This window comes from Nansenia antarctica (genome assembly GCF_963989245.1).
Source record: "Nansenia antarctica genome assembly, chromosome: 2".
Lineage (NCBI taxonomy): Eukaryota > Metazoa > Chordata > Actinopteri > Argentiniformes > Microstomatidae > Nansenia > Nansenia antarctica.
This window is the reverse complement of record NC_137675.1, coordinates 62,993,887-63,054,834: the sequence shown is the minus strand read 5'-3', so window position 1 is coordinate 63,054,834 and position 60,948 is coordinate 62,993,887. Positions and strand designations below refer to the sequence as shown.

Below are 60,948 nucleotides of genomic sequence, written 5' to 3'. Positions count from 1 at the left end.
AACCTGCTCGATCTGATCTTAGATCAGAGAAAATAACCGGAATTATCCAGATTAAAGGGTTTTGAACAACTGGACCTACAAAAAAAAACTGTGGTAACAATGGTAATCGAGAAATCGATTAACACAATATCATGAACCATACTGTCAACATTCAAGAATGTGTTACACAAGTTCTGTATGGCATCTTTTAACTACTATTTGATTTGCTTAGCCTCATACGGTAGGTGGGTTAATTATTAGCGTATGATTCGGAAACCCCCAGCCAGGAAGAGCACTGCTGTCACCTGGTTCGCCAACCGACTGGAAAGACTGACACGTTTGTTGACGCCCATTTCCAACAAAACGAAAGTTTAGTCGCTTCTTCACTCATTCCATGACATGACGCGGCTGGACAAAATGTTCTCGTGGTCAATTCTTTATCGGACAGAATAAACTCCTGACGGATTACCGTGCAATTAACAGGTACTGTTGCTACGTTTTTGGGAAAAGCTATTTGTCTAGTGAGTCAGAGACGAGAACACAGGGGGCTAAGCTGAGACTCCAAAGCCGCCAGGCAGCCAGGGTAGGCTATAGCGATTCTTGTGGAGCTGCGTTAACTAAAATGGCACTAGCTATGACCCTAACCACGAAATAGCCAACTGGCATGATGGCATTATCATGCACATCTGCGTTAGAAAGCTATGCCTGTGTGCGATGTGCTCACCTGTCTGCAACGCACTTGATGAGAGTATTATTATTTGTCTATGTCATACGAGTGCATTTCATTATGTGCATGTCAGTCGTCGTCGTCGTCTTTTTTATTTTATTTATCCATCACTGTTTCGTAGTTGTCCGTGTGTGGGTAGATCGGCTTTTACATTTCGACATCTTTATTATGCCATTAAAATGTCCCCAGCTCACCAACATTAGCTGACTTTATCTGCTGCAGTTGCTATCTAGCTACGTTAGCCGACTACCTACATTTGCCCCAGTGTCGAGTGTGTCACACCCTTTTAAATACTGTAACAATAACGTTTTAACAGCTTGTGTATTTGATAGGAGTTTATTGTTTTGTGTGTTGACGTTGGAGGATGAAATATAAATGTTATGCTAAAACAAAACAGGAAGTGGGTAGCGCGTGTAGCAGCGGGACGATTTGTGATTGGTTAAGCTTGAGGTATTCGTTAGCGATTGGAGGAAGTTTCAATCGCTGCGAAATGTGATGTCGAGAGGTGGGCAGGGCACCGTTTAACATAGGGCACAGGCTAGGCACACGCCTGGTCAGGCCTTCCTTATAATGCCATTTGCTTATACACACACAGCTATTTTGTTATTTTCTTGAACTGTTTCACTTATGTACAATGGTATTTGTCTACTAGATATTGCTCTAGTGTCTAGTCTGATGTGTAAAATGCTGAGACTGACTAAATGGGAAATGGACAGCTAGTTACATCTCTCACATTCTACTGAAACGAAAATGAAAGGTATTTTCTTTAGTGAACTAACAGTGCTTTCCTGATATACAGACTCTTGAAATCTCAAGATGAAGTGCACTAAATGTGGCCATAAAGCTATAGAGAAGTCAGCTAAATTCTGCAGTGAGTGTGGATTTAAGCTATCTGCACAACCCTCCATCAAGGCACCCGGTAAGTAGCCTATTGCCTTAATGCAAGATCAATATGATCACATATTGACACATTTTCTAATGTAAAATAAGGTTTGTTTTAGCGTAATCAGGGAATGCTCTTTTCAACATTTTGGATTTGCAACAGTTATGCCATACTAGAGAATGAGAGTTGTTATGTTGAGATGGTGAATTTGCATCAGGCTGCAAAAGGGAATTATTGTGTTTTGGAATGTATTTCACAGCCATTGGTGTGACTGATGTTTTTGTTATTCAAATCTAGACAAATCCTCTGGAACTACTCCCATAAGCCCTGAACCGTCGTTGGAAAGTGGGAAAGAGAAGTCAGAAATAAAGAGTGATGCCTCATCTCTGGACAACCAGGAGACCAACAAATCTCCTAAACGGCAAAATGAAGAGACCAACAGAAACCCTAAGAAGGTGGATATTAACACTATGGGCTGGTTTACCAGATGAAGATTAACTCCACTCCTAGACTAACATGTATCTTCAATCAAGATTTTCCATTGAATGTGTAATGTGTTTCCAGGAATGGGCTTAATCTGTGTCTGGGAAACTGCCCCTAAATGTTTTTGAAAGGTTCCCCCTAAAGATTAACATTGTTGTAGCAGATGTGAGCCTGTCACTATTTGAGTAGTAAGCTATCATACAGTATGGCCCCATCAGCAGACGTGGGGCTAGAGAGTGATGTTGTGAGAAATGTTGTGAATGCTGGTTCACGTCATGGGTTTGGCTGACGAGGATGAACTCCAGTGTTTCCCCTACCATTGCCTTGGGGGGGCGGGCCGCCCTCCCAACGGAACCCCCCGCCCCCCCCAAGAAAGAGGAATTATTACGGACGTAGACACCAAACATCTGACAAGCAGGCTAAAATATCCGTGTTTTTTAAACGCACCCAACCCGAATCTGGCGAGTGGCAAGCCCATAGGCTCGTTGGTAACGTGTAACAGCCGTAGTCTCGCATAGCCAGACCTATCTCCACACTTCGCGCTGTGCCGCGCTGGAGAATAATACAAGATTTTGCGCAAGTGTGCGCGCGAGACGCGAGAGTTTTTGCCGGTTGTGATGTCTGCAGATTGAAAGTAAGCAAGTTGAAACGTTAGCAAATATAATTGCTGAGTGTTCTGACAGAGAAAGTTGGTTAAAATTGGTCGTTATTATCGTGACTAGAAAGTGTCTGACTATAGTTCCATAGTGTAAATAGTGTCAAAGAACTAGCAAGCTAGCTAGCTCAGAGGTGATGAGATGAGCTAGTCTCCTTGCACACTTGCCAGCTAAAGAGCTAACTGGAGGCACTTTATTATTTCACTTAAAGTATACTATCTTTCTTATTCTGCTAGAGTTGGGCTTCGTGGTAATACCATAATGGCATATTTACAGTACATGGACAGTTGATTGAAGCATTGGAAATGTCTGTTTTTTATAGTTGGACATACGATTTTTTTTCAGGTGAGAGAGTAAAGTCAAAATGACTATCTGACTACATTGCCCACAGCAATCCAATATTCAATTATAATTATGTTATGAATTGATATGGATCAATTTATGCCTCTTATTAGATTATAAATACTCTGGCTGTTTTGTTTACCTTTTGGTTGACAGCAAAAGGGAGAGAGGAGGATAGGGAGGGAGAGAAGGAGAGAGAGCAGGATGGTGTCGACACACCAGAGAGAGAGAGAGCAAGAACTAGGTGAGAAAGTGGACAGGTAGTCAAGACCACATAAGTAAGTAGCCTTGAGAACCGATGGTTCTGGAGCCTAATGGCCCATAGGGCAGGAGCCTATCTCCTGTTTCCGTAGCGTGAGGCGGCTTAATGTACAAGTACACCCCTGGACATGACGCTGGTATGAGGCAGGGTCTTACCCCCTGGGGGGGGGGGGGGGGTCCATGCCACGGTCCATGCCACCCCCCCAAGGCAGCAAACCTAGGGGAAACACTGAACTCCATTACATTACTTCACAATATGCTTTGACTATAATTTGTGTTTAGAGAGGATTTAGTATATTTAGTATATATCTTCTATTTGTTACATTATGTGGCCTAGTGGATAGTGAGTTGGACTGGTAATCAGAAGGTCATGAGTTCAAATCCCACCTGGGAACACCACCACTAGTGTGTCCTTGAGTAAGGTACTTAGCCCTAAATTACTCCAGGGAGGTCCCTGTAATTTCTAATTGTATGTTGTGTACATGCTTTTTGTTCATCATGTTTTCATCTTTGGCTCTATTAGAGAAAAAAGAGGAAAAGAACCAAAAAGAAGAAAGAAGAGAAAGATGGCCCTGAACAGATGACTTCTGACCTCTCTGACATCTCCCTGGTAGACAGCCAGGAAATGAATAAACAGGAAGTGTTTCATCTGACTCTGAGTGAGTCATCTGACAGTGACAGCTCAGCCAGTGCAATGGACGAGACACCAGACTCTCTTCACGTCATGCCTGCGCCGCTTGAGACCCCTTCTAGTGCATCTGTCACAGCTGCTGAAGCCAGACCATCTGAGAACATGTCTGACAAGCAAAGTCTACAAATCATTGCATCGTCACAGAGAAGCATAGAGAATCAGTCTGCTGAACAAGGTACCCAGATGGGGCGAGAGAATGAAGTACCTCAATCACCCTCTAATCTCATATCCAAGTCAGCTTCGACAAGTAAACCTACCTCCCTCACAAACTCAGGGGGCAAGTCCCCCAGCACCACTCCTCAGGCAGACGCAGTCGAAGCTACAAAGATCACTGACCAGAAAAATCTAAAGGCTGGTGGGAAGAGCAACAAGAACAAGAAAGATGTGGCAAACTCCAAGCAAACTAACCTGGACCAGAATGCAAACATGGACCAGAATACGAATCAGAGTAAGCAATCCAAACAGGAAGTGAAAGCAGATCAGCAGAGCCAGCAGTCAAAACAATCTTCTGCTGCTGATAAAGAGATGGTGTTTGGCAACCAGAAGAGACCGGAGGTAATGGTGTTATTTTACTTTTAAAAGATAATGTTGTCTGGTAATTATTGAGAAGGATCTGTTTGACCAATTATGGTCAAATAGGTCAACTACTTAACCCTAACCTTCAATTAATCTGTTCCTCCACTGAGCAGGCGGCGAGCAGAGGCTCCGGTGTTGACCCTCAGAAAAATGTGGAGCACATGGAGGTCCAGCAGTCTTCCCATGAAAAAGGAGATGCCTCTTCTGCACATCAGAGTCCAGACTCCAAGAGAGCAGACAAAGACAAAAGTGACGACTCAGAAGCCAACTCTCAGGATGTCCCACCTCCAAAAAGGTATTCACAATTTTCTGCTGGTTAAAAGTATCTCAGTGAATGTAAAGGAGATATTAACTTATTTTATATCTCAACTTTACCTGTACTAATCGTGCATACCTCTCTGTCCAATTTCAGGATAACTACAGGGAAAAGGCAAGTATCTGCAAGGGAGAGGCTCACAATCTATTTCCACGCAGTCCTCTCAAAGGATTTCAAACTTGACCCGAATGAGGACCGTGTTTTCATAAGAGCTGGGGAACACATTGGCACCTGGGACGCCAATGCACTAGAGCTCTCTGTGACTAGGTGAGTTTAAGGACAATCAAATGTATTAGGTGGGGATGTTGACATTGATGACTGGCATGCATGGAAGTAAATGAAGGCATATAATAACTTATTATTTGTGTCTAATCACTTGTATTTTACTTCCATGTTAATGCTGCTATTTTATTGATCTATAATATGTACTAACTCACTAATTACATTCCCAACGCATGACTAATGTGAATTGTATACTATGTTGACTCATTGTAACTCATGGAGCAGGGCCTCTTGGAGTAGAACCTGGCAGAGAGAACCACATCATTCTGCACGCCATTTTCTGCGTTGATCGATTTCTCTCTCCTCATTGCAATACGAATTAATAAAGAACCTTTTTACTTTCACGCTGTCGAACCCATGTGAAGACTGATGTTTATCTTCCACACATGCTTAGCCTAATGCTCAACACTGCTGGCTAATTGTATTATTATAAATTATTAGATTACTAACAATGATTAGTAAACAAGAAATAGATACATTTGTTTTCTTTATTTTTATTTTTACAGGGACCTAGGAGAGCATGGATTCTTAGTTGAAGGAAGCCTGGTCACAACAAAAACTATCGCAGCAGCTACGTCCATACCGTACAAGTATCTTGTCTATAAGAGCAAAAAGGCGAAGTACGAGTTTGAGTACATATACAAACTGGATTCTACAAACCCTACCAATAGGTGTCTTTTTGTGAAGTCCCATCTGCTCAATGAGGAAGGTTGGTGCAGTATCACAAGTTTTGTTACAACTGTCCATATTTTGGGTACCTTTATCCATTTTGTAAGGAAATGTTTATGGGAATTTCTGTTCTGCTTTGATTTTTCAACATTTTATTTCAGGGGACTGGCATCAGTATGATGACATCATCTGTGTTGAGCCATCCAAGAACGTGCTTAAGCGTCTTAAAGATGTTGTTTGGCCTGAACAAAGGAAAAGTGTGATCCAAGGCAGAGAAATCGCAGGGAGGATAATGCTTGAGAGTATTTTTGACCTCCTCGGGAGCTGGAGTGACATAAATCTCAAGAGTTTCCTCAGTCAACTGCATCAGTTTTACCAGATTTATCAGAACCCCTCTGTGTATGAGGAAACGCACAAGAAATGGCAGTTGGGTTATGACGAAAAAGATGTAAGAAGTGAACTCATTGTTTTGACTTAATATTCTACAAATACAATTCCTTGTATGCTCTAAATATTAGCGTCACAAATAAATGGAAGGGAAAACATTTTGCATTTACAATATTTTCAAAATCTGTCTGACTCTGTCCGTCTCTCGTCTGATAACAAACAATTTTCTACTTTCCAAGGTCAAAAAGCTTCTGAAGCAGTTCATGCTGGAGTGTGTGACTCCTAAGCTGCAGAAGGAGGGGGATGGGAAGAGCACTTTCATTCAGGACCCTCTAAGGGCTGCTGTGATCATGCTGTATGTCTGGAAACAGTATGGTTTCAAACTGGACAATGGAGAACTCACTCGGCTTTGTGCTGCCCTCTGCCTGCCCAAGCTGCCCAGAGACGAGTTCCTGCAGTACTGGACAGATTTCGCTCAAGCTGTCTCAGGTTTAAAAAAGTAGGTTCTTTTGATTTTGATATATTGGGTTTGTAGATTCTTGGACATTTAGACATATTCAAATAATTACGGTCAAATAATAGGTTGTGAAGGAACACTTAGAAGATGTGTTCTGAGTACCGGTATGTGCTCAACTGGTATTAGAGGAGAAAACACTGATGTATTTCTTTCCTAAGCAGCTTGCCAGACATGTTGGTGAGTCTGATGAACACTGTGAAGACTGAGGGGATATCATGGTGGATTCTGGTGATTCCTCTGCTCCACCTTGTTAAGGGCACCTCCAAACCCTTTCAACAAGTCACTCTCACAGTCAGTCCCATGTATGAGCAGTCCTGGGCAGGCCTCACAGGAGGCCTCACAGGAGTCAACACATCACTGAACAGCCAGGACAGGAGGTACGTATCTCCATTATTAAATAACTCTTACTGTGTCTCTCCATTAACGGATTAGCTCATATTCACTTCTGTTTGTCTAATTTGTTTGTCTGATAAATATGTATTTTATCTATTTCCAACTAGGGGAGTTTGTTGAAAATGTTATTCCTAAATGTTGTGATTTCCTTTTTAGATCCATGTTAAATCTCATGAAAGCCAATAGCTATTTGGTGGAGGTGGACAGACTTTTGGCCCGTTCCTGGATGTATCTGATGACCAGTGAGGACCTGGTAGAATGTAGTTCCCTCTTTGTTGAGGGAACTACCTCCGGTGAAGTTGAGCTCCTTGACATGCTTCATGTTTTCACTATGAAGGCTCCTTCGGACGTTAGCTATGTTAACCAGGAGGTGAGTTGATGCACTAGTTGAAGATATTACAAGCTTCCAATATTATAAAAGATGTGTGGTCTTTTCTAATGTGGTGTTTTGTGCCCTACAGGATGTGTCAGACACACTTTCACATATTCAAAGTAATGTCATTGAGAAAAAATACAGGTAATTATGTCATTGATCAGTGCATGTTGCTTAATGGTTTCCTTTTTCTGTGGTAGTCAGTTGCTTGAAACATCTACTGTTTATTGTGGTTGCAGTTGTTTTAATGAGGTTTATGGTAGAGAGTGCCTTGCGACAGCAGTGAAACTGCTTGAGAAGATTTGCAAAGGAGTCCGATCAAGCTACAGCCAGAACTTCGCAAACATCCCTGTAGGATGCATGAACCTGGTAGTCTCTGTCTCAGACTTTGCCCAGTCTTTTCAGGTGCAGGTATGTGGAAATAAAGTAGCTTCATTGTGATTCATAGAGAATCCCATCCCATCAATCCAATATCTAAATGTTATCTTTAAATAGATACCATATGAAAATGATACCCTGGCTTTTCAATCCTCGTTGTTATGCATTTGACAGTTGTCCAAAATAGCATGATCCTTTTTAAATGAAAGATAACTTCAACTAGTTATGAAAATGACAAATAATGATGTGAAACTGTTCTATTACCCAGGATGTGAAAAGAGACTGTATGCATGCAAAGGAGCTGGAGCTGCTGTCTAAGGCGATGGCAATTATGAGAAAATGGATCACTCAGACCTTCAAAGACAGGTTGCTGGCCCGGGGTGTATCTTCCATGTACCTATCTGTTAATGTCACTACAGAGATTGAGGTGAGAAGAAAATGTTTTATTGTGAAAAACATTGCCTTGTTTTTATCATTAAGCAGATCAAAGCTAACGTTGTATTTACTGTTCGGTTATAATCTTAGATGTGGAACAACATAATCGCTCTCAGTTTCGTAAGTGAGGATTTCACAAAGGAATGGAGACAGACGTTCATTACGGATTTAGAAGGCAAACTGAAACAGGTATGAAACGACAACACAGGATTGATGAAATGTATATGTCAGAGATATCTCTAAAAATGTTGTCATACTTTTAGGAGTCCCCACTGGATCAAATTGAGATCTACTGCTCAAAGATGCAGGACCTGAACAACTCTCATCCACATGTTGCCAAAAGTATTGAGAAATGTGCTCTGGAAGCTGTCACCTCATTGTGCCAGGTACGGGACCTCTCATGAAGATTCAACAAATCAAACCCCCTTTGAATCTTAAATATAGTACATTGTAAGTCGATTGTTAGTGTAAGTACTAAGTGCTTTTGACTTAAATGGGAAATCTGGGATTCAAATAACAAACTAACACTTTTTTTCTCAAATTCATAGACCGAGTTAAATATGTACATCCATGAGATCAAAATGGTTTCCTTTTCTTTTGTTAAAGCTATACAATGTTTATAAATAATGCTGCAATAATGCAACATATATGTCGGGTTATGTTTTGGGTCCAAAAATGGGTTTACTAATCCCAAATTGCCCCTTTTAAATCCCAGTATTTACAATTGCTTTTCTCATACAGAGCAAGTCTGAGGCCAAACTCTTTGAGAGGTTCAGCATAAATTGGAGGTTTGGAAAACTTATCTCAACCATTATCCAGAAGTCCTGGCCCAGAGACGAGCATGGGAATTATCAGGATGAAGAAGAGGTTGTCCTTCAACACCTCCTCTCCTGGACAGCAGCCAAGAACATCTTTCAGCTACACGGTACTTATATTCTGCTATTGACTGTCCTGAAGCTGACTCAAGCATTTCAATGCACTATCCATCCTGTTTCAGTGTACTTTTACCCATGTTGTAATTTATGTCATTTTAGGTGCCGATGAGAAACTGATTGAGCAGCTGTCTGAAGAAGCCAGGGACAGAATTGCTGTTGCGATATCATCCTTCACAGCCATTTCCAACCAGCTCATCCACGGAAACATCAAGATCAAACTGCTCAACTACATCTTAGAGAAGAGTGGTACTTTCACAGAGCTATTGAAGATAGGTAATGTCATATTTTGTTTTGTCCTCTTGAAGGGAAATGTCAGTGTTTTCAAATGTATAGCTTTCAAATGCATGTTTTCATTTGAATGCAGACTGTCTGTCTGAGAATGAGCGATACAAGGATAGCTCCCCTATGAGGAGGCTGCTGCAGTTGAGGCAGGACGAGGTGAATGCTGTCTACCATGAGCAGGAGCTGTTGGAAATCCTTCTCACAATGAGTCGCAAGCTACAGGAACATATCACAGGTGTGTTTTTGTTTGTGATGTTGTTGTAGGATATGTCATTGGGTGAATTTCAATTAAATTCAAATGAGTAAATTACCTTGCAAATCTGGTCACAATAATAATAATACTATTGATCACTTAAATGTTTAAAGTTGACTTGGGAGGCTTGGAGGAGAGAAAACAAACCAACGTTGAGGCTATGACCCTGGACCAGTTCATGGAGGTTCATCCGTTTGACCAGCTGTCCTCTTCAAGGGCTGGTGTGGTAACCTATTTTAAGCTTGACGAGGAGATAAGACGGATGGCAGAAGAACTGCACACGTTCAAAGATAGTTACATATTCAAGATGTGCTGGGAGGAGCAGGCAAAATTCCTTGCCCGTGGAGAGGGAGAAGGAGATGAAGAGCCTGGAGTGTTTGAATTCATGGCACCGCCAGATATAATACATGATGATATTTTCCTGCCTTGCTATGCTAACTACGAAGACATCTACACATCCCTGAAGAATGGTAGTCTCAGACTGAAGGAGGTTGACACCCTCTTCAAGGCCTACAAGGGCAAGTATGTAGAGCTGGCTCAGGACTTGGACATCATGTGCAAAATCGATAAGTCCAATGACAAACAGTGGATCCAGAGACGAGTTCAGCAGATTGAGCAGTACCATGAGCTTCACTTGGCTGTAGTGTCGGCACAAGTTATCATGCAGGTCAAGGAGACCCTCTGCTTACAAGGCAACTTCCAGGTCCTGGAGAATCTGCTAGAAGTTGTAAGTGATTATATTCTGTTAATATTTTTAAATGTGCTTTATTTGTTATCAGAGATTTAACCACTATTCCCAATTTATGTTGAATATATCAATTAATTTATTTTGGTTTTTCTGTTCCCAGACACATGCAGACTTTAAAAACGAGCAACTGGATCGGATTGACAATGACTTGATCGTGGCCAAGAGGGTGCTGGTGGACATAACAGAACCCCGCAGACTGTGCCTTCAGGAGCTAGGCCTCAGGAAGAACTTTGTCATCTGGGTTAAAGAGGCCCTTGAAGGTAACAGTCTAATGGCTAAACATATTTGTTTATCTTTCTCATATTTGTTGATTTAAACCAAAATGTGGTGGTGTTGTCTATATTGATTTATGCTATTACAGATATCAATGAGCTGAAGGTGTTCGTTGACCTGGCCTCCATTTCTGCTGGAGAGAATGACCTTGATGTGGACCGTGTTGCCTGTTTCCATGATGCTGTCCTTGGTTACTCCCCAATGCTGTATGAGCTGAAACCAGAAGCTGGTTTCCAGACCTTTAAGGAGGTACTGAAAAAGCTCTGGAGGGCATTGGAAAATGATGGAAACCTCCCAAAGAAGCTGGTGAGAAAGATGAACAAAACAACAATTTGTGTATTTATTGTTTTGCAGTGAATGCCATTGACTTTCTATTTTCTGATTCCAGTGTGACACTGCACGCCACCTGGAGTGGTTGAAGACTGTCAAGGACAGCCATGGGTCTGTGGAGCTGTCCTCTCTCTCTTTAGCATCAGCCATCAACAATAAAGGCATCTACGTCATCAGTGGGCAGAATGTAAAGAAGGTAAATGTTTCATTCATTCCGTTCCATATCGATTCAGTATCATGGAGGATAAGATTCTTCAGTGTCATGCCTCAATTGATTTTGTTTCTGTTTCTTAATAAAGTTGAGTCTTGACACGGCCCTGAAGCTGCAGATCCCAGAAGAGCATGATGAGGGGCATGAGATGCGCCGTTACTCTCTGGAGGACCTGAGGGAGCTCCAAAACAAGCTCATGCTCATGTCTGGTAAAGGGGACCAGGGCCAGTGTGAGGTGGACCACTTTGCAGAGGTATACCCATATTTAATAAATACATAAATAGAAATAACCGTGATAATGTAATTGTCTTAGTTTTAGTTAAACAATTTAATGTGGATTTGAACTTGATATAGTATATACAAATATATAGATTCGAGTATTTCATATGTATGTGTGATATTGTATGTTATACATATAATTATAACTGAAGAATCATTTTGTAAATTCTTTCAGGTTTTTGCCAATGTCCAGAGATTAGCTGTAGCATTCATTGCCCTGTTTACTGCTGGGAATCCCCTGTTCAGGCACTGGGAAGCCCAAATCAATTGTAGCTCACTCAGCAAAGAGGCAGGCATCATCTTGAACTTCAACCTAGGCAGTGTCATTAGTGTTATTATGGTAGAAGGCAACATAGTGGAACAGCTCCCTGAATTGTGCAGGAAAATGGAAAAGTGTCTTAAGTACTGGAAGGACTTCATGGACAAACAGAGGTCCAGCCATTACTACCTGAACTACTACACCGCAGAGCAGATTGTCTATCTGTGCAGCAAGCTGACACAGCAAAATGTGAGCAGTTTGAAGGACCAGGTTCTCATGATGCTCTCCTTTGTCAAACCAAACTGCACACCATCAGATTTGAGGCAGGTCTGGCATGCTCTACAGTATGAAATCCTCACCAAACCAGCAGAGCAAAATGAGGACATTGACTTTCAGACGTTTGTTGAGGTACCAAGCAATGTAGAGAGAGATCCAGATTTTATGGGAGAAATGGATCTTCCCTCTGAGGATCTACCAAGTCTTGTGGAGCAAGCAAGTGGCATAAGACAGCTGGAATTGATGTGGAACGCTTACATGGAAGACATGAAGAACGTTCTCAAAGACACTGTTGATGTCAGAAGCCTTGGAAGACTGTTGGAGATATTGGCCAACAAAGATGAAGATGAAGAGGTTGAGGAAGACATCATCATAATAACTGATGAGAGGAAAGAGAAAAGCATTCAAAGAGAGCTACCCAAGGGCCTGACTATTGGGAGCCCAAACCTCATTGTTTGTCCACATGATGATATCCTAATGTCTTGCATCTCCATATACATGAGTAGCAAACACGAGAAACTTCCCACCTACGATGAGGTCCTCCTCTGCGACTCCTCTACGCCTTACGAGCAGGTTGAGCTATTCCTCAGGCGCTGCCTCACCTTAGGCTATAGAGGAGAGAAGATATATACCATGCTCTATGGAGATCAGCTGACTTATGAAGTGAGCTCCAAAGTTGAGAACTTCTTCCAGAGAATCAAAATGCAGGGCAGAAAAGATTACAGACTCGTGATCATCTGCAGCTCAGATCGGGAGCATACCTACCTTCCCTCAGCCTTCAGCCAGTACAGATTGCACATGGTGCCCCAAGAGCCTCTGAGTAGGATTCAGAGCTACCTGAACAGACACTACACCGTCCCATCAGACCAGTCGAGTGCTGCTGCTGTGTTCAAAGAGAGACTCTGCGTTGGAGTTGTGTCATCCAAAAGAGCTGGTGTTGGTGAGTGTTATGCTTGTTCTGATGTGCACAGATAGGTTGACCAACATTTGATCTTATCGACATGAACTAACTCCTCAATTTATATTTGACTCAGAACTATAACATGTTAAAACTTAAAACTTTCAGGTAAATCCCTTTACATTAAGAGGCTGTATGAAAAACTGCAGCATACCACCAGGAAGCCCTCACTGCTCAAATGCATCCGATTGATTGAGCCCAGGGTTGATGAGAACATTATTCTTCAGTCTCTTCTCAACACCCCCAAGACGAAAGAGCTCACCATCTTTCATTTTGATGTCACATCTTCGGTAAATCTATTGGGTATTATGTAGAATAATAAAAGATCTTGGATAACACTTAATATTGTGTTTTCCGTATACCTTTGTAGTAACTCTTATTACTTTAGTCAAATTGTATTTACATTGATTTGTCATTATAGGTTATAGAGTTGAGCGGTTTGTTATTACACAGTAGCAACAGTTCTTATTCCACTTATGGATTCTACTTAACAGAAGCCACTCAACTCCATTATTATGCATTTGCCAAGCAATTATTAATGCACACACACAGAGAGACTTCTGGTGTAAGTGTTATCTAAAGTGTATTTAGTTACCACACACACACACACACAGCTGGAATTATTTATTACCTCTGATGTTTTGATTCAATTATTATTTTATTTTTTGCAATATTCATCAGGTGCAGAAAGGCCTTCATGAATTTCTGTTCAAAATGTTGGTCCTGCGTTACTTGATGGACTCTGAGGGAAGGATGTGGAAATGCAGTAACAAGCAGCTGTACGTCATTGAGATCCTACTCTCGACTGTAAACTCACCCAGAAATGGCCCAAGAAAGGTATGTTTTAAGACTCAAAATTCTATCTCTAGATTTATGTTTTGATTTGAGGTTTTATCGTCCTTCTCAATTTTTTTCACAGACTGCAAGTGTTGACTCAACATTCCTGGATGTGTTCCCAAACATCTTCTGCCGCCCACCAAAAGAGGTTCTAGAGCTGGATATGAGGTGTCAAGAAGATCACTCCGTTGTGAAGTCTGAAGACCCACTTATGGATGATCAAGAGTTCAGGAGTGAAGCCTTCCAAAGACCATATCAGTATCTGACACGGTTCCATAACCACATCAACCTAGATACCTTCATGTACAATGAAGTTGAAGGGACTTACGTAGAATGTCTACAGATGCTTTTTGTTTACTGTGGCATCATGGATCCATCATGGGCAGAGTTGAGAAACTTTGCATGGTTTCTAAACCTTCAGCTGCGTGACTGTGAGACATCAGTTTTCTGTGATGCCACTTTCACAGGGGACACGCTCCAGGGATTCAAGACCTTTGTAGTGGACTTCATGATTATGATGGCCAAGGACTTTGCCACTCCATCCCTCAGCATCTCTGATCAGAGCCCTGGGAGGCAGCAGATGGACCTAACTGGGGTCAATGATGAAGACTTGGCTCCATTCCGGATCAGGAAAAGATGGGAGTCAGAACCACATCCATACATCTTCTTCAATGACGACCATGTGTCCATGACTTTCATTGGCTTCCACTTACAGCCCAATGAACAGAACGGAGTTGATGCCATTGATCCATCCACAAAAAAGGTGATTAAAAGAAACATCATGACAAGAGAGTTGTATGAGGGCCTCACCCTACAGAGAGTCCCCTTCAACATCAACTTTGATCAAATGCCCAGAGGGGAGAAAATCGAACGCATTTGTAATGTTTTGGGGCTCCAGTGGCCTCTTGATCCTGATGAAACGTATGAGCTCACCACAGACAACATACTGAAGATGCTGGCAATTCACATGCGGTTCCGGTGTGGCATCCCTGTCATAATCATGGGGGAGACAGGATGTGGGAAGACGAGGCTCATCAGATTCCTTTGTGAACTTCGAAGGGGCGGAGTGGCCACTGAGAATATGAAGCTAGTGAAAGTGCATGGAGGAACAAGCTCAGACATGATTTACACAAAAGTCAGAGATGCTGAAGCCATTGCATTTACCAACAAGCAAGACTATGGCTTTGATTCTGTTCTCTTCTTTGATGAGGCCAACACAACAGAAGCCATCAGCAGTATCAAGGAGGTTCTATGTGACAAAACTGTTGAAGGAGAACTTTTGACACCACACTGTGGCTTGCAAATTATTGCTGCATGCAACCCTTACAGAAAACACACAGATGAGATGATTCAGAGGTTGGAATCAGCTGGCCTTGGATACCGAGTCAGAGCTGAAGAGACTGACCAAAAGCTTGGATCCATCCCTCTCCGGCAGTTGGTGTATAGAGTACAGGCTTTGCCCCCCAGCATGATCCCTCTAGTGTGGGACTTTGGACAGCTCAATGATCACACTGAGAAAATGTACATCCAGCAAATAGTACAGAGGGTGGTTGAGACCAACACAATCAATGTAGGATATGCCACATTGATCACAGATGTCCTGTCTGCCTCACAGAAGTACATGAGGACAAGGAAAGATGAATGCAGCTTTGTTAGTCTGAGGGACGTAGAACGTTGCATGCTGGCCTTTGTGTGGTTTTACAAAAACCATAAGATGCTGTTTGCTGCGCTGAGGCATTTCAAGAGCAATCAAAATGCAGAGAGAAATGAAAGAAACCAGAGGGACCAGGAAGAAAGAGATCCAGTTTTGTGGTCTCTGGTGATATCTGTCGGAGTGTGCTACCATGCCTGCTTGGAAAACAAAGAGAAGTACAGACAGAGAATCTGCAAATATTTGACAGAAACATACAGCCCATTGAAAGTGATGCAGGAAATCTCACTTATGCAGGATCTCTTTCTGAGTGGAGTGCCCCTTGGCGAAACGATTGCACGAAACAATGCCCTAAAAGAAAATGTCTTCATGATGGTAATCTGCATTGAGCTGAGAATCCCCCTCTTTCTGGTTGGAAAACCTGGAAGCTCAAAATCCCTGTCTAAGACCTTGGTAGCAGATGCTATGCAGGGCCAAGCTGCTCACTCTGATCTCTACAGAAGGCTGAAACAGATTCACTTGGTGTCCTTTCAGTGCAGCCCCCACTCCACACCGGACGGCATCATCAACACATTCAAACAATGTGGTCGTTTCCAGGAGGGAAAGAATCTGAGTGAGTACATATCTGTGGTGGTGCTGGATGAAATTGGCCTGGCTGAGGACTCGCCCAAAATGCCCCTGAAAACCCTCCATCCTTTGCTTGAAGAAGGATGCATTGACGATGAGCCTTTACCGCACAAAAAGGTTGGATTCATTGGCATTTCCAACTGGGCATTGGATCCTGCTAAAATGAACAGAGGCATCTTTGTTTCACGTGGTGACCCTGATGAGAAGGAGCTGATTGAGAGTGCTAAAGGCATATGCTCATCCGACACAATGATTTTGGAAAAGGTCAGGGATTTCTTCCAACCCTTTGCCAGGGCCTACCTAAACATCTGTCATAAACAGGGCAAAGGTTTCTTTGGCTTGCGTGACTACTACAGCTTGATCAAGATGGTTTTCGCAGTCACCAAGGCCTCTGAACAGACTCCCAGTGCAGAGAAGATAGTGGAGGCGGTGCTGAGAAACTTCAGTGGAAGAGATGATGTGGACGCAGTCACAGTCTTCACTAAAAGGCTGCAGATCAAACGTAATCTAGAGAGTATCAGTGCCATTGAGCTGGTCAGACAAAACATCTTAGCAATTGGTCAGGAGGAAGAGTGCCGCTACCTGTTGGTTCTGACAAAAAACTATGCAGCTCTTCAGATCCTACAGCAGACCTTCTTCTCTGAGAGCTGCCAACCAGAGATCATCTTTGGGTCAAGCTTCCCAAAGGACCAGGAGTACACCCAGATCTGCCGCAACATTAACAGAGTGAAAATCTGCATGGAGACTGGCCGAACCGTTGTGCTCCTGAACTTGCAAAACCTCTATGAAAGTCTCTATGATGCTCTCAACCAATACTATGTCTGCCTCGGAGGACAGAAGTATGTTGACCTAGGACTGGGAACCCATCGTGTGAAATGCAGAGTGCACAAAGACTTCAGACTCATCGTTATTGAGGAAAAAGAGGTGGTCTACAGACAGTTCCCAATCCCTCTCATCAACAGGCTTGAGAAACATTACCTGGACATCCACACTGTCCTCAAAAGTGAACAAAGGAGAGTTGTTAAAGAGTTGGAAAGATGGGTTGGGAAGTTTGTGGTTCTCAGCAACCAACACTCAATGGCACCTCAGACATACAATTACTTACCACCTGATGTCTTCATTGGCTTCCATTCGGACACATGTGCTTCTGTTGTCCTTCAAGTGACAGAGAAACAGAGGGAAGATATGGATGTTTCAGAGCCCCAAAGAAGACTCCTGGAAGAGGCCAAACTCGTACTGCTGAACTGTGCCACCCCAGACTCTGTGGTGCGGCTGGACTGTACAGCTTTCCCCAAAGTTGAGAGTGAACAATTGGCAAGGATCTACTTCGAGGAGCAGAAGCACAGCTCTTTGGCAGACTTCATCTTCTGTCAAACACATCAGGATGACCTGTGCCATTCATCTTTCACAGAGGTAACTAATTGTTGTATTCATTTAGTACATTTTACCTCGGTACTTTAATTTATCCACTTCTAAGTTATATCTTAACTTCCCCAGGTGACAACATTTTCTAGGCTTTTGACAGCATCAGATATTGGACCACTGGAAGAGATGGTGCACAATGTGGAGGTTCTCTCCCTGCCGCAGTTTGACACAGAGCACTCTTTCCTTAAGAAGATCAGGTGTGTGTCTTTGACATTTTTAATTCTCCATACATGGTAGGGGTGGGAATCGCAAGGTAACTCACGTATCGATAACCGTACGATATTTTGCCTCCCGTATTGATAGTATCGCAGTACATAAATTCTGCTATAATCGATACATTGTAAGGCAATTCATCAACGATACATCACAATATCTGTGTTAACTGGTATTTCATAACGTGGTTCCAATGTTGGCAGCATTCGGCAGAAATCTTCGTTTAACACAACTCTGTACAGGCGAAGGTCCTTGCAAATAAACCCAGTGATAGACTTGGTAATAGTCGTAGCCCTCGGGGAGTTAAAGCGAAGCCTTGTTTTATACCTTGAAATATAATCGTTCCAGACCAGTGTTGCCAACTTGGCGACTTTGTCGCTATATCTGGCGACTTTCCAGACCCCCGTGGCGACTTAATTAGTCAAAAGCGACCAGCGACAAATCTAGCTACCTTTTCTGGTCATTTGGGGAATTATTGTAAAGCATCTAACATAACCCGTGTTCCGCGGTTCACGTTACAACCGAGCTTAGGAGAGACGAGTAGCCCTACAGTCTCCCTGGAGAGAGCCTGGTGACGCGAGGTTAGCCTACAGTGAGGGTTGCCGTCTCCTCCTCTCCCTCAATACTCACTCACGCGGCCAGTCTGATAGCAGCCTCGCTGCAGCGGACCGCTCTGAGCAAGAGCTGCCTGCAAATGAATCGCGTGTGCGTAGCTAACGTCCAATCACAACAATGATTTTGTACAGTTCAGTATAATATTTGTAGATATGTTTTTGTTTAAATAATATTCACTCTGTCTTTTAGTTTCACACTCAAAAATCCCTCAAACGGTTCACTCTGTCTCAGTCAGTCTCTCGCACGAGTCGCACCCTCTCAGGTCCACCCGCTCAGTAAAAACATATAGTTTAGGTTAAGTTTGTAAATACGTAAATAGTTAGTTTGTAAACCTGGTCAGCCTTTTTCTATTAATTTAGCCTTTCAGATTTGCATATTATGCAAATGAGTTGAATACGTCATCTAGCTACTTCTAGCTACTTTTGGGAGAGCCAACAGCTACTTCCATTACAGAGGAGTTGGCAACACTGTTCCAGACTTTAGATGTCGTATTTGTTTTTCCCCGCTTAGCGTCATTTCAGCCATTCATCTTCTTAATTTTTATAACATCACAACATGCTGATAGAACATCGACATGCTAGAAACACATAACTACACATAATTAGATGATCACACAGCCCCAAACACGAACACGTCCCAAAACGAAAGTATTTACAAAAGTCTCCCTTACCAGTAGCCTATGGCAAACGAGAATAGTGAATCCTATCCACAAATTACAAGTATTTAGTGATCGTTAAACTGTTGTTTATTATATCGAGTGGGTACTTTAAAACTTAAAGTTTCGTGTTAAGAAAAAAAAATAGTCTGCGAGTGGTTTAGCCCTAGGCTGAGTTCGTAAATTCGCCCTGGAAATCTGATCAGCAGTCATGGAATGCCTCTTGTCCAATCAAATTACTTGGTCCCTTTATGACGTTGAGCCCAGTGTGCCCTCCGGTGCTCTCAGAGCGAATTTACGAACGCAGCCCTAGACTGGCTTGCGTACCCCTTTACCTAACTCTAAAAAAAACTTGCACACTAATTAAGAAAAATGTTTTTTTGCCACGTGAAACGATAATCGTATCGCAAGAGGCCATGATACGATAATCGCTGTATCGATATTTTGTCCCACCCCTAATACATAATGCAAATCAAAAAAATATGTTTATTTCCTCCATTTTGACACCATGTAAATTGTCAACACCTTTAAACTGTACTGTAATTCTAGGCATTTTCTAACATTGGGAGCGGGGAGAAAGAATGCATCTGGCAACAAAATACTCATAATGCAGTCTGATTTGGATGAAACATCTCACAGTGCAAATCTCATTGCATCTGCAAAGTAGGTTAAGTTTTAATTAAATCTTATTTCATGATATACTGTACAACTAAATGGGATTTTAAGTATGTTTTCTTTTCTCTTAGGTACTCAGCTATAAACGAAATCAACAAGACAAGAACAGAGGAGATGGGAGGCAAGGTGTTTGTCTACTTCATTACCAAACTGCCACGGATGGAAGGAGGAACTTCCTATGTTGGATTTCATGGAGGTGAGTTGATCAGTAGTTATTATGAATGTAGCTTTAACACATGGAAATTAGATAATGTGATAAGAAAACAGAAGATAATCAAGTTTAAGTTTAATTTAAGTTTTAATTTAATTTAAGTTTAAGTTTAATACGTTTTAAGGTGATGATTTTTCTCTTTAGGTCCTTGGAGGTCAGTTCATATTGATGACCTCAGAAGATCCAAAGATATCGTGTCAGATATCAAAACCTTGCGAAACCTGACAATCAGTCAGCTGTTTGAGGAAAAGAAGGAACAGCCTGAAGGTAGTTAAAGGTTTTAATGAAAACGTTACACTGTGATATTGTTAATCGTGAAAGAATGAACTTACTTTTTGACAAATTATTACAAGGGCACTTTGTATTTTTGCACAGCGATGGAGATAGATGACATGTACATTGAGACAGAGCAACATCAAATGGAGCAGGAAGACCAACCAGTGAGTAATCCCCAATTGCTATTGGAAAATGATGTGCACATAACCATTGTTGTTTTTGAGCAGTGGTGGGTAGTGGTGGCTAGTGAGTTGGACTGGTCACAAGATCATGAGTAAAAAAATTCCACCTGGGAGCACCACCACTAGTGTGCTCTTGAGTAAGGCACTTAGACCTAAATTACTCCAGGGAGTCTGTCCCTGTAATCTCTAATGGTAAGTCGCTTTGGATAAAAGTGTCTGCTAAATGAATAAATTGTAAATGAGCACACATCACATTTTTTATGTTCCTTCCCTGTCACCCTACCGCAGGGATGGGAGACTGTTCTAGACACCACAGCGCTGGTGCGTAGCTGTGTGCAGAGCGCAGTGGGCATGCTCAGGGACCAGATGGATGGTGGGATCCGCAGTACCAGGAGAGTGGAGATCCTACTAACACTCCTGAATGACAACGAGGAAATAAAAGGTAGGAGTACTCGGTAGCAGTTATATCATGTTATACAATCCATTCATGCTTATAATCACACTGATTATTAATGTTTATGAATAGCTACATTTCTGAGAACTGTGAAGAGGCGCCTTCACTCCTTGCTGATGACCCATGATGGCAACACCCTCTCATCAAACAACTGGGTTATGAAGGAGGCGTCCAACATTGATGCCTTGCAGGAGGGGGGGACATTCAGGTAAGACCTGATTCACCTAATCTACTTTTGCAGGAAAGCAGGGAAATTCCCCAGGAAAGCTATTTGGAAAGAAATAACCGTTCATTTGATTCACTGTTGTCCAACAATGGCCCCACTAAACTATTGTTGTTCCATAACAGACACACCCTATGGAAGTGTGTCCAGGCTGTGGTAGTTCCCTTCCTGGCTCAGCTGGTCTCTGTCATTGACCGCGATCGTAACCTTGACATCCTGTTGGACACCAACTCAGGAGAGTCTGTGAAAATGCTGTGGTTGGACATCTTCAGGAATGATAAATTACTGGATGTTCCCTACGTGAGAGTGGACCGCAAGTAAGTGTCCTCATTGTTCATTATGTTCTAAGAGGCCATCTTCTACTGTATGTGGTCTATAACTCAAGAATGCTGGTAGCTCTACGCTCTCATTCCATTCTAAATCAATCTCTCTTTGTCACAGTTCTGAGTTAAAGACCATCCTGGTACAGAATTACATTGCCCTAGACAAGCACATTGGCTGCAGCATGCCTTTCAGCTGGAGGATCAAAGACTACCTCGATGAACTCTGGGTTCACGCTCTACAACGAGAAGGTAGAATGTCAGATAATCTTATCTGAAACATAGTGTAAACTCTACTGTATGTTTTGGTTCATTTTTCTCCAAGCATCTTATTCCTCTGCATTTAACTAAATGATTGTTTGTCTATAACAGGCCATACCCAAACCCAGTTTGAAGAGTTCTTTGGGAAGACCCCACTTGGCCGCTACATAGCAAAAGCAGACATGGAGATGCAGACAGAATTTTTCCACAGATACCTGCAGGACTTTATCTCTATGACAATGAACGTGACCTGTCAGGAGGACCTACAGGTATAATTTTCTGTTTTTACAGTCAAAAAGTATTTTCAGAAGATCAGCTTATAATATATTATATTCAGAGGTATTGAAGTGATATCTGAAAATGATGTGTGCTCAAACCTTATAGCTTCTCTCTGCGGCCATGAACTCCTGTGTGAACGAGTTGCGACTGCGTCATGAAGCAATGGATAAAGAGGTGACGTCACTGCCCTGGATCCATGCTGCCTACCATGAGTTTAAGAATCGCCTGCAGAACCTCTCCAGAATGATCAGCTTTGAGCCCAAAGTGGCTAAAGCCCTACTTAGGAACACAAATGGGGGGGTGGAGATGGTAAGACTTTGACTTTCCATCTGTCCCTACGCTATTGAATATCGGTGACTAACAGTGAATAACTTGAACAGTGACAGAGCACAACTTCATGCTGTTGGCTTGCAAGTGCATTTAAAATATGTGACAGCAGCTGGTGAAACCGGGAACAAGTCGGCAGCCGATCAAATGTTCAGACTTTTATTCCGAAAAATTCAAATAAATTTCAGCGTTGTTGAAAATCAATTACACACACGCTAGTCAACTAACACAGTTTGTTTTGTGAGCCTGCTAACAGAGCTAGTGTTGTAGTAGTGGGGATTACTCACCGAATCCGTTGTTTTCAACAACGTTGACATTTATTTACTTTTCTCAGAATAAAAGTCTGAACAATTTGATTGGTTGCCGACTTGTTCCCGGTTTCACCAGCTGCTGTCACATATGTTTATTTTGGATTGTTGAATTGTATTGACTCTGTCTCTCACTACCAGATGCTGGATGTGTATGCAGCTGTGGCGTGTGTGGAGTACTTGGAGCCCGAAGCTCTGGACACAGACCCCCAGCGGCTAGCCTGGCTCAGACAGGTCAAGAAGCTCCAAGTCCCCGTCGAGCTGGTTTGCTCTGAGGAGAGCCGACAGCACTATGGGGAGAGAAGCAAGGCAATGGTCCACAGAGTCCAGTGAGTTTAAGAGTTTAAATTCTCTGTACAAAGAAAAGTTTAAAACTATCTGGGACAGTGAGAATACAGTATGATTGAGATGGAGTGTTCTCTTTCCACATATACTGTAGGTCTTGACAAGTAGTCATTGTGCTGTGTATTTTCAAATGCTAAGTACACTTATTTATGTTTTTGTGGTTGCTGTTTGTTATCATTTCAACAGAATAAGTTGCTGTTAAGCCTAATAAGTTGCTGTTTTGTGGTTCCTTATAGGACCGGATGGAACCGCATCTTCTCCCTGTCTCTGTTTGTGCAGCACATGCTGCTAAGCATTGAGGCAGTGGAGAAGAACCTGAAACCTCTTGTTCTAGAGCACACACGAGGGTTGGGCCAAGTAAGTATGGTCTGATCCACTCTCCGGTGCCTCTAATCTGATGAGTTCAACTAATTGCAGCAGAATGTGTTTTATACTGAAATGCTACATTGTCTTTGTCCCATCAAGGTACTGGAGAAGAACTCTGACCTAAAGATGGAGCAGCCGTTTGAGGCAGTGATTGGCATACTCAAAGCCTGCAAAGATGGAGCGGTCGAACGCATCTTCAGGTACCCGACCCAATCTTATTTGCTCTCTCCTACTCTGCCTGCAGGTGTGCATTAGAATCATATGACGAAGCGGAGGGATACTGGTCATAGGATAAGGTAGACTAGACTGGTTAATGGAAGTGTGACCCTCCTGTCTGTTTCAGGTTTGGCCTTCAGCCATGCCCTGTGTGTATGGGTGACCCACAGGACCCCCTCAGCCTGTCTTGTGGCCACATCTACTGCCTGTCCTGCATCAGACAGTGGCTCATCCCAGGTCAGATGTATTGTCCTCTCTGCATGCAGGACGTCGCAGGCGACTTTGTCCTGAGGCCCTCTGAGGAAATACGGTAGGCACATTCACATTGATGAGAAAATTAATCTCAGACACAATAGACCTATTTGTTAATCCCCTTTTTAATCGCCAATGACATGCTTGTAAAGTCATTTTAGACTTTCATGAGGTAATTTAATATCATATATATGTCATATATATATATATATATATATATATGTTGTTACCTGTGTTGTTACCTGTGTTAATTGTTTTGTTGTTTTATATTTCCTGTGTTAATTGTATATATATATATATTATATTATGTATATTACCTGTGTTAATTGTATATATATATATTATATTATGTATATTACCTGTGTTAATTGTTTTGTTGTTTTGTTTATTGTGTAGGATTCTAATCAAACAGAATGCCCAGTTCAGGAAGCAGTGCAACTCCTTCTTCATAGACCTGGTGTCTACCGTGTGCTTCAAGGACAACTCTCCTCCCTGTAGATCCATCATCCTCCACTTGTTGTCCTTCCTCATGGTGGAGGCTACCTCTGTCCCCATCGTCGCAGGTAGTGTGTGTGTGTGTGTGTGTGTGTGTGTGGTGTCTGTGTGTGTGTGTGTGTGTGCACGTGTGTGCGTGCGCGTGCACATGTGTATGTAAACAGTTTTCCTTTTGCTCAGGTCGTCATCGTCAGATGTTGACCAAGGCGCTCTCTCCCTTTGATGACTCTGTGGACAAGAATCCAGTAGTTCGGTCGGTGGTGCTCAAACTCCTTCTCAAGTATAGGTGAGTGGTTAGCTAGGGCTGGTTGCCCGCTTTTTAATAAGTCTTGACTGAAATTGTCGACTGTGGGGGGGGGGGGAAGAAGAAAACCCCCCCACTAAAAATAGTTTTTTAGTTCATTATGAGACTATAGCAGGGCTTGACGCTTACCTTTTCCCCAGGTAGCACTGTGCTACCATGTTGAAAAATTTAGTAGCACACCAAGAATTTCAGTAGCACAATGAAAATTGCGCAATTTTCGTCAACAACGACAACAAATTATCATAATCATAACATATCAAAATGATCATAACCGGCTCAAAAATAAATTAATAATGGAGACTCACACAATGTAAAGGGGAAGTAAGAATATTAATTTCAGTTGGCCCACGGTTCGGTATGAACCTCGGTTTTTGGGTCACGGTTAGTTTTTTTTTTTTTAAATGCTACTATTTATTTACAAACTGTTACTTTATTTTGCTTATACTTATGGAACTTTAACATTTAGACACATTCCAGAATATGACTGGTAAATTGTATAATATAAATATATATAAACAAAAAACACTTTCAAATGTAAAAAAATTACATAAACACTTTCAAATGTGACTTGCTGTTGACTGGAACTACGGATCATAAGCTTTCAAATGATGTGTCATACATTGAAATCCGAAAAAAGATGAAGTTAGAGTCATTTGAATGTTGTTAGACGTCAGGCACATATAGGGTTAACCTCTTTGTAATGAAACCGGAAGCAAACGCTGCTAGCAGCTAGCAGCTAACAAAACACAGCGCTACGAACTATGAGAGCTGTATCCCATATACCCATTATGCGCATTTTAAGCGCATATAGGACTCGCGTGAAGCATTTCTGCGACACGCGTTTCTGTTCACAGTTTTTATTCCCTCATCGCTTATACACATAAGTTTGACTGCGCATGACAGTTCAGCAGCCTTTTAGTCGCACTGGTGCGATTGAATGTATTTCCAAGTCGCACAGAAATATATTCACTCGCAAATGCGACCAAAACAGTCGCACTGTCGAGCCCTGGACTATAGCCCAATGCACACAGCGGTGGTGTGAATTGAGAATCGAATGTTGTCGTGCGACAAAATCGCACGCCGTGTGCATTGACCTTAAGGCGGGACAAGTTAGACAATGGATGCCTGCCACAGTCTTGTGTACTGTATGTATGGGAAACACTGTAAGTATTATGGACGGTTTTGATTAAATTGTTGCTTTTTTATTGTCTTTAAGCTTTGATGATGTCAAAGGCTACCTGCAGCAGCACCTGACAGCAGTTGAGCAGAGCAACATCTTGGACGAAGCAGACAAAACAGAACTTTATTCCCTATACATCAACTGCCTGGAGGTATATACAAATGTCACATTGAACAGTTCTTCACATTGGTTGTATTCAGTACGTCTCAAATGAATATGAATACAGGTATATTGGTTTGAGTTTCATTACATTTTTGGAGTGTTGTCACACCCCCCAGGATTCCATGTTTGAGAAGATGCAGTGCTACACCATGGCGGAGCTGCAGGCATGTCTGCAGGATGAGAAGGCCTTCCTTGGGGACTTCCTACACTCTGACGCTGCGTCTGCCCAGGAGGCCACTGTAGAGTACTTGCAGCAGGTGGCCAGGGTGCGCATGGGTCTGGATATGGCTACAGGTCTGCTAGTGAATAGACTGGCTCCTGCAGGTACGTAACCTTGATGTTTCAGAATGACCCCAAACAATCCACTTTAGCATGTGGAATGTATGCTCAAGATAATTAATCTTGGAATTTAATGGTCAATGCACAACAGTAAAAAAAAAACTAAATAAAAGAAATCAGTGATAATTCAGTGATATTTGTCATCTATATAGCCTTCTCAGCCTTCCACTCAATTACATTTGTTGTCATGTTCCACTTCTCTCTCCCATTACGGTCCAATAGGATCCCAGGAGGTATTCCAGGATGGAAGTGCAGAGTTCCTGACCAGCATAATGGACCTGTGTAGGCACAGTGGGAATGACTGGTACCGGGTTTACCTGATCCGCAAGATCTCCAGCCAGCGTGGAGTGGATTTTGTCCAGAAACTCCTAAAAATGGCTGATGTCCTCTGGCTGTTCCCCGACGAGGTTCTGCAGCAGGTAATTTTGCCCTTCCATTGAGTAGACCTTTAGGAGGCTAATGGAAGTTAATGTCTGTGTCAAACTTGAAATGATGCCGTACCATCCTTTAGTCATCGGATAATTTAACACCTCTTACCCACACTCTGTTTTCACTGTCCTCCAGAGTCAAGATGGCTCACAGATAGACCAGTACCTTGTGTGTGGAGAGGACTACAAGACTATCCGAGACGCTGTTGCCAAGACAATGATGGAAGGCAAAGTAGAGGGATTAGACAAGGCTTGTGAGGTACTTTTTGTAGTTCTATTTTACTTCTTAACTGAAACACTAACAAAGCCAGCAAGGCAGTTGAAACCAATTATTTTGCGTGCGTGTCGTTTGATGATGTTTGTCTTTGAATGGATTTTCTATAAGGTACAGTATCCTGTCTTCAGAAAGGATGTGTTTACAATAAATATTTTGTGCGTATGCGTGTAGGGTTGTAAATGTCTGCCACAGAGGAGGACCTTTTGCCTGCTGTTGGCTCTGTTCAGAGAAGTCACCTCTCTTTACAGAGCGGCCAATCCCAGCTTCCATCCTAAGCCTGAGGTAAGTTCTTACTCAGAGAGACAGAGAGACATCCCTTAGACTCCCATCTGCAATGTCTGATTGATTGATTGAGTGACTGATTGATTGATTAAATGTCCCTATTGATTTCCTAGCAATGCAAAGCACTGCAGGCTTTCATCCAGGCCTCCAAGGTACTCGCCAGCCCAGAAGTGAAGGATTTCGCCCAAGCCTTGGTGGCCAACCGGCTGGGTGTCCTGCCCGGGGCCTCCGGTGCAGAGTGTGTGGTGGTGGAGCTGAGCGTTCACCTGGCTGCAGTCCTGCTCTGTGGAAACCAGGGTGTACTGGTGCCCCTCCAGAAGCTGGCCCTGGACCCTGCCAACATGCAGGTGGGTATACTGCCTGCTCTAATCTATTGCCCCTCCATCACAGATTAGTCAATTAAAGGTTGTTTATTTTGTCCGTACATAGGGAGCGTTCTTACCTACTATGCCGGAGGACATGCTAGCAGTTGCCCACCAAGCCATGGGACAGTTGCAGTGGTACTGTAAGTAGTGTACTGGCATGGTGAAATCATTGTTCATATTTTCATATATGAATTGGACAAATTGTATGTTGTTTTCGAAAATATCAATATTTCTACCCTTTTCCGCAGTTTGTTCGAATGGTCACCCTTGCACCATTGGTGAGGTATGTAGCATTCAGTTGATTCTGGATTAGCTATTTGGCCTAACTTGAATATATCTGAGCTGTTAAAACACAACATTCTACTTTCTTTATATCTTTTTTCCTGCTCTTCTCTCCAACTCCCCCGTCAGTGTGGCCAGCCCATGGAGAGGAGCCGTTGTCTGGACTGTGGAGCTGAGATAGGAGGGGACGACCACAGACCTGTCCATGGCTTCACTCCTGTTCAGATCCAGTGAGTTGGGCTCTTAGTGAGTCAATGTGACTCTCTTTGAGATTATAAATCATAGAAATTGCTTCGGTAGATGCTGTAATGATACAGGAGAGTGAGAATGTGTTTGTTGCCTTTCTGTAGGGGCGACCGCACCCAGCCTGGCCACATCCTAGGGGATCCCACACGGAGAGACAACCCAGACATGAGGGACACCAAGGACATGTCCCCCGTGCCCTTCAACCTGGTCCGCCTGCTCACTCACCTGGCCATGCTGTTAGGGACCAGCAGTCACCGACAGGTAGACCACAGCAAACCAACAAAGCTTTAAAGGGACATTTAAATGGAACAGTTTTGTTTGTGGGGTATACTCATCTCTGCATCTCTTTCTCTTTCTTTCTTTCTCTCTCTTTGTCTGTCTAGCACATTTCTGCCATCATCAAGCCTCCAGTCGCTGACCCAGATGTGTTCCTGATGGCTCACCTGCTGAAGGACATGGAGCACCTGAGCAGGTCCTTGGGGAAGGGGGCAGATGACACGGTCAATGCCGTCCACCTGATGATCAACAGCCTCTTGGAGCCTCACCAGCCTAGAAACTGTAAGGAAACCCCCATATGATCCATCCTGACATCCTGACATTCACATCAGGCCATCCTAACCCTAAGTAACAAAATAGATAAACCACCCCTCATACATTTTCTTTTCAATGTGATCTTCTTCCATACAGTACATTCTCAATAGGTAGCAACTCTGAATTTGTTGAGGTAAAGATGAAGGTGAATCTCAATCAAATGAATACTCTTGTCCATGCTATGATTTTGTCCTTAGGGCCTGTTCTCTATGACAATCTCCTCTCCACCAAAAATGCCCGAAATGGCTGGGAGATGACAGTATGCAATGACATAATCACTCCTCAACTTAAGGTAAAACAGATGATCATGAATAAAAATAAAAATAAACACTATTTGTTTACCTCATCTTAACAAAGAGTAAATAAAAACATATTTTGCAAGGACACTGAATAACAGAGATAAATGTATAAGATATCAAAGAAAGACCCTCTTGTATTTCTCTCTCTCTTCCCTTGTCCTCTCATCTCCAGCACCTGGACAGACAGCTGAAGGACGTGAATGCATTTATCAGGGGAGACTCTCGGGTGTCCTGCAACCCCATCATGAGGCTGATGTTTGGGGACCCGTGCCTGTTCCTGACGTCCGTGCCCCAGGCCTCCCTGATCCATGGCTCAGCAGTGTGGAGCTGCAGAGAGAGGGTGTCTCTGCTCAGCCTTACCCACATTGTGGAGCAGAATGACGGCAGAGACACCTTGCCCATGCTCTGGAGGTTCCTGCAGAGGGTAAGAGACATCACTAGGGAAGGGAGTTGATGAGATGCTATCAATACCGATGCCATTATCGATTCTGCTTATCAATCCAATTCTTTATCAATTCCCTTATCGATTCCTGATCAATGCAATGCGCAACTGTCCGAAAAAACATGCCGGCATCGCTAAAAGGAATTGATAACCTTGGAGGCGTACGATTGAGATGGATCGAACGATTTGTTACCGGTTCTCAACTGGAATTGGTTCTCGATTCCCTTCCCTAGACATCGCTGACTTAAAACGACACATTCAGGCTCTAACTTGTTTATCAACCATGGCTATAGGCTGCAACTGGTCAGGTTCAGCATCGGTAGTGTTTACGGTCACAGGTGTGTGTGCACCAGTGAGTTCTATAGATGCAGTGTGATTTGGTTGTGTTTAGTCGGTGACCCTGCTATTTGTTTTAGGAGGCAGAGTTACGTTTTGTGAAGTTCCTCCCTGACATCCTGGCCCTGCAGAAAGAGCTGGTGAAGAAGTTCCAGAATGTGACTGACCTATCGTACGCCACCATAGCCGAGTTCCTCCACAGTCAGAAAGCAGGTACGGTCACATCTGAATCACTCACTATACTGTATGTATTACACCGACCAATCAACTGTGTTAGCCCTATGTTCTATCCTCCATCATCTGGGGGAGATGTTGTGTTTTGTGTAATTTAAACATTTTTATGACATCATTATTTATTTATTTTAATCTTCACACAGCCTCCCTCTCTGCCTGGTACGAGAAAAGAATCAAAATCTTCCTGACGACATGGAATCAGCTCAGGGTGTCACTGGCGACCAATGGTAAATACACAGATAAACAATGTAGGACACCTGCACCTACACCTGTAGACCTGCAGTTCATCCAGAATGCTGCCGCGCATCTGGTGTTCAACCCCCCCCAAAATTCTCTCATGCTTACCCCCCTCCTTCGCACCCTTCACTGGCTCCCAATAGCAGCTTGCATCAGATCATTTAGGTCACCCCCCCAAACTTCAGCCTGCTCACTCCGCCCCACCACCTCTACGCCTCGTTGCAGCCCTAACCCAGCAGTCTGGATTATAACCTGGATTATAATCCGTTTGTGGCTCTGCAGGTGAGATTAAGATTCCAGGTGAGTTCTGCCGGGAGGACCTGGACCTGACCAGTGCCTTCCAGGTGTTGTTGCCACGGCGCCAGGGTCCTGGTCTGTGCTCCACGGCGCTGGTCAGCTACCTTATCGCCCTGCATAACGAACTGATCTACTGTTTGGACAAGCACACTGGAGAGGAGACCAGGTGAGGGCGCTGTTGTTACACTGACTACTCTCGATTTCCCACTTGGTACGAATCGTTCTGTATGCATTCGGATTGCGTTACTGTATGTCAAAGCATAGTTGGACATTGTTACTCCTCGTGCTAATGTTGAGACAGAACACTGTTCATATTGTCTGAAGTGAGAATATAGGTTCACTCTCTTTCTCTCTCTCTCCCTCTCCCAGCTACACAGTGAGTCCGGCAGACCTGACCGACCTGCATGTGATCCGGTACGAGGTGGAGAGGGACCTGCTGCCTCTGGTTCTGTCCAACTGTCAGTACAGCATGGAGCGAGGCCAGGAGACACTGCATGAGTACGACCTGCCCAAGATCCAGCAGCAGATCCTCACCCGCTTCCTCCAGGGCAAACCCCTCATCACCCTCAATGTGAGTGTACAGGGACAGACGAGAGGAAATTACTGTACGACCACGGCTGTTATGAGCAATTTTTTTATACATAGATTTCTATGGGCCTTTTTACAGGGAATTCCAACACTGGTGAACAGACATGACCGCAACTATGAAAACATTCTCAAGGACGTGAAAGAAAAAGTTGGACAAGTAAGTCATGGTGCAATATGATCGAATCGAAAACATGTGATTGAGTTGACACCCCCCCCCTCCCGTCATTGCCTATGACCTCTTCCTGTGCCCTTTCAGGAGCCCCTAGCGTCCCTCACCCTGTGTGCGCTGGCTGGGGAGCTGCAGTCCTACAGCGATGTGTGTGAGGCCCTGTCCACGGTGGAGGTGGCCCTGGGCTTCCTGGCTATGACCGGGGGAGAGCCCCACATGCAGCTGGCCGACTACCTGGAGGAGGTGCTGCAGATGGGAGACCAGACTGCCCCGCACATCTTGAAGGTCAGCCCTCGAGTAATCTGCTACAGTACTGCTACTTCTGCTCTTGCCAGGGGAATAACACCTATATAATAACACCTCCTCTCTGCTTCCACTATTCTCCTTCCTCTGCTAAATCTGAAAGACTGGCCTGGAGGCTTAACTACCATTCACTCATTTTAGCTGGTTCTTGTTGCCAACTTTGTTTGTGAAATAGTAGCTAACATCTGTTTGTATCTTATGATACCTCATTGGCTTGTGACATACAATGTTTATTGAGATCTTTTAGAGAGATGGCCCATAAGCAGAGATGTTATTTCCCCACATCTGAGATGAGAGGTCGTAGTTTGTAGTAACATTGTTTGAGCCTTACCTGGCGTAGTTGGTCAACAATGTCAGTGAAGGACTGACCTTAGCTTTGTCCTCTTGCCCTCAGGCCCTGAAGAGGTGCAGTCTGAAGCACTGTGTGGCCCTGTGGCAGCTCTTGACGTCACTGAAATCAGAGAACATGCTGCGCCTCAAGAGGGTAAGACAACAGACAGCACTTCACTGCTACAGGACGGGAAGTCCATCAGAATCAAGTTTATTGTTACATCCCATTATACAAGTAGAAGAGAGTAAAATGCTTAGCCTTTGGTTCCTCGATATTGCAGCGACAAGATAAAATGGCAATAGTTATTAAAAAACAAAAGAAAAAAACGGGTCGGATGATCATTTGGTCAGGTTAATCAGTCAAGAATGATCTATCAATTGATGAATACCATATAATCCTAATGTTATAACTGTATAATACTAATTCTCTCCCTCTTTCTCCCCCCGTCTTCAGGACCCGTTTGTGGAGATCTCAGAGGAGTACAGACAGGCTCTGGGAGAGGAGGAGCGCAGGTTGCTCACTGGGTTCTTCTCCAAGAGCAGCGCTGACTCATTCCTGCTGGAGATGCACGAGTTCCTGTTGCTGATGCTCAAGAACCCCTTTGCACCCGACACTTTCAAACCTGACTGGGGGTAAGACAGCAGATCACACATTCATGTTGTTGTTTTTTCGCTCAAGGAAGGGAACACTGCCAATTAGACCTAGCTTGTGGACAGCCATCTCTTTATCTACATTGCTGACTTTTGAAAGTTTTAGTAATGGAAGAGATTGTTTTCCACAAACAATAATGATATTCAGTACACAGTTCACTTACGTGGAGTACTATTGTGACTGAGGATCATGAACATATTCAGTGTCTGAGAAACCCACATTATTCACTCTCCTGTCTTCTACTCTAGCCTGAAAGAGACACTTGTGTCCTACATGGAGCGTAAAGACCTGGACATTCCCACTGACGTGGAGGAGTTCTTCCCTGAGACCATCTACCTGTCTCAATCCATCGAAGCCTGGAAGTTCACTGTGGCCTTCAAACAGGAGCGCAGTCAAAGATAGCTCCAGCCAGACACACATTCTCTTTAATTTAACTCTGCCTTTGTGCACCTTTTACAGTAACTGTATACTGTATGTAAAGGCCTCTGATATGTTTACAATAATGTTTATTCACAGAACTTATTTGTACCTGTCTGCAAGTGGTGGATATTTTGAAAAATAAAAATATGTATAGCTTCAAAGTGCCACAACACAGGTATAGTACAATACCCACATATATTATTCTGCCATCTTTAAAGTGAACTGTGATTTGTTCTGATGCTCCTTCTGTTCTGTTTTTCTGGTTTCAAAGTGTTCCTTAAATTAGAAACCACGTTTGAAAGGGGTTGTTGTTAGCTAATGTTTTCTATTTTCATAGTGATGGTTGACATGCATACAGTGTTTATTAACTGCACTTTTTTTTCATGTGAATTTCTCTGTCGGTGACAGTGGAGAAAAAGACTGAACTCCAGTTGCTAGAGTTCGGTTTTTGACTCAGGGATGCAACTCAGTGAGATGTTGGATTATAACTGGGTTCTGAAATTGAATTGGAAACCACATACAAAAGTAAGAAAATAATCAAGATCTAGCATGAATCTTGGGTATATGGCTGTTCCGAGTTATGAAGCAGCTTTGCTCTTGATATCTCTACATGAACCAATACATCTCAAACGGTACATTTTTACAACTAAGCTCAATATATATTTGTTTGCAATCTCCACTTTCAGTATCACTGCCTTACAGAATTATTATGCTCATTGCTTGTTCCTCCTGTTAAATTTAAAGTTGGACCAATCTATTTTTCTGTATTCATTTCATTTCTCTGCTGAGTGATATGCAGTGATTTATGTTTAACAAAATAAAATGGATGACTCTTGTCTTTTTTGGCCATTTCTTGTAAACATGCTCAAATACATTATACTGGAAAATGTTGTTCTTGCTAAGGTGAAATAACAACATTATTTCTAATTAAAATGACCAGTGATTTTGAAACATTTCCTATAAAAGCGCCATGAATGTAGTGAAATTATTGTGGAAGCTATCCGCTTGTTAAGTCGTGACGTGTTTCCGGGGCCAACGTTGGCTGAGGCGCTGTCTTCGAAATGGAGAAATAATAATAATAATTAATTATATTTATATAGCGCTTTTCCGAGGCTCAAATACCCTGACAATATGGAGAAAACGGGAAAGTATTGTGTCCCTTGTTGTATGAATAGATCCGAGTCTAAAAAACGATTAAACTGTCATTCTACCGCTGTAGTTCACTGGTACTCTGGCACAGGGAATTTCTGGTTTGGACACGGAAATGGCTAAACGTCACTTTTGACGTCAGACTTAACAAGCGGATGGACTGTTCACTCTTCTCGGCTGTTCTAGTGTTAAGGGATGCTGGAGGAACCTCCATCTCTAGTATGACCGCGTTCGCCATAACGACTGCTAAAAACACAACTACAGCCAATATCTGTGTGTGCGCATGCTACTGGAAATCGCTCTGGAAATGTGATCAGCACTCATAGCAGCCTCTAGTCCAGGGGTCGGGAACCTTTTTGACTGGGAGAGCCATAAAAGCCAAATATTAATTTTTAATGCGATTTCTGGTGCTGCATGGTTTTGCTGATGTCCTTGTAGTCTGGTTCATACGTGGTGAGGTTGAGCTTCATGCAGGCGTTGAGGCTTCCATCAGTTAAACGTGAGCGTAGGTTGGTCTTAATGTTCCTCATATGCGAGAATGACTGCTCACATACATATGTAGAGCCAAACATGGTCAATATGAATGAATGAATGGTCTTTATTGTCATTGCTACAGTACAGGTACCAAACAACGAAATACGGCAATACTAACACGCTGCATTGTGTGGTATGTCACAGGAAGCTCGTTCCAAGTTTTCAGAATCAGCTGGTCTTCAGGTTGAAGTTTTTTCATTTCTGTCCACTTGTGTTCCCTCGCCAGCTCTGCTCGCTGTCGCGCAAGACTTTCCAACTATCCATTAAGTGTCTTGAACTTACTCATCCACATGTCTGATGCCTTCAGGTCAGCAACTTCCAGCTCAAAGTCTCCCATAGAGACCCCAGGGATGCATGTCAGGTCGATTTTGTCCACTGCACACTCATGTGGATGAGTGATTAACTTGAAAAGACCAGTGCGCGCACGAAATTCTCCAAAACGTGCTTTGAATGACTGCAGGAGATTGGACGTAAAGCCAGCTAGCTGCTGGAGATCCAGATGTTGAGTGGAGTCACTTGCTAAGCATGCATCTCTAAATTGTTGCAGTGTTACAAAGTGCAGAAGACGACCTGTTTTCAATGTCCCTGAGAAAGACTTCCAGCTTGCTTTCAAATGCAAACACTGCTTGTTGAAGGGATATACATACATTTGGAAACCTAGCAGTGAAGTCATCTCTCTCTCCACTCTGAGTAAGTAGACTATCTAGTAAGCTGGACTTCTGATAAGTTGATACCTGTCTTGTTATTAGTAATAGAGTAAATAACTGTCTGTTTTAAGGCTATCTAGTTAAAATTGGACTACTGATACCTGTTCATTAGTAATAGTGATAGGGAAAGTAATAGGGTGATTGCTGTCTGTTTTAAGATTATCTAGTTAAGCTGTCTGTTTTCAAAACAAAGGCTCAGAGTCATTCTGGTGAAACTAACCAGTTTCTGACCAAGTAGGTGTTAAGTTGTAGTAGGAGGAGACTTCTAGCTCCCCTATAATAGTGGATAGACCAAGGCCAGGGAGGTCATACAGGCGACTGTGAGAACACCTGTCAGTCGTTGTCATTAGTGCTCGTTAGTGAGGAGTGGCTACAAGCCCGCTAGTGTCCATAAATATCTGGCCTGTCTGAGAGCGACAGCCCCTGCGACAGCCTCCTGACAACAAGACTCGTGACAACAAGACAAGGGAGTCTATCTGTGGGAGTCCTGAGAGGAAGGCCTGAAAGGAAGCCGGAAGCCAGGGTACTAAGTACCTTCTCTTCCAGTTGTTTGTAGTGTTGCTGCTGTCTTCTCAAGTCACTCCGGTCTACTGAGTGCGCTTAGCTAGCCCTAGTTCTGTTGGTTCCTTAGCCCTCTTCCCCTCTACAGACTTTTGCCACAATGTGCTTTCTCCCTATCCCTGTTCTTCTGACACTCAGGAGGACACCTAGATGCTACATCCCCCCTCGCAAACCTTCCAATCTCATCTACCCACCTCTTTCTACTGACCATGACTTTATCGCCGCAGGCGGTCTCTGGAATTGCCAGTCGGCGGTCCGGAAAGCTGACGCTATCTCAGCTTATGCATCTCTTATGGCCCTCAATTTCCTTGCTCTCACTGAGACCTGGATCACACCAGAAAACACAGCTACACCGGCAGCCCTCTCTGCCGCCTACTCCTTTTCTCATTCCCCTAGACCAGGGGTATTCAATTACAAATTCAGTTGGGCCAGATTTGAAAACCAAGAAATGTTGCTGGGCCAGACATTTTCAGCGACCAGTAGCCTAGGCACCAGGTAATGACACATTTCAAACCAACACAAATGAATGTAGGCCTAATGAAATACAAGCAGTTTATTTTATACCCTGATTGGGTTGACTGTTCACACGCTCACACGTCACACCTTGCCACGCCCAATGCGTGATATTTGAGAGCCCTGGTGTTATATTCACGTTCTGTAGGCTACTATTGTATTGTAACGATCCTGTATGAGGCCCGTTAACAGCTCCACCAAGGGAGTTAACTCTCTTGGTCTAATGGTTAGCACGGTCGTCGGTTATGCGGGAGATCGGGGTTCGATTCCCGCATGGAGCGAGTTACACTACCAAGTCTCCGTTCGCTACAGTATGAACACTCGCGAAATACGTTTTTCTCTGCTTTTATGGCTGGGCCAATCGGGGGTGGCGTCTGGGCCGCATGCGGCCCGTGGGCCGCTAATTGAATAGGCCTGCCCTAGACCCTCTGGTCGAGGGGGAGGCACAGGACTCCTCATCTCGCCCAAGTGGTCACACACTGTCCTTCCCCTGGCACACTTGTCTACATCCTCCTTTGAATTTCATGCTGCTTTTGTCTCTTCCCCGGTCAAACTCCACATTGTCGTCATCTATCGCCCCCCAGGCCAACTCGGTGACTTCCTAGGCGAGATGGATGGCCTTCTCAGCTCTTTCCCTGATGATGGCACTCCGCTCGTACTACTAGGTGACTTCAATTTCCAATCTGAGAAGCTTCTCTCATCTGGAGTACTTGACCTTCTCCTCTCCTTCGGCCTTACCCTGTCCCCCTCTCCTCCGACTCATAAGGCAGGCAATCAGCTCGACCTTGTCTTCACCAGATCTTCCCACACTTCCAACCTTACCGTTACCCCTCTTCCAGTTTCTGATCACCACTTTATATCCTTCTCCCTTCCCCTCAAAACTTCCTCTTCCCTCTCAGCCTCTAACCACTTAAGACCCTCTCGTCGTAACCTACGTACCCTGTCCCCCAGCGCCCTCTCTTCTTCTGTCCTATCCTCCCTACCCTCTGTCGAATCCTTCTCCCTTCTATCCACTGATGCGGCATCCTCAACCCTTCTGTCCGCTCTCACCTCATCCTTCGACACCCTCTGTCCACTAACCTTGAAGCCAGCTCGATCCTCTCCTCGAGCTCCCTGGCTCTCTGAAACGCTACATGCTTGTAGACTAGAGCTCAGAGCAGCTGAGAGGAAATGGAGAAAAACTGGACTTTCTGATGACCTTAACCTCTATCACTCTCTCCTTGCCAACTACGCCTCCTCGGCATCAGCTGCTAAAACATCCTACTATCATTCAAAAATACATTCTTCTGCCTCTAATCCTAGAAAACTGTTCTCCACTTTCTCTTCACTCCTTAATCCACCTCCTCCCCCTCCTCCTTCCTCCCTGTCCGCCGATGACTTTGTCACCTACTTTGAAAAAAAGGTGGACGACATCAGCAGCACCTTTCTCCCCCCACCGCTCCCTCCTCCCACTGACAATGCTAACACTGTTCCCACTAACAATGCTAACACCCCTTCCAAACTCCCCCCTCGACACTCGATCTCTGGATTGTCATCTTTTTCCCCCCTCTCCCCCGATGAGATTCTCACACTTATCACATCAAAGCGGACAACCACATGCCTTCTTGACCCCATCCCCTCCCCCCTTCTCCAATCCATTTCCGCCGACATCCTTCCTTACCTTACCACCCTAATCAACTCCTCCCTATCCACTGGATCTGTCCCAGCGGCCTTCAAAATAGCCAGAGTCAAGCCTCTCCTCAAGAAACCTACCCTTGACCCATCATCTGTCCACAATTACAGACCGGTATCCCTTCTCTCCTTCCCTTCCAAAACCCTTGAACGCGCGGCATCTAAACAACTGATTGACTATCTCCGGAAGATGGATCACTTAGACCCCCACCAATCCGGCTTCAAGGCTGGGCATTCCACTGAGACTGCGCTCCTTGCTGTCACGGAAGCCCTCCACTCTGCCCAAGCTTCCTCCCTCTCCTCTGTTCTCATTCTCCTTGACCTGTCTGCTGCCTTCGACACAGTCAATCACCAGATCCTTCTCTCCATCCTCTCAGACCTGGGCATCTCTGGCACCGCACACTCCTGGTTTTCTTCCTACCTGGCGGGCCGCTCCTACCAGGTGACCTGGAGAGAATCGCTATCTTCTCCACGAACCCTCTCCACTGGAGTTCCCCAGGGTTCCGTCCTAGGGCCCCTACTCTTCTCCCTCTACACCAAGTCTCTTGGCTCGGTAATCTCCTCACATGGGCTCTCCTACCACAGCTACGCAGACGACACTCAACTCTTCCTGTCCTTCCCCCCGTCTGATGTACACGTGGCAACCCGTATCTCAGCATGTCTCGCTGACATTTCAACTTGGATGGCTGACCACCATCTCAAGCTCAATCTTAACAAGACTGAGCTCCTCTTCATCCCCGGGAAAGCCTGCCCTCTCCAAGACTTCTCCATCACAGTGGAGAACTCTACTGTAACCCCCTCCCTGACAGCCAAGAACCTTGGAGTGATCCTGGATAACCGACTATCCTGTGCGGAGAACATTGCAGCAACGGCTCGCTCCTGCAGATTCCTCCTCTACAACATCAGAAGGATACGACCATTCCTTACCAGAGAGGCAGCGCAACTCTTGATCCAGGCACTGGTCATCTCCCGCCTGGATTACTGCAATGCACTCCTGGCGGGGCTCCCCGCTTCAGCCATTAGACCTCTGCAGCTCATCCAGAATGCTGCTGCCCGGCTGGTATTCAACCTCCCCAAATACTCGCATGTCACCCCTCTCCTTCGCACCCTGCACTGGCTCCCGATAGCAGCTCGCATCAGATTCAAGACCCTGGTGCTTGCATACCAGGCAGCTAAAGGGACAGCCCCTGCCTACCTGAAGGAAATGGTAACCCCCCAAACCCCTGCCCGCTCACTCCGCTCCTCCACCTCGGCTGGCCGACTGGCCCCTCCTCCTCTACACAGTAGTCGGGCTGCCCGATCATGTCTCTTCACAACACTGGCTCCCCGCTGGTGGAATGAGCTCCCCACGGCTGTCAGAACGGCAGAGTCACTACCCATCTTCCGTCGTAGACTGAAGACCCATCTCTTCAGGTTACATCTTAACTGCTCCTCCTGAGACATCTTCCGACCCTCACCTCTACGTCTCCTAAAGACACCCGCTTTCCCCTCTACTGTGTCCCTAGAACTTCTATTGCCCCCCTTGTACTGTTTCTCAGTTTCTCCAGTAAAAAAAAATACAAAAAAATAAAAAAGGTTTTAGTAGATGGCGATAATAGGGAGAAGGTTTTTCCTTATATCAGTGGCCCCCGGCCCGAGCTAGAGTACTCTTCCTGCAACGAATGGTGGACTGCTGATTCACTTGCTTAGTATTCAAATGTATTGATTGTAAGTCGCTTTGGAATAAGGCGTCTGCTAAATGCCAAAAATGTAATGTAAATGGATGAGATTGTATTTCCAATACCTTGCATTTTCACATTGAGCTGGTTCAGATGGCCTGTTATGTCCACGAGATAGTGAAACTGCAGGAGCCAGTCAGTGTTGTCTAGCTCAGGATGCTTGACGCCTTTCATTTGAAGAAAAGTCCGGATTTCACTCAGGCAAGCTGCAAAACGGCTGAGCACCTTTCCCCTTGACAACCAACGCACGTTGCTGTGTAAAAGCAGACTGGGATAATGATTCCCAACTTCTTCTAACAGAGCTTTAAACTGGCGATCATTTAAAGCTCGGGCAACAATGAAGTTGACCACTCGAATGACCAGCGACATCACCTCACCTAGCTCCTGGCCACACGTCTGAGCGCAAAGCGCCTCCTGGTGCAGGATGCAATGAAAACTTAGGATGGCTCTCTTTTCATGTTCACGGAGAAGCGCTACAAATCCGTTGTTCTTCCCCAACATACAGGGTGCACCATCAGTACAGACAGAAATAAGTTTATCCATCAGCAGTTTTTTTTCTTTAGCAAACTCCATGAAAGACGTGAATAAATCCTCTCCTCTGGTTGTCCCTTTCATTGGCAAAACAGCCAAGCTTTCCTCACGCAGTGTGTCACCTGCAGCATACCTGGCAAATATACTGAACTGAGATAGATGGCTAACATCTGTTGACTCATCTAACGCGAGAGAAAAGTATGTCCCGGCGTTTATGTCCTAATTTGTGTTTCCTCAACTTGATTTGCCATCATGATGCTACGATCGTGAACAGTTCTTGCTGACAGAGGCATGTCTTTTATTCGTTTGATTATCTTGTCTTTATTTGGGAAGTCATCAAACAGTTCATTGGCCACATCAAGCATGAATGTTTTGGCATACTCGCCATCTGTGAATGGCTTTCCATTCCTGACTATTGCCAAAGCACCCGCAAAGCTAGCGGAATTCCCGTCACCTTGCTTGGTCCACCCACGCAGTTGCTGTTGACTCGTCTGCACTCTCCGCTGTAGCTCCTCGCATGCCTTTTTCCTGCTGTCCCCCGCTGGATATTTCGATGCAAATGAAGCATGATGCGTATCGAAGTGCCGCTTTATATTTGACCGTTTCATCGATGCAATTTTATCATTGCATATTAGACATACCGCAGATCCTGCGATCTCCACAAATGCAAATTCCTCTGTCCACGCAGCCTGGAATGCACGGTAATCGTCTTTTTTTCTTTTTGCCATCTTTCTCGTTACAAGGGTTGAAGCGTATAAGCTAGTTCACTATCTGATCAAATTGTTTTTTATTTATTCACCTTTACAACGACCTCTGACACTCTCGCGAGACATTGGTTCCCGACCCGACCCACGGGTCACGGGTCATGGGTCCCGTGAAGAGTCCCGTGAAATTTAACTTCAAAACTAATTTCTGTTTACTTTAAAATGACACAGTATTATTACGCAATATCACAAGTATTTCAAATCAGTTCCAAACTGGGGGAAAAAAAAACGTTTTTTTTTTTTTTTTTTTTTTACTTTTCAACCCAATTGTCTGGGAGCCATATGCCGTCACCGGAAGAGCCATATATGGCTCGCGAGCCATGGGTTCCCGACCGCTGCTCTAGTCCAATCAAATTACTTGGTCACTCGCTCTATGACGTTGAACCACTGTGAGCAAATTTACGAACACAGCATTCTTTACTTCAAATAAAAATAAAACGAATACATGAACCGTTACACCCTAGCCTTATTTGAAGTATTGAGTTGGGAGTGAACCATTTTGGTCGTCTCTTGGTGCAAAATTCTGCTTGACTACATGGAAGGGGCAAGCCATGCGATAACAAATCTCTCTCTCCCTCTCTCAGTCATGTCACGCCGTAGTTCTCGCTTGAGTGGGTCCGACCAGACGGACGAAGAAGACAGTAGGGTTAGCAGGATCTGGTACAAAGAGAGCCCTGGGAGGTGTGTGTGTGTGTGTGTCACACTTGATGTAGAGGCATTAGCATTAGCAAGGTATGCAAATCCTTGTGTACTAATGTTCTCTGTCCCCCCATCCACTCTCTCCCTCTCTCTCTCTCTCTCTCTCTCTCTCTCTCTCTCTCTCTCTCTCTCTCTCTCTCTCTCTCTCTCTCTCTCTCTCTCTCTCTCTTTAGATACAATAAGAGGAGAACAGGTGCGCATAAGGCAGATTCCTCTCGCACCTCTAGTGGGACTAACAGCACAGCCAGTTCTGCAAGCACTTCCAACATCAGAGATGAGCCAATCATCAACGCTGTGGATTATATTGGTACTGATGAGATGCCCCCCAGGGTGAGTCTTCCTCCCCCAAGCCTGCACACGTCCAGTGAGGGCCTCTCCAGTCAGTCACGCCACCGAGCCCAAAGCCAGAGTAGCACTGTGAATCTGATGGTACCCAGAGGTGTCAGGACTACCACTGCCAGCTGTGGTAAGTACAGTGACAAATTGTTTTAGACTTAGTTTAAATTAGTTTAGACTGAATTTTGCATACTTTCAGAACTTTCTTATTCCTGCATACACAAAACGCCTACTTAATGGTAGGCAGTATGAGTATTCGTACACAGGACATTGGCCCACAGTTTTTTGTACTTCCTTGGCCAGGCTTGGCCTCATCTCAGGCAGCAACACAGAGGGGCACAATGGATGTGATCTGCTCTTATGGTAAATGATGGATGGATGGATGGATGGATGGATGGATAGATGGATGGATCTTTTTTCATTTGTATGCCTCTTTCTGACCTGAACATGCCATTGCTGAATACACCCAAAATATATTTTTTAAAATTATAATAAATTAAACAAATGTACAATGTCTGTTTTTACCAACAATCTTACAATTAGCACAAAATCTTGCTTCCGCAAACCATTTCACAAACACTTCCGCAAACGTTGATCCCATTGTTTGTGTGTGCGTGTGTGTGTACGTGCGTGTTTATTGCAGTGTGCATGTGCATGTTGTGGTGTGTATGCAGATGTGTTGCGTTGCGGTGTGTATGCGCACGTTGGTCATGTGTGTGTGTATGTGTGTCTGTGCATGTGTGTGTGTGTGTTTGCGTGCGTGCGTGCATGTGTTTAATCGAGTAATGTATACTTAACAATTAGCATTATCTCTCTCCTGTAGATCATTTGTTAGCATTACTTGTTTGTTTGTTGACATTAGCCTTTTTCTCTCTCCCTGTAGCTGGTGCGTTGTTCAACATTGGTGTGAGGAAGGCCATCCTGCTTCTTCTCCTCTTGACTTTCGGTGAGTGTCACTTCACATCCATTTCATTCTAGATTCATAAGTCCTACTTGTGTGGTGTTACTAGCCCACCAGCAAGCTATTCACAGTGATATATATGATGTGACCTCTTTGGCCCTATTAGTACATTTTCCAAAAAATATTTTTAGTGCCTTTTGAAGTACATATGTTCTGACCACCTGACCTACCACATCATTAACATGTAGGGTTAGGTTATCCTAAAGACATTTGCAAGACATAAATAGACTTGACAAACAAATGAATACAAAATGTGTTTAAACTACAGACCCGCGATTGTGCTGCTAGCAACAGATTTCCACGTTGTTTAATTTCAATTTGCATATCTGATTGCCCTCTTTCCATGGACGTTATTAAAAGAGAAGTTTCTATAAATCACGGTTATAGTATTATAATTATTACAGATTTGCAACACTAGGTCAACACATAGCGCCCTCCTATGTCTTGGGGAATGGAACTACCAACAAAAAAGCAAGTTAAGAATGTTTTCATGCCTTACTTACGGCAATTGAAAAATGTGTAGCCTGTAGATATACACATGCACAGGGATGTCACACACTGAATAACTAATAAATTGACAGAGGGGCGGGACAAAAACAATATCCGGCATATGCAGTCACACAATTATATATGAATTACCAATAATTAGGGATGGGAATTGATAAGATGTTATAGATACCAATGCAACACAATCTACAAATAGAATACGACCCACACATGCAGACAAATCATTTTGCATTCATTCAAATTCAGTTTTTTAAGTACAAGTCACTGAATTCTATTTGTGCATCATGATGTGTTTGCTAGTGGATTTTGAATCTATTTGTAGATCGTGTTTTCTATCTGTGGATCGTGAAGAGTAAACAAACTCTGGTTTTCAAATCAATTTGTAGATCATGCTGTGCATTTACAATACTTTTGAGATCGATAGTGAGTGGTTGAATACTGTCCTTGTTGCCACTAAATAAAACTTTACACTCCAATACTACACCGTAGAGTTTGACGTCAGATGCAGAGTTTGACGTCATGACTCATTAGTTTTTGCAACGCAAAACTGTAAGAAAAATATGGCAGCATCAATAAAAGGTATCGATATCCTTGGAGGCGTACGATTCCGATTGATCGAACAATTTGAAACCGGTTCTCAACTGGAACCAGTTCTCGATTCCCATCCCTACCAATAATTTATTTCACCAGTTAACATGGCAAGCTAATATCATGAATTTCAGAGACAGACATTGTAGCTTTGTCACTAGCAGCTTGGGTGTTGTTTCAATCAACCGACAGCATGGAGCATGTTGCAGATTTGTTGAGGATAGTGGAGCATACCACTTGATAACGTATTCAGTCCTATTTTCGATTCTCTGATTCTCCCTTCTCCCTCTGGCTCTCAGGCGTTTGGTACTTGTTTCCTCTATTGACCATCCAGACTTAATGAATTTGGTGTCTATAGGCTTGATCTTATCTTAAGTTATTGGTGTTTTGGTTATAGAAAGGTGAAACAGTTGTAATTAAGTCAAGTCCACTGCAGATCTGCCTAAATGACACCCTATGGCAGGAATATGAGCATGAGGACCTGGAACAGTACACGTCGTCGGTTCTGAACCACATAGTGAACTGCACCAACTCAGTCACCGTGGACAAACGGGTCCGGGTCTACCCCAACACGAAGCCATGGATGACTGGGAAGGTCCAAAAACTGATCAACGAGAGGGACAACGCCTTCTTCGCAGGGAAGAGCACACCGCTGTACAGCTCCACCAGGGCCAACCTAAAGCGCGGAATCAAAGCGGCCAAGGCAGACCACAGAGAGAAGATTGAGGAATGCTTCCTGAGCAACGACTCCAGGCGGATGTGGCAGGGGGTTCAGCACATGACAAACTTCAGAGCCAACAGGCTCACAGCCGCAGAGGACGACCCCCTGCTGGCGGAAAAGCTGAACTCCTTCTACGCCCGGTTCGACGAGGGGCGAACGGAGGTAACCACAACACAAACACCACTCTCTCCAGCTCTCAGCAGCCTCACCCTCACAGAGCATGAAGTGAGACGCATGCTGAAGGCGGTGGACCCCAGGAAAGCCTCAGGGCCGGATGGCGTCCTGGGACGGGTGCTGAGGGACTGCGCCGACCAGCTGGCCGGGGTTTTCACCAAAATCTTCAACCAGTCCCTGTCCCAGGCCACCATCCCACCCTGCCTGAAAACCTCAACTATCATCCCAGTCCCGAAGAAAAGCACGGTGAGCTGCCTAAACGACTACCGCCCGGTGGCACTCACACCAATCATCATGAAGTGCTTTGAGAAACTAGTCCGGGCCCACATACTGACACGCCTCCCGCCCAACCTGGATCCATACCAGTTCGCCTACAGAGCCCACAGGTCCACAGAGGACGCCATCGCGACGACTCTCCACGCCACTCTATCCCACCTGGAGAGGGGGAAACAGCTACGCGAGACTGCTCTTTGTGGACTTCAGCTCTGCCTTCAACACCATCCTTCCAGACAGGCTAGTGACCAAACTACTAGACCTGGGACTATCACACTCTATATGTGCGTGGATCAAGGACTTCCTGACCGACCGCCCCCAGAGGGTGCGGGTGGGCTCCCACACCTCCACAGCCCTCAGACTCAGCACTGATTCCCCCCAGGGCTGCGTGCTAAGCCCCATCCTCTACAACCTCTACACCTACGACTTCACCCCCGTCCACCCCAGCAACTCCATCGTAAAGTTTGCAGACGACACCACCGTGGTGGGCTGCATCTCGGGGGGGACGAGGCGGCGTACAGGGATGAGGTAGAGCAACTGAGCAAGCTGTGCAAGGTTAACAACCTGCTGCTGAACAAGTCAAAGACCCAGGAAATCATCGTGGACTTCAGGAGGAAAAAGTCAGAGATCCAGCCCCTGCTCATCGACGGAGAGAGCGTGGAGAGAGTCTCAACCCTCCGATTCCTGGGGGTGCACATACAGGATGACCTGTCCTGGAAGAACAACACAACAGCCACCATCAAGAAGACACAACAGCGGCTCTACAGCCTGAGAGTCCTCAGGAAGGAACACATCAAGCAGGAGATAATGGTGGCCTACTACCGCGGCGCAGTGGAGAGCATCCTCACCTACGGCATCTGCAACTGGTTCTCCAGCTGCACAACCGCGGAGAGAAATGCGCTACAGAGAGTCGTGAGAACAGCCCAGAAGATCACCGGCGCCCCCCTCCCTTCTCTGGAAGAGCTGTACAACACACGCTGTCTCAGGAAGGCCTCCAAGATCTCCAGAGACCCAACCCACCCTGGGTACAAACACTTTACCCGGCTGCCCTCGAAAAGGCGGTACAGGACCATGGCCGCAAGGACAAACAGACTGAAGCACAGCTTCTACCCCAGGGCCATCCAGGCCCTGAACACAGCAAAGACCTAGGTTCTGGGCCCTGGACAGTCTGGACGGATTGATGGCAGCTGCTGGACTGAAAAAATCAGGTGTAGTGCTGAGGCACAAATATGTACATTTCTAGCCTGCAAACTGCGACACTTCAAATGAATGTGCAATAACACTATGTGCAATATGACAACCCTAGTCTATCTGTACAGTATAGTATAGTGGATAGTGTACATAGCCTTTATTTATGTAAACCAGCTCCTTCCCTTCTTGTGTTTTTTTAGTTTTTTTTTCTTTCCTAGCACCAGGGGAGCCACCCCTCCTAAATGTCGTTGTTTGGTACCTGTACTGTAGCAATGACAATAAAGACCATTCATTCATTCAAGGCAGAAAAACAAGCACTTACTTGGGTGTATCTAGTTCACTGCAGACAGCTGCAAGGGCTCCCTCGCCTTGTTCTCGTGTTATTCTCACTATTCTTTCTACGGCTGAGAAGAGTGAATTCCACCTTGTAGCAACAGGCCTTACGAGTTGGAGTTTGCAGTGGTCTTCAATTACTTCAGATGCGGTGGTTGATCTTGAACTTTTATTCCACAGGCTAGAGCATTTGGCAAATGTGGACCTTGACACGCGCTTGTACAGTGGGTTGACCTCTGCTTTTGAAGCATCAACTGTGGACACTAAATTGAGGAGGTGGCAGGCGCAGCGATGGTGCTTGGGTAGCTGGTATTCTAAGTAGTCATCTTCTTCCAACAGGGCTCCGGCATCAACAAATTCAACACCCTCAAGGCTTTCCTCTTCTTCATCGTTATCATCATTTTGGCCACCATCATCCTCTTCTCCATCACCCTCTCCTACAGGTTCAGCATTGTTGTTCTCGTCAGTCTGCCCATAAACTCTGAAGGCTTTCAGGAAGTTTGATCCGTTGTCAGTTGTAGTGCTCCGTCGTAGACTGAAGACCCATCTCTTCAGGTTACATCTTAACTGCTCCTCCTGAGACATCTTCTGACCCTCACCACTACGTCTCCTAAAGACACCCGCTTTCCCCTCTACTGTGTCCCTAAGAACTTCTACTGCCCCCCTTGTACTGTTTCTCAGTTTCTCCAGTAATATATAAAAAAAAATAAAATAAAAATATATATATATAGTAGACGGCGATATTAGGGAGAAGGTTTTTCCTTCTATCAGTGGCCCGGGCCCGAGCTAGAGTACTCTTCCTGCAACGAATAGTGGACTGCTGATTCACATGCTTAGTATTCAAATGTATTGATTGTAAGTCGCTTTGGAATAAGGCGTCTGCTAAATGCCAAAAATGTAAATGTAAATGTAGTGCGAACGATCTTCTCTCTGACATTGAATTCTGTGTGAATATCATTTAGGGCACCAGCCAGGGCAGAAAAGGTATGTGACCCTTTAAGTTGCTTGCATGCCAGGGCAGCACAGGATCTCTGCATGGTCTGGGGGTTAAACCAGTGCGCAGTGACATCAATGAAACCGCGACGGTGTGCCGTCCAGCAGTCTGTTGTTGTTGCTATGAACTCAATTTCACTAAGGGCAGCTTTCAGTTTTCTTTTCATTTCAACAGAGGCCTTTGTGACTTTGTTAACAACAGTATTACGCGTCATGACATTTGTATTTGGCTGAAGATGTTGCACAAGCTCAATGAAGCCCTGTTGCTGAACAATGTGTGGTGGGTGCAAGCCTTGGACAATGAATTTGAGGACTACTTCATCCACACTTGCCTGGGACACTCTTCGAGCCTCCCACAGCTTGGTTTGTTTGGAGGGTGGGGTCAAAGAACCTTCAGTGGATGACTTCCTTTTGAGGGCTGTTGAAGAAAGTTGCGTGTACCTCTCTAGACGAGTGGGGTGTTTCTTCTGTGGAGAAAATGAATGCACAGGCACAGATTGAGATTCATATTATTTCTCTCAAACCACAAGCTGAGACTATCTAGGACTTCCGCTGTATTAAATGTCACGCTGGAAGTTCATGAATGGAGGTCAGACTACAAGTTAGGGAGCAGTTTCACTGGTCTATGCAATTATGTTGAGCAGACCAGAATATTGCCACTTAAAGCTGTTTTAGGACCACAAGCAGCTGCTGGCATGACTGAAAAGTAACATTAATGGCACACACCGCGCACATTTCTTCTCCCGTGGGAACATAATTAACTCTTTACAGCAACAAACACGGTAAAATTCCGACCTCAACACATGAAGGATTACAAATGAAACATTGAATCATAGCCTACTGCTAGCAAGCAAACCATGGCATGTTCTTAGCCATAGCAAACAACGTTACTACAAAATGTCGACTGATAATAACAAACTTTCAGCTTACCTCAATATGCTTTTTCAAATTAGACGGTGAGTTTTTGAAGGCCATTAGCTCGTGGTACTTGGGTGCGCAGAGCTTGCAGCGCATTCGAAAGGAGTTGTTTTTGCATCCAACCATTTCAAAAAATTCTTCCAGGTACGGCCAGGGATGGAGAAGGGTTGGCTGATCTTCCTGGCTATCAACCTGGTTGATGCTGGTGCTTGGTTGGGACATTTCGCTGTTATTTTGAGTCTCTGGCACGGTCACGGACATCTTTGGCTACATACATCTGCTTTCCTTGCTGGAGTGTGATTTTGTTACGGTCTCCTCCCTCCACTGCTGTCTTGTTCTGATTGTGTTGCAGGATGGCAGTGGGGAGAGGAGGCCTGATTGGCTGATGTAGCACCTGTGCCTATTTAGGTTGTGCGTTGGGGATCAGTCTACCTCTCTCTCTCTCCATACAAGATATCCTTTTTTGACTCTTCTGTTAGTGGCAACCTTTTGTTCCTTTGTTTCACCCTTACAACATTCCACATACAGATCACTCACCCACACCCTACACAACTGATAAAACTGACTATCACATCCCATTTCTAAATTACTTATTTAGCTTTAGTTATTAATAAAATAATAATTTACCTTTACCCTCGACTTGTCTCCCTATTTTGTCACTTTCTCTGAGCCTGGTTAGTGACAAATGGGGGCTCGGCCGTCGGATTTAGTTGTTGTAGGACCTTTTGTTGTAGTTTGGTTAGCGCTCTTTGTTTCACTGTTTGATAGTTTTAGTGATTTAGGATTTTTTGGTTGGTTCTTTGTAAAGCGTTGGTTCTTTGTGAAATTGGTTGGTTCGTTGGTTCGTTGTTCTTTGGTTGGTTCTTTGTTAAGCGCCAAAAAATTGGGGAGATAAGTTGGGTATTGTTTTGTTGATGCTGTGGCATCTTAGTTACTTTTCTGTTGTGATTTGTGCCAACAGTTATTTGTGTTTGTTTGTGTGCTGGGGGAGAGAGAGGACTACGGGTTGTCTCCAGACACTTGCCCAGGCTAGAGACGCCATTTGCTCTACTATCTGTTGGAACACCTAGGTAGGAGTGTGGTTGTTCCTTGTGCAGTGGTGAGAGATTTAGGAGCTGATGCCTTCTACCCCATGTTAGGCATAGCGGCGTATTTCCTTTGGGGAGTGCGTTGGGCTTTTGTTGTTTTTTTAAATTATTTTTGTGTGGTAACCGTGGCTAGAGCAGTGGTCTCGGGGGCATCGCCGTAGCACGGGGGAGTGCGCCAGCGTGCTGGTTACTTGTTCCGTGTTAGCGGTATTGAGTGCGTAATTACCCACCACGAAGCCACACGAAGACTACGAAGACTAGGGTTGAGCTATCTAGGTTTTGGGGAAGCTCCGTTGAATATCTCCATTGCTGCGCTCGGTGCGACTGCGACTGCTACTGTTTTGTGTGCTTCAACAGGTGGGGAGGCATTTGTTGTTATAGTAGTTACGTGCACATTAATCATGGCTTCTATTGTCGAAGAGTTCATGCTGAAACCATCAGTGGAGTTGTTAGAGAGATGTAGTAAGGACCAACTTTTGAAAATCGCGGATCTCCATAACATTGAAATAAGTAAAACTGTTAGCCGTCTCAAGGAGACTTTAAGAACGATCGTGATGGACAATCTGATTCAAGCTGGTATCCTGGAGGAATCTCTAACCCTTACACCTGTCCCAACTCCCGTGAGTAGTCATTTGACTTTTGACCAACAGAAGGAGTTGTTGTTGTTGCAGCAAGAGCATGAGAAAAGGAAACAGAAGGAGTTGTTGTTGCGGCAAGAGCATGAGAAAAGCAGGCAAGAGCATGATAAAACTGTACAATTGGAGATTGAAAAAATCCGTCAGGATACAGAACGTGCTAAATTAGAATTTCAATGGGAGCATCTTAAGTTAATTAAAGAGGGTAAAGATGTCTGGGGTTTTTCTCTCTATGATCCCGACCCCGCTAGGGAACGTGTGGGTCCCCATTTTGATATTTCTAATAACCTAAAGCTTGTGCCTAAGTTCAATGAGCGAGACCTTGACTCGCTTTTTTTTACTATTTGAGTGAGTGGCTGAGTTTAGACATTGGTCTGATTCAGACCGCATCTTGCTCCTACAGAGCGTGATTACGGGTGGAGCCCAGGAGGCCTACTCTGCTCTAAGTTGGACTGACTGTAGGGACTATTCCTTAGTTAAAGCTGCAATCTTGCGTGCTTATCAATTGGTTCCGGAAGCGTACCGCCAACGTTTTAGAACTGCAAAGCGGCGTAAAGAGCAATCTCATGTTGATTTTGTCCATGAGTTGACGTTACAGTTTGATCGGTGGTGCTCTGCCTCATCTGTTACCAGCTATGAGGAGTTGTGTCAGTTAATTGTGTTAGAGCAGTTCAGAGATTCTGTTCCTGAGCACCTTGCTGTATATCTTGGTGAACACAACGTGTGTACAGCTTCTGAGGCAGCAGTGTTCGCTGATAACTTTGTTTTAACGGACAACGGCAGGTTGGGGGAGCTACGTGCTCGTGACTGGGACCGCAGTGAGAGGCGGAGCTCATCTGGATTTCGTCCTGTTAGTTTTGAGGCGAGGAATGAGACCCCGTCCTTTAAATTTGATAGAGGCTCACAGGGAAGAGGAGCAATGTGCAACAAAAGCATCACAAAGGGAAAGCCTGCATTTTTCTATTTCAAATGGAAATTTGAGTGACACAATGGAAGGGAAGAGGATACAGTATTCTGGCAATGATATGAATCCTCTATCTTTGAAATCTATAGGAGCTGAACAATGCTCTGGAATTATTTCCATTTCAGATGACGAAAATGAGATTATTCATTCAAGTACTGGTGAAGGGACAGAGAGCTTGCTTCTGCCAAGACCCCCCTCAAAGGCTCTAACCATAACCCACCAAATCATAGTTGAAGTTGTAATTGATGAAGTCTTCTCAAGCTTTGAGGATGTTCTCAAAATGACCACCACAATTTCAGAGCCAATAATAGATAGTGGACTGCATAAACTACCAAGCAAGGAATTACCAAGGCCACTTCAGAAACCTGTCAGTCAAGCAGAAAACGTGGAAAAATTAAATGGTATAGATTTTGAAGCCTTTCCTAGCCTAAGGTCCAGTGATCTTCTGCCTCCAAACAATTTCCTTGAATCTCTTTCCTTGAGAAAAAACATTCACAAACCTCTCCCTCCTAAAATGAGCAGCTGCAAGAATGAAAAAAAAGGGTTAAAACGAAAGAGGAATCTAAGCATCGAAAGTCCTTTTCCAAAGAAGCGAACGAAGAAGGCAAATGTGCCCGCTCTTGAAGCCAACTTGACTAAAGACTGTATCAAAACATATTTTGTGGATGAATACAACACAGATGAACCTCACACATCTGGGTCATCCAAATCGTTGGAAGAAAAGCAACCAGATGCTACAGACCTAAACAAGGAGACAGAAACTGGTTATGGGACCAGTCGTTGCAAAGTCAGCATTGTACAGCTGGCCTTGTTTGGCTCCTCACCTTAAAGGAAAAATGGGACTCTAGTAACAGGTCAACGCAGGGACTTTAGATCGTCTCCATCTAAGCTTTTTTCAGACAGAGGTCCAATGCCTCCTCCAACCATCAGCGTGAACGTCACTTCCATGTGCAAACCTCCTTTAGAGACTAGCCTTGTAAACGTCAAACAACGGATCATGAGAGATTGGTGGAACAGCCACTTTGTTGTGGCAACAAAGACTAAGTCCATCAAAACATCCAAAATCAAAAAAACATCAAAAAAAAGTAACAGAAGACGCCTCAATCAAAATGTTATTATTGCGGAAGCACCAACCAAAACACCAACCCCCACCAACACAGATGTATGTCTGTTATCCTCTGAGGGAGGAGCAGTAGAACATGGAACAGAACAGAACAAGAAACCTTTGGGGCAAGCTGTAAAAGAGTCTGTCTTAAATGGTCTGAAACTGAGATTGAAAAGATCACAGATGAGGATGGTGCCCTCCATCAAACCTGATGCTGTGGAGAAAAGTAAATATGAAATTGGGAACCCTGCTGTAATGTCTGTTCAAAAGAGCAATGTTTTACGGTACAGTGTGTTACCTGAGTCTTTCAGCTTTGAAGATGAACAAGAAACCATGGATCTCCAGACATCAACAGATTCAACAACAGAAATGACTGGCTCTGAACTCCCTGCCTCTGCAATAACAAAGACATTTGTGAAATCCCAAGGTGCCTGGTCAGTTGATACTGGGAATAAATATTCTCCCTTCAACTCTTCAAACGTCAAAGTCCCTAAGTCAACCACCACCTTCCAGGAATATCAGAAGAAATACAATGACAAGACAGACTTCTCCAAGTGAACTGCGAAACTGAGATTTTGGTAGCAGAATGGAGTGTGTGTTTCTTTAGATCTCAAACTGACTTTTGTTACTGGTTTCCCATGGAAATATATAATTGTTAATAAATCCATGTTCTTTTGAAAAAAAAAAGAAAAAAGGCCGTGGCTGCCTGTAAAAGGGGTGGAGGTTATTTTGTGGAATAATTTAGCGGGTGGACGCGTCTGGGGTGACATATCCCCACCGTTGGTTGTGAAACAGTGTTTCCCTGAGGTGTTTCCATCCTGTGTTGTGACACGTGCGCTGAGCCGTGCTAATGCTGTTCCTACACCTGACCCAACTAGGGTTACAAGCAAGGCGTGTGACCTTTTTTCAACATTTCCTAGTGTAGTTATTCGAGATGACCTGGTGAGGGAGAAGAGAGCTGACCCTGTTCTTGAAGTTCTATATGAACAGCTTCTTACTGATGACGAGGTGGAGAGTGCTGTTGCGGGTTACTTACTACCTGCAGGATCAGCTGTTGGTGAGGAAGGGGGTTCCTCAAGGAGATTGTTCTATGGGTGATCCATTTGTCCAAATTGTTGTCCCTCACTCTTCACGTGAGATGATTATGAGGATGTCACATGATGTGGTTGGTCATTTAGGGGTCCAGAAGACCTATGCCCACATTTTGTGTGATTTCTATTGGCCTCGTTTGAAGAGAGATATCTCAGCCTACATTAGAGCATGCCATATTTGCCAGACAGCAAAATCTAACCAGCTTACAGAGTCTGTACCACTCTTTGTTTCACTGTTTGATAGTTTTAGTGATTTAGGATTTTTTGGTTGGTTCTTTGTAAAGCGTTGGTTCTTTGTTAAATTGGTTGGTTCGTTGGTTCGTTGTTCTTTGGTTGGTTCTTTGTTAAGCGCAAAAAAATTGGGGAGATAAGTTGGGTATTGTTTTGTTGATGCTGTGGCATTTTAGTTACTTTTCTGTTGTGATTTGTGCCAACAGTTATTTGTGTTTGTTTGTGTGCTGGGGGAGAGAGAGGACTACGGGTTGTCTCCAGACACTTGCCCAGGCTAGAGACTCTACTATCTGTTGGAACACCTAGGTAGGAGTGTGGTTGTTCCTTGTGCAGTGGTGAGAGATTTAGGAGCTGATGCCTTCTACCCCATGTTAGGCATAGCGGCGTATTTCCTTTGGGGAGTGCGTTGGGCTTTTGTTGTTTTTTTAAATTATTTTTGTGTGGTAACCGTGGCTAGAGCAGTGGTCTCGGGGGCATCGCCGTAGCACGGGGGAGTGCGCCAGCGTGCTGGTTACTTGTTCCGTGTTAGCGGTATTGAGTGCGTAATTACCCACCACGAAGCCACACGAAGACTACGAAGACTAGGGTTGAGCTATCTAGGTTTTGGGGAAGCTCCGTTGAATATCTCCATTGCTGCGCTCGGTGCGACTGCGACTGCTACTGTTTTGTGTGCTTCAACAGGTGGGGAGGCATTTGTTGTTATAGTAGTTACGTGCACATTAATCATGGCTTCTATTGTCGAAGAGTTCATGCTGAAACCATCAGTGGAGTTGTTAGAGAGATGTAGTAAGGACCAACTTTTGAAAATCGCGGATCTCCATAACATTGAAATAAGTAAAACTGTTAGCCGTCTCAAGGAGACTTTAAGAACGATCGTGATGGACAATCTGATTCAAGCTGGTATCCTGGAGGAATCTCTAACCCTTACACCTGTCCCAACTCCCGTGAGTAGTCATTTGACTTTTGACCAACAGAAGGAGTTGTTGTTGTTGCAGCAAGAGCATGAGAAAAGCAAACAGAAGGAGTTGTTGTTGCAGCAAGAGCATGAGAAAAGCAGGCAAGAGCATGATAAAACTGTACAATTGGAGATTGAAAAAATCCGTCAGGATACAGAACGTGCTAAATTAGAATTTCAATGGGAGCATCTTAAGTTATGTCGGGGGTTTTTCTCTCTATGATCCCGACCCCGCTAGGGAACGTGTGGGTCCCCATTTTGATATTTCTAATAACCTAAAGCTTGTGCCTAAGTTCAATGAGCGAGACCTTGACTCGTTTTTTTTTACTATTTGAGCGAGTGGCTGAGTTTAGACATTGGTCTGATTCAGACCGCATCTTGCTCCTACAGAGCGTGATTACGGGTGGAGCCCAGGAGGCCTACTCTGCTCTAAGTAGGACTGACTGTAGGGACTATTCCTTAGTTAAAGCTGCAATCTTGCGTGCTTATCAATTGGTTCCGGAAGCGTACCGCCAACGTTTTAGAACTGCAAAGCGGCGTAACGAGCAATCTCATGTTGATTTTGTCCATGAGTTGACGTTACAGTTTGATCGGTGGTGCTCTGCCTCATCTGTTACCAGCTATGAGGAGTTGTGTCAGTTAATTGTGTTAGAGCAGTTCAGAGATTCTGTTCCTGAGCACCTTGCTGTATATCTTGGTGAACACAATGTGTGTACAGCTTCTGAGGCAGCAGTGTTCGCTGATAACTTTGTTTTAACGCACAACAGCAGGTTGGGGGAGCTACGTGCTCGTGACTGGGACCGCAGTGAGAGGCGAAGCTCATCTGGATTTCGTCCTGTTAGTTTTGAGGCGAGGAATGAGACCCCGTCCTTTAAATTTGATAGAGGCTCACAGGGAAGAGGAGCAATGTGCAACAAAAGCATCACAAAGGGAAAGCCTGCATTTTTCTATTTCAAATGGAAATTTGAGTGACACAATGGAAGGGAAGAGGATACAGTATTCTGGCAATGATATGAATCCTCTATCTTTGAAATCTATAGGAGCTGAACAATGCTCTGGAATTATTTCCATTTCAGATGACGAAAATGAGATTATTCATTCAAGTACTGGTGAAGGGACAGAGAGCTTGCTTCTGCCAAGACCCCCCTCAAAGGCTCTAACCATAACCCACCAAATCATAGTTGAAGTTGTAATTGATGAAGTCTTCTCAAGCTTTGAGGATGTTCTCAAAATGACCACCACAATTTCAGAGCCAATAATAGATAGTGGACTGCATAAACTACCAAGCAAGGAATTACCAAGGCCACTTCAGAAACCTGTCAGTCAAGCAGAAAACGTGGAAAAATTAAATGGTATAGATTTTGAAGCCTTTCCTAGCCTAAGGTCCAGTGATCTTCTGCCTCCAAACAATTTCCTTGAATCTCTTTCCTTGAGAAAAAACATTCACAAACCTCTCCCTCCTAAAATGAGCAGCTGCAAGAATGAAAAAAAAGGGTTAAAACGAAAGAGGAATCTAAGCATCGAAAGTCCTTTTCCAAAGAAGCGAACGAAGAAGGCAAATGTGCCCGCTCTTGAAGCCAACTTGACTAAAGACTGTATCAAAACATATTTTGTGGACGAATACAACACAGATGAACCTCACACATCTGGGTCATCCAAATCGTTGGAAGAAAAGCAACCAGATGCTACAGACCTAAACAAGGAGACAGAAACTGGTTATGGGACCAGTCGTTGCAAAGTCAGCATTGTACAGCTGGCCTTGTTTGGCTCCTCACCCCAGAGGAAAAATGGGACTCTAGTAACAGGTCAACGCAGGGACTTTAGATCGTCTCCATCTAGGCTTTTTTCAGACAGAGGTCCAATGCCTGCTCCAACCATCAGCGTGAACGTCACTTCCATGTGCAAACCTCCTTTAGAGACTAGCCTTGTAAATGTCAAACAACGGATCATGAGAGATTGGTGGAACAGCCACTTTGTTGTGGCAACAAAGACTAAGTCCATCAAAACATCCAAAATCAAAAAAACATCAAAAATAAGTAACAGAAGACGCCTCAATCAAAATGTTATTATTGCGGAAGCACCAACCAAAACACCAACCCCCACCAACACAGATGTATGTCTGTTATCCTCTGAGGGAGGAGCAGTAGAACATGGAACAGAACAGAACAAGAAACCTTTGGGGCACGCTGTAAAAGAGTCTGTCTTAAATGGTCTGAAACTGAGATTGAAAAGATCACAGATGAGGATGGTGCCCTCCATCAAACCTGATGCTGTGGAGAAAAGTAAATATGAAATTGGGAACCCTGCTGTAATGTCTGTTCAAAAGAGCAATGTTTTACGGTACAGTGTGTTACCTGAGTCTTTCAGCTTTGAAGATGAACAAGAAACCATGGATCTCCAGACATCAACAGATTCAACAACAGAAATGACTGGCTCTGAACTCCCTGCCTCTGCAATAACAAAGACATTTGTGAAATCCCAAGGTGCCTGGTCAGTTGATACTGGGAATAAATATTCTCCCTTCAACTCTTCAAACGTCAAAGTCCCTAAGTCAACCACCACCTTCCAGGAATATCAGAAGAAATACAATGACAAGACAGACATCTCCAAGTGAACTGCGAAACTGAGATTTTGGTAGCAGAATGGAGTGTGTGTTTCTTTAGATCTCAAACTGACTTTTGTTACTGGTTTCCCATGGAAATATATAATTGTTAATAAATCCATGTTCTTTTGAAAAAAAAAAAGAAAAAAGGCTGTGGCTGCCTGTAAAAGGGGTGGAGGTTATTTTGGGGAATAATTTAGCGGGTGGACGCGTCTGGGGTGACATATCCCCACCGTTGGTTGTGAAACAGTGTTTCCCTGAGGTGTTTCCATCCTGTGTTGTGACACGTGCGCTGAGCCGTGCTAATGCTGTTCCTACACCTGACCCAACTAGGGTTACAAGCAAGGCGTGTGACCTTTTTTCAACATTTCCTAGTGTAGTTATTCGAGATGACCTGGTGAGGGAGAAGAGAGCTGACCCTGTTCTTGAAGTTCTATATGAACAGCTTCTTACTGATGACGAGGTGGAGAGTGCTGTTGCGGGTTACTTACTACCTGCAGGATCAGCTGTTGGTGAGGAAGGGGGTTCCTCAAGGAGATTGTTCTATGGGTGATCCATTTGTCCAAATTGTTGTCCCTCACTCTTCACGTGAGATGATTATGAGGATGTCACATGATGTGGTTGGTCATTTAGGGGTCCAGAAGACCTATGCCCACATTTTGTGTGATTTCTATTGGCCTCGTTTGAAGAGAGATATCTCAGCCTACATTAGAGCATGCCATATTTGCCAGACAGCAAAATCTAACCAGCTTACAGAGTCTGTACCACTCTTTGTTTCACTGTTTGATAGTTTTAGTGATTTAGGATTTTTTGGTTGGTTCTTTGTAAAGCGTTGGTTCTTTGTTAAATTGGTTGGTTCGTTGGTTCGTTGTTCTTTGGTTGGTTCTTTGTTAAGCGCAAAAAAATTGGGGAGATAAGTTGGGTATTGTTTTGTTGATGCTGTGGCATCTTAGTTACTTTTCTGTTGTGATTTGTGCCAACAGTTATTTGTGTTTGTTTGTGTGCTGGGGGAGAGAGAGGACTACGGGTTGTCTCCAGACACTTGCCCAGGCTAGAGACGCCATTTGCTCTACTATCTGTTGGAACACCTAGGTAGGAGTGTGGTTGTTCCTTGTGCAGTGGTGAGAGATTTAGGAGCTGATGCCTTCTACCCCATGTTAGGCATAGCGGCGTATTTCCTTTGGGGAGTGCGTTGGGCTTTTGTTGTTTTTTTAAATTATTTTTGTGTGGTAACCGTGGCTAGAGCAGTGGTCTCGGGGGCATCGCCGTAGCACGGGGGAGTGCGCCAGCGTGCTGGTTACTTGTTCCGTGTTAGCGGTATTGAGTGCATAATTACCCACCACGAAGCCACACGAAGACTACGAAGACTAGGGTTGAGCTATCTAGGTTTTGGGGAAGCTCCGTTGAATATCTCCATTGCTGCGCTCGGTGCGACTGCGACTGCTACTGTTTTGTGTGCTTCAACAGGTGGGGAGGCATTTGTTGTTATAGTAGTTACGTGCACATTAATCATGGCTTCTATTGTCGAAGAGTTCATGCTGAAACCATCAGTGGAGTTGGTAGAGAGATGTAGTAAGGACCAACTTTTGAAAATCGCGGATCTCCATAACATTGAAATAAGTAAAACTGTTAGCCGTCTCAAGGAGACTTTAAGAACGATCGTGATGGACAATCTGATTCAAGCTGGTATCCTGGAGGAATCTCTAACCCTTACACCTGTCCCAACTCCCGTGAGTAGTCATTTGACTTTTGACCAACAGAAGGAGTTGTTGTTGTTGCAGCAAGAGCATGAGAAAAGCAAACAGAAGGAGTTGTTGTTGCAGCAAGAGCATGATAAAAGCAGGCAAGAGCATGATAAAACTGTACAATTGGAGATTGAAAAAATCTGTCAGGATACAGAACGTGCTAAATTAGAATTTCAATGGGAGCATCTTAAGTTAATTAAAGAGGGTAAAGATGTCGGGGGTTTTTCTCTCTATGATCCCGACCCCGCTAGGGAACGTGTGGGTCCCCATTTTGATATTTCTAATAACCTAAAGCTTGTGCCTAAGTTCAATGAGCGAGACCTTGACTCGTTTTTTTTTACTATTTGAGCGAGTGGCTGAGTTTAGACATTGGTCTGATTCAGACCGCATCTTGCTCCTACAGAGCGTGATTACGGGTGGAGCCCAGGAGGCCTACTCTGCTCTAAGTAGGACTGACTGTAGGGACTATTCCTTAGTTAAAGCTGCAATCTTGCGTGCTTATCAATTGGTTCCGGAAGCGTACCGCCAACGTTTTAGAACTGCAAAGCGGCGTAACGAGCAATCTCATGTTGATTTTGTCCATGAGTTGACGTTACAGTTTGATCGGTGGTGCTCTGCCTCATCTGTTACCAGCTATGAGGAGTTGTGTCAGTTAATTGTGTTAGAGCAGTTCAGAGATTCTGTTCCTGAGCACCTTGCTGTATATCTTGGTGAACACAACGTGTGTACAGCTTCTGAGGCAGCAGTGTTCGCTGATAACTTTGTTTTAACGCACAACGGCAGGTTGGGGGAGCTACGTGCTCGTGACTGGGACCGCAGTGAGAGGCGGAGCTCATCTGGATTTCGTCCTGTTAGTTTTGAGGCGAGGAATGAGACCCCGTCCTTTAAATTTGATAGAGGCTCACAGGGAAGAGGAGCAATGTGCAACAAAAGCATCACAAAGGGAAAGCCTGCATTTTTCTATTTCAAATGGAAATTTGAGTGACACAATGGAAGGGAAGAGGATATAGTATTCTGGCAATGATATGAATCCTCTATCTTTGAAATCTATAGGAGCTGAACAATGCTCTGGAATTATTTCCATTTCAGATGACGAAAATGAGATTATTCATTCAAGTACTGGTGAAGGGACAGAGAGCATGCTTCTGCCAAGACCCCCCTCAAAGGCTCTAACCATAACCCACCAAATCATAGTTGAAGTTGTAATTGATGAAGTCTTCTCAAGCTTTGAGGATGTTCTCAAAATGACCACCACAATTTCAGAGCCAATAATAGATAGTGGACTGCATAAACTACCAAGCAAGGAATTACCAAGGCCACTTCAGAAACCTGTCAGTCAAGCAGAAAACGTGGAAAAATTAAATGGTATAGATTTTGAAGCCTTTCCTAGCCTAAGGTCCAGTGATCTTCTGCCTCCAAACAATTTCCTTGAATCTCTTTCCTTGAGAAAAAACATTCACAAACCTCTCCCTCCTAAAATGAGCAGCTGCAAGAATGAAAAAAAAGGGTTAAAACGAAAGAGGAATCTAAGCATCGAAAGTCCTTTTCCAAAGAAGCGAACG

General features: G+C 44.2%; 1 protein-coding gene across 1 annotated transcript; it reads left to right on the top strand.

The window, feature by feature from the left end:
* Window positions 1-388: 388 nt before the first annotated feature.
* On the top strand, window positions 389-33,874 carry LOC308150414 (E3 ubiquitin-protein ligase rnf213-alpha-like). The gene is made up of 67 exons (XM_080523248.1): window positions 389-462; window positions 1,506-1,625; window positions 1,887-2,044; window positions 3,855-4,577; window positions 4,712-4,893; window positions 5,011-5,181; window positions 5,703-5,905; window positions 6,027-6,313; window positions 6,492-6,751; window positions 6,931-7,146; window positions 7,319-7,532; window positions 7,624-7,679; window positions 7,775-7,961; window positions 8,182-8,340; window positions 8,439-8,537; window positions 8,612-8,734; window positions 9,090-9,273; window positions 9,383-9,556; window positions 9,648-9,800; window positions 9,932-10,545; window positions 10,667-10,826; window positions 10,928-11,145; window positions 11,228-11,365; window positions 11,469-11,633; window positions 11,835-13,134; window positions 13,261-13,442; window positions 13,834-13,989; window positions 14,072-17,680; window positions 17,765-17,889; window positions 19,725-19,838; window positions 19,922-20,046; window positions 20,206-20,328; window positions 20,437-20,501; window positions 20,808-20,961; window positions 21,046-21,181; window positions 21,322-21,513; window positions 21,638-21,768; window positions 21,889-22,046; window positions 22,162-22,365; window positions 22,833-23,020; window positions 23,273-23,393; window positions 23,502-23,602; window positions 23,746-23,928; window positions 24,267-24,433; window positions 24,546-24,651; window positions 25,886-26,000; window positions 26,128-26,335; window positions 26,573-26,769; window positions 26,915-27,037; window positions 27,227-27,337; window positions 27,451-27,684; window positions 27,767-27,842; window positions 27,951-27,985; window positions 28,114-28,214; window positions 28,335-28,491; window positions 28,614-28,788; window positions 29,019-29,113; window positions 29,293-29,544; window positions 29,979-30,111; window positions 30,276-30,359; window positions 30,652-30,832; window positions 31,036-31,237; window positions 31,334-31,411; window positions 31,511-31,708; window positions 32,121-32,210; window positions 32,511-32,689; window positions 32,957-33,874. Exons 2-67 carry the CDS (start codon window positions 1,523-1,525, stop codon window positions 33,108-33,110), a joined length of 15,765 nt encoding a protein of 5,254 aa, XP_080379374.1. The 5' UTR covers window positions 389-462; window positions 1,506-1,522; the 3' UTR covers window positions 33,111-33,874.
* Window positions 33,875-60,948: the final 27,074 nt, after the last annotated feature.

Coding starts and splice junctions, on each gene's coding strand:
- LOC308150414 (XM_080523248.1), top strand. CDS start 1,523: ATGAAGTGCACTAAATGTGGCCATAAAGCTATAGAGAAGTCAGCTAAA. Junction 22,047..22,161: donor CCTGTCAGGAGGACCTACAG/GTATAATTTTCT, acceptor CAAACCTTATAG/CTTCTCTCTGCGGCCATGAA. Junction 23,021..23,272: donor GCAATGGTCCACAGAGTCCA/GTGAGTTTAAGA, acceptor GGTTCCTTATAG/GACCGGATGGAACCGCATCT.